The 72,089-nt window shown below is 35.9% G+C and overlaps 3 protein-coding genes across 6 annotated transcripts; 2 read left to right on the top strand and 1 right to left on the bottom strand.

The window, feature by feature from the left end:
• Positions 1-12,011: 12,011 nt before the first annotated feature.
• On the top strand, positions 12,012-13,145 carry LOC131605079 (F-box/kelch-repeat protein SKIP11-like). Its single transcript, XM_058877477.1, has one exon. It carries the CDS (start codon positions 12,012-12,014, stop codon positions 13,143-13,145), a length of 1,134 nt encoding a protein of 377 aa, XP_058733460.1.
• Positions 13,146-24,094: 10,949 nt separating this feature from the next.
• On the bottom strand, positions 24,095-27,330 carry LOC131635899 (uncharacterized). The gene is made up of 6 exons (XM_058906540.1): positions 26,597-27,330; positions 26,408-26,459; positions 26,000-26,083; positions 24,750-24,814; positions 24,473-24,634; positions 24,095-24,396 (listed from the first exon to the last, which is right to left on the bottom strand). The coding sequence occupies exons 1-6, from the start codon at positions 27,248-27,250 to the stop codon at positions 24,346-24,348; spliced, it is 1,068 nt and encodes a 355-aa protein (XP_058762523.1). The 5' UTR covers positions 27,251-27,330; the 3' UTR covers positions 24,095-24,345.
• A 24,764-nt stretch (positions 27,331-52,094) lies between these two features.
• LOC131635865 (two-component response regulator ARR5-like) lies at positions 52,095-53,982 on the top strand. 4 transcript variants are annotated; one of them, XM_058906511.1, is made up of 5 exons: positions 52,095-52,458; positions 52,542-52,618; positions 52,711-52,788; positions 52,914-52,987; positions 53,579-53,982. In XM_058906511.1, exons 1-5 carry the CDS (start codon positions 52,305-52,307, stop codon positions 53,835-53,837), a joined length of 642 nt encoding a protein of 213 aa, XP_058762494.1. In that variant the 5' UTR covers positions 52,095-52,304; the 3' UTR covers positions 53,838-53,982. The 4 variants fall into 4 exon arrangements, with proteins under 4 accessions (XP_058762494.1, XP_058762481.1, XP_058762501.1 ...); XM_058906498.1 differs by having other exon boundaries at positions 52,098-52,458; positions 52,708-52,788; XM_058906518.1 differs by having other exon boundaries at positions 52,099-52,458; positions 52,917-52,987.
• The last annotated feature ends 18,107 nt before the right edge of the window (positions 53,983-72,089 follow it).

Raw genomic sequence — 72,089 nt, 5'->3', positions numbered from 1 at the left:
TCCCTTGTAAGGGCAAGAGTTTTTAATGAGGCACCTCCGATTTGTTATACATATGTCGTTATTTATCCCTTGTGAATACGTCAGAGTCATGAAGCTTTAAACCAAACATGTTACCAAATATGAGTTAAGTTTTAGCCGTCTGCACTCTCCGGCCTCCGGAACGAGTTTACACCCTTCCTTTGGGAATTGAGTATCTTACCGGATCTGAGTTAAGTCTTAACCGACTGCATTGTCCTGCCTCCGAATCGAGTTGACACTCTTTCTCTAGGAATTGAGTATTTTACTATATTTGATTTAATTTTCAAACGACTACACTCTTTGGCCTCTGGATCGAGTTTACACTTTTCCTTAAGGAATCAAATATTTTATCGGATCTGAGTTAAGTCTCATCCGGTTGCACTCTCCGACCTCTGGATCAAGTTTACACTCTTCCTTCGAGAATCGAGTATCTTACCAGATCTAAGTCTCAGTTGGCTTCACTCTCCGGCTCCCGAATTGAGTTGACACTCCTTGGTTCCCAAGTCAAGTAAACTTATTGACCGAGTTAATTAACCTCTTGTTCAAATAAAATTAAACTCAAAATAAAAATCTCGGAGTAGTTTGGCCGGGATGACTCTTAGTCAAAGAATTTCGCCATGTTATACATGTCTTTCGCTTAAGGGTATCATATAATCTCGATTAAGGATATAACACCTGCAAAATTTTATGCAACACAGTTTTATGCAATAAATTGCATACAAAATCATAATGTATAAAAACCAAACCCTCAAGGGACCCAAAACATTGTGCGTTGCCGCATATGGTTTAAAGGGAGTACAAAAGACATTACAAAAAATGCATCCCTATAGATGACTAACAAACAAACATAAATTATATGTCGGGTTGGTCCTCCTCTTGGAGAAATCTAGGCCGGTCTTTCCCCGTTTCACCTTCTTCAGCAATTTTGGTCTATAGGGTTTCAACATTTATCTCCATCAACCGCCCTTCCACCACAACCTTAAAGTAGCCCACCAGGGACTACCAGGAGATCCACCCAGGTGTCTTGCAGGGACTGCTTCAGTTGTTTATTGGATTTATGAAATTGATCAACATCTTGGATTAAGCCAGCTATAGTGGCCTCAACATCCTCCTTACTTTTTGCCATCTCGGCCAGTTGCTTGGTCACCTCCTTCGTCCGAAGAGTCTTCTATTTAAGGTCGTCCTTCATCTTGGTCACCTCCTTGGTTAGTCGAGCCTCGGCGTTCTCAGACTCATCCCTAACCTCAAAAGAGCTTGAGTAATCAAAGTGCACCACATCAGATAAGAGATCATGTTAGCAGTAAACTGCAGAGCCCCAATAGATTTGTCCTTGTTAACATCCTCAATGGAGTTCACATGGTTACAAATAAAATTCATGCCATCAAAGTTGTTGGACCATAACTTGAATTCACCGGAAGACCGGAGTTGTTGGCTTCTATCGCCGATCTCTCTCGTCAGGGAAAAATAGCGAGGTCAGTTTTGCTCATCGAGTCACCCATAAGAGTTTTTGTCTTTTTCATAAGGCTTTCCTGAAGCTGTTCAGACAGGGTCGGAACAGCGTCACGGGACATCGAGATCATGGTAGTTTCTTTTCATGTCCCCAATTTCATATTCTTTCGAACACGGGTCTGTATATAGGTCAGGTCGAACTTCAAGTCAAAATGAACTGCTCTCTTGGATCTAGCTTCGACCATCAATTTTCTTTGTTCTCTGATGTCAACACCCGACATTTTCTCTACAAAAAATGAAATAAGGTTAAGTAAGAAAAAGAGATACAAGTACACGTGAGCTAGGGCTTATAAAGCTTTACCCATATATTTCAAAAGTTTCTCTTGATCATCAACCATAGTCATTATGTCTTTAGACTTCCACGTTTTGGAGGAATCTAAGATGGTCAGTGCTTGGATTTCGTCCACTTTCAGCTTGTCATAATCAAAACCTTAAACAGGTGATGGGCTATTTTTCCAGTAGAATGGGAAGCGGCAACTTCCATCCATCACATACATGACTCTAGGACACCTGTCTTCGTTTTTTATGTGAAGAAAATTGTCCATAAAATCTTCATAGTTAGAGGTAAAAGCCTAGAGGAAACTCCTATCGGGAGCCCCATTAATGGAGACCCACTACCTTTATCTGCACCTTTCAATTCGATGAAAGAAAAGAGTAGGCCCAGGGTAAGGTCTATTTTTAATGTTTCACATATAACTTCAAATGCCTTAATGAAACCCCAACAATTAAAGAGAATATGAATTGGGACTACATTTAAAGTGGCAAGGAGGCCGACCTCGAAGTTGGAGAAAAGGATCAAGATTTTGAAATCCTCGAGCACCCTAGTAAAAAAGTAGAAGTGTTCCTCAATTACATCTTTAGGACGATGAATACATATTATCTCTCCATTATCACATGATTCAAGTATTGCATCATCTTCATTACCAGTGGATTAAAGGTTCTTGCTATAACAGAGCTTACATATGTCGCTGTGGTTAATGGCGCTATACTTGCAGTTTAGAACTTTTGAATCAACAAAGGGCCCATATGTCTCCATTAGTACATATAAAGAACCTGATGAGTCAGTTTCTGAGTCAGAATCGCTAAGAGACGCCTAAATGTCACCCTGAACCTCCATAATGATTTGGTCAAATACAACTTGTCCCAGATGAACCTCATATTCTTCATGCATTGTGCCCAAAGTTCACTCCTTTCTTGGGCATTTCAGGGAACAAATGCATTCCACAAATCATCGCACTTTCGTATAAGTACCATGACTGAAAAATAAAAAAGGATGAAAGCAAAGAGGAAAAGAGGTGTTTACTTGGAAAAGGGAGGCGAGAGCTTGCAGATGAAGATGAGCTTTTGGAATTCAAGCATAACTTTTGAGTGAGAATAACAAAAGGTGCTAAGTTTAAGGGCTTTTAATATCACCATATGGAGAATAGCTAGAGAAGAATGTTATAATGACAATATATTCCCCATAAAACCAGCATTGCATAGTAAGGTTAAAATATATAAGGGGATGCACACTCATCATGCCTCTTGAAAACCCACTGAGACACGTCAAACATGCATGTTTTTCGGATTGAGATATTTCAATAATATAAGTCGTCAGGAGAATTTTAGGGTGTATTTACCGAACATTTCGTCCCACAGGGTCTTGTGATCGGGGGCTTATGTACATTCAAAAAATCTCAGAGGCGACATTATCGGCAAATATAAAATATATCAGATTATGAAGGCAATCAAATTCTCTATGCAGCCGAGATGCCAAGCAAATATCCTCTATACTCCTTGATCAGTGGTTTTCACACATATATTTATCGTTGTTTTTAAGTATGTTTAAGTTATGTTATTGAGCGTTTTATTTCTTTATTCGTCATTTTATGCTTTGGTTGTATGTTTTTATGTTTTCAGATTCATATGGAGAAATCGGAGTAAATCAGTGCAAAACTCGGAAGTTTTGAGGAAGTTCAGAAAACATGCTACAGGAGGCCTGACACGGGTGGCCGTGTTGCCCAACACGGGCCGTGTCAGGAAGAGAGCTGGGAGCAAAGTTTGAGAGAAAGGAAAAACAGTGAAGCAACACGGGTGCCCGTGTTGCACAACACGGCCCGTGTTGCACATCCTGGGACCAAACAATAAAAATAAACATAACAGGGGACCAACACGGGTGCCCGTGTTGCTCAACACGGCCCGTGTTGGTGGATGACGCTGATTTCAGTGATTTTTATTATTTAGTTCAGTGGTTGGCCTGCAGGGGTGTTTTTGGGATTTCCAACCAACTTAAGTGAGTCTGCACTATTTAGGAGGGTTTTCAAGATGAATTAGGGGACTTTTGCATCATACGATAGAAAATCACAGAAGAGAGAAGATAGCTTCATCAAGGATTTCGGAGACGGAGAGATTCAACGGTGGACACCATTGAAGATCAAAGTTCCCAATTATCTTTGTAATGTCTAAATTCTTTACTATGTCTTTCTTGAATATTATGAGAGGCTAAACCCCACAATGCTAGGGGGTGGTCCTGATTTGGTTTTTTGTAATAACGATGAATTTGTGATCTCGTCAATACATTGGTTTATATTATTCAGTTAAATTATGCAATGTTCTTCTTGTTTTCTTTATCGGTCAAATAAGGATTAATCTATGGCTAACAAATACATGACTGTAGTTGTTAGGGTTTGTGCATAATTTGATTATAGTAGATATCACCTAGGACTAGGGATACCCTATCATTACCACATAATCTTGATTATATAAAAGCTTGGTTCCAATTTAGGTTCCTAAGGACTTAGGATTTAGGTTGGAAGACCAAAGGTTTCCTCACTAAGGACTTAGGAGGAAACACCCTAAGGATGTGGTAACTGAATGTTATGAACTTGTTGAAGAGATCTTAATTCTGAAGTGTTACATGCCAAATCAACCACTCACCCTAGCATCTCATATATTTGATAACAAAAATCAATTTATTTTCTCATCATTTTTTCTTTGCAAGGATTTCATCCACCAAAACCAAAACATTAATCTTTTGTTCAATTGAATCATATTTTACGAATCTGTATTTCCTACGCAGTCCTTGAGATCGACATTCAGGGAATTTCCCTTATTATTACTACAGAGGCAAAAATAGTACACTTGCTATTTTACCGATCAAGTTTTTGGCGCCGTTGCCGGGGACTGCCAAAATACAGATTTTTAACTTAAGTTCAATTGAAATTTTGTTGCTCTGCGACTAAAATTTTATTTTCTGCACTTTTTATTTTTTTTCTTTTCTGATTTCAACTAATCTGCGCTAATCATTGTATGCGAGGAAAGTCCTCAGCTGATTTATCTTTTGACACAGAAATTGAAAGAACCTTGCACGCAAGGCATAGACAAGCTCGTCAAGAGAAACTTGAATCCGAAGAAGTTGTGACAGTTCATTCAGATTCTGAAAGTGAAGAGGAAGTTATGGGCGAGAATCCACCTCCACCGGAGAGACTTCTCGGAGACTATGGTGCTACGAACACACCGGGTGGTAGACTAACAATTGTCAACCAACCGGTAAATGTGGCAAATTTTCAATTGCATCCGAGCACAATAAATCAGCTGGAAAGAAAACCTTTCACCGGAAAGGTTAATGAAGATGCAAACAAGCATCTACAAAGATTTCTTACCATGAGTACAACGTTAAAAATTGAAGGGCATACAGAAGAGGCAAAGAAGCTGAGAATGTTCCCGTTCACCTTGGCCGAAGAAGCAGAAGAGTGGTTCTATTCTCTTCTAGCAGGAAGTATCACATCATGGGAAGAGATGGAGAAGGCTTTCTTGGATGAGTATTTTCCCGCATCTGTATTTATAAGGAAGAGGTATGATATCTTGAACTTCAAGCAGAAAGAGGGTGAACCCTTAGGAGATGCCTACAAAAGATTCAAAAGAATTCTAGTAGCATGTCCCACTCATAATATGGACAAGACTGAACAAATGCAAGTATTTGTCAATGGGCTCAAAAGGAAGACAAAGCAGTTGATCGATACAGCAGCTGGAGGCTCGACAAATTTCACAACAGCCTCTGGTATCATCAAGATCATTGAAGCAATAGCTGCAAATGAGCATTTGGAGTTGTATGACCGGTGTACGAGAAAACCTGAAGGAGTCATTGATTTGAAGCTAGACACCAACAAAATTCGGGTTGAAGAAGCTATAGCTGCAGAGGTAGAAAAGAGATTAAAGGCTAGGAATATTGGTACTCAACAGGTTGCTCAAGTCCAACAAGCTCAACCTGTAATCTGTGAAATTTGCCAAGGCCCTCACCAAACTGTGTGTTGTGTTGCTACTCCCAAGCAAATTGAAGAAATCAAATTCTTGAGGCAAAACAACCCGTATTCTAACACCTATAACCCAGGGTGGAAGAATCATCCCAACTTTGCTTGGAAAGATCAGCAACAAATTCCTCAGAAGGCGGAGTGGGAAGTAGCTATTGAGAGATTGGTTGGACAATGCTCTCTGTTTCAAGAAGAAACTAGAAACAACCATAGGAACACCACAGCTTCGATAAAAAATCTGGAAGTTCAAGTGGGTCAAATAGCACAGCATCTCACTCTACAGGCACAAGGTACTTTTCCGAGTTCAACTGTGAAAAATCCGAAAGACGAAGAGAAGATTAATGCTGTTACTACAAGGAGTAAGAAAGTGGCAGAACCGGAAAAAGAAAAAGAGGAAATAGATGATCCCATGGTGATTGAGGTAGATTTGGAGATAAGAGAGAATGTGAAAGAGCCCAAAATTGTGATACCACCGGTTAAGCAACTTGAAGAGAAAAATAAGAAAGATGCTAAACCGGCAATCAAGCTTCCTTTTCCTTCTAGAGTGACAAAGAAGAATTCAACAGAAAAGGATTTTTAGAAGCTTGCAGCCTTGTTTAAAAAATTAGAGGTTAATCTACCTTTCTTTGAAGCACTTGAGCAAATGCCTTTGTACAAGAAGTTTATGAAGGAGGTTATCGGTAAAAAGAGGCCAATGGCGGGAGAACCAGAAATTGCAACAGAAAAGTGCAGTATAGTCTCTCCAGCAAGGAAGATCCCCATCAAGAAGAAAGACCCTGGAGCGGCGGCGATACCATGCACTATCAAGAACAGAATGTTTAAAAAGGTACTCATTGATTCGGGTTCTAGTGTGAGTTTAATGCCACTATCTATCTTTAAAAAGCTTGAATTGGGAAAGATAAGTGAAAGTGAGACAAAGTTGAAGTTCGCTGATCACACCATCAAGAAATCATATGGGATAGCTGAAGACGTATTGGTGGAGATTGACAAGTTTGTATTCCCTGTTGACTTCCACATCATGGACATTCCTGAAGATGAAGAAACTCCTATCCTTCTTGGGAGACCATTTTTGTTGACAAGTCGTTGCAACTTTGACATTGAGAAAGGGACTCTGACGGTGAAATCCTTTAATGAAGAAGTAACCTTAAAGATGCTAGAAGTCAAGAAACTAAGTGAAGGTGTACATAATCAAGCTTCTGTTGGTATGATCAAAAGTGAGGGAGAATACAACAGCCCTAAACATCTCCAGGAAAAAGTTTCAAGCATAGCTTCTCAGGTGGAACTAGCTCATGTTGCTATCAAAAGTCCTAAGGTCGCTATAGAAGTTAAGAAGAAAAAGAAAGAAGAAAACCAAGGTGAGAAGATGAAGTTTGAAAGTAAGTTACAGAGAAAAGTGATCATTGCTTTTCATCTTCATGAGTTCTCGGTTGCGGAAGTGATGAGCAACAAGGTTTCGAAAAGGAAATACCCTCCATAATAAAGGGTAATGGACCGTCGAGCCATGCGACGTTAAACGAAGCGCTTCGTGGGAGGCAACCCACGGTTTTAATAATTAATTTTTCTGTCTGTTTATGTTATTTTCAGGAAATAAAAGAGGACGTCTCTAGTGAAAGCTCAGAAGTGATCATTGGAGTGCAATACCCTATGTGAGTCACCTCTCTCGAACTCGTTCTGAAACATTGAGGTCAATGTTTAGTTCATGTTTGGGGGAGGCTCTTCTCTTTGCATTTTATTTTTATGTTAGTTTTATGTTATTGGTATGATGTGAAACCATAAAGTGAATTCTACCCAAATTTTTACCGAAATTTTAAATTTTTGTTGAAGAAGTTTTGATCCTAAAGAGCGATCGGGAATAGTATATAGAGATGAAGCGAGGATTGTTTGAGGACAGGAAGTGCGGAATAATGTGACAAGAGGTTTGTGTAAGCACCCTTGGTTCCCTGAAAGAGATACGAGTCTAACGTGTAGATTTGCACCATAGTACTTGTCTCCTGAGAAATACTTCTCGAGTAGTTTATTGATACAGTCTTGCATAATTCGGATTCACTTGCATGATGGCTGGTTAAGAAAAAAAAAGAGATATAAAGTTGGCACCAAATGATGAAAAGGCGGTAAAAGGCAATCGGCTCGCTAAGTTGGGTAACCCTCACCCGGTTATTCAGCCCAAAGGAGATTGATCCCCAAACGTCGTCCAAAAGGACAATATATAACTGCAAGGTTTGAAAATTTCATCGGTAATAAAAAGTAGCCAATGCTGCTAGTTTGGTGCCAGGAAAAAAAATAATAAGAAGCCTTGATCCGTCTCATGCAGGTGATGATTATTACAAGAAATGCAGTGCCTTAATATGATTGTCTGAATGAAAGAGGAGGAAAATCGGAAAGAGACTTAAGTGCAAAGCATAGTTAGAGAGGTATCCGAAACGGGAGCTTGAGGATTAATGTGGTAACAAAACTCGTTGCGTCATGTGAATGCCGAACCAACTGTTTCTTGATCAATACAGACAGATATCTCACGTATGAACACCGTGCGCTTTGAGGGTCATTAACTTTTGTAGTTGTCGCTTGAGGTCAAGCAACGGTTTAAGTTTGGGGGAGTTTGATCAGTGGTTTTCACACATATATTTATCGTTGTTTTTAAGTATGTTTAAGTTATGTTATTGAGCGTTTTATTTCTTTATTCGTCATTTTATGCTTTGGTTGTATGTTTTTATGTTTTCAGATTCATATGGAGAAATCGGAGTAAATCAGTGCAAAACTCGGAAGTTTTGAGGAAGTTCAGAAAACATGCTACAGGAGGCCTGACACGGGTGGCCGTGTTGCCCAACACGGGCCGTGTCAGGAAGAGAGCTGGGAGCAAAGTTTGAGAGAAAGGAAAAACAGTGAAGCAACACGGGTGCCCGTGTTGCACAACACGGCCCGTGTTGCACATCCTGGGACCAAACAATAAAAATAAACATAACAGGGGACCAACACGGGTGCCCGTGTTGCTCAACACGGCCCGTGTTGGTGGATGACGCTGATTTCAGTGATTTTTATTATTTAGTTCAGTGGTTGGCCTGCAGGGGTGTTTTTGGGATTTCCAACCAACTTAAGTGAGTCTGCACTATTTAGGAGGGTTTTCAAGATGAATTAGGGGACTTTTGCATCATACGATAGAAAATCACAGAAGAGAGAAGATAGCTTCATCAAGGATTTCGGAGACGGAGAGATTCAACGGTGGACACCATTGAAGATCAAAGTTCCCAACTATCTTTGTAATGTCTAAATTCTTTACTATGTCTTTCTTGAATATTATGAGAGGCTAAACCCCCCAATGCTAGGGGGGTGGTCCTGATTTGGTTTTTTGTAATAACGATGAATTTGTGATCTCGTCAATACATTGGTTTATATTATTCAGTTAAATTATGCAATGTTCTTCTTGTTTTCTTTATCGGTCAAATAAGGATTAATCTATGGCTAACAAATACAGGACTGTAGTTGTTAGGGTTTGTGCATAATTTGATTATAGTAGATATCACCTAGGACTAGGGATACCCTATCATTACCACATAATCTTGATTATATAAAAGCTTGGTTCCAATTTAGGTTCCTAAGGACTTAGGATTTAGGTTGGAAGACCAAAGGTTTCCTCACTAAGGACTTAGGAGGAAACACCCTAAGGATGTGGTAACTGAATGTTATGAACTTGTTGAAGAGATCTTAATTCTGAAGTGTTACATGCCAAATCAACCACTCACCCTAGCATCTCATATATTTGATAACAAAAATCAATTTATTTTCTCATCATTTTTTCTTTGCAAGGATTTCATCCACCAAAACCAAAACATTAATCTTTTGTTCAATTGAATCATATTTTACGAATCTGTATTTCCTACGCAGTCCTTGAGATCGACATTCAGGGAATTTCCCTTATTATTACTACAGAGGCAAAAATAGTACACTTGCTATTTTACCGATCACTCCTTTCCTAGGGGGACGAGTAGATTTCTCGGTGGAACTCGTGGATTCCACATATCAGATGATCTGGGAAGCTGACTAACATAAACGGATAGATAGTCAAAATGTCTCATAAGCATTACCATAATCAAATGGAGGCGTTACGCTTAATGATTGTGGCGGCGAGAGTTAGACCTTACCATTTATGAGGGGAGGAGAGAGTCATCGTGTCTTAAAGAAGGCATGTTACAAGGAGTAACAAAATAAAATGAACCTCCATTGGAGGAAAAAAGACAAGCATACAGTGAACCAAAAATTATTGTATACATCCACAATATACATAACAATTGCAGCTCTACCTGATTCACTTCGGGAGGGTTCTCCAAACGTGTTTTACAAGATCAATTACCAATATGAAATACCTTAAATACCCTTACATCATTTAAAATTCCATATTATCCTTTTTGGTCCATAACTCCTTAGCTTAATACTTAACATCAACTAGTCTTTCATTGGGTAATTCCGAATTTAGTTTGATTGTTAATAGTATCCATAATTTACTTAGTTCCCGTAATGACTTTGAGGTCAAGTTTGTTAAGCGTCAAGCTAATTGTGTTGCCCATAGTCTTGTTAAGGCGGCCAACTCATGGTCTCGGCGCGCGGTTCTTTATTGGATTCCTCCGTGTATTGTACAATTTTTAATTAATGATATGAATTGAGTTTGTTTTTGTAAAAAAAAACATCAACTAGTCTTTATTAGGTGTAGAATGTTATTTAATTTTTGTGAATTGACCAAAATATCCTTTACGATAAAAATGACTATTTTCCCTTAGTCTTCTAATTCCAATAAATTCATGATTTAGGATGAAATATTACATTATCTATTAATTTTATATGCTTTCTAATGTATTCTACTTATTTAAGTAAATACATATTTTTAGTAAAAAAATATGAAAAAGAAAAAGTTATCCCTTTTAAATAGTTACCACAATTGTTATAAAAAACAATTATTTATAGAAGTAAATACAATATTTCATTATTATAGTCTAATTATTTGTTTGAATATCAAAATATTAGATTTTAAAATCCCTATTTCAAATTTAAACCATTACACCAATCGTTAGTTAATCCGTGGTGATTGACGTCGTACTTGATACATAACTGTTTGTGTTAAACAAGTAGAAGAAAGTCAAGAAAAATATTAATACTATTAAATAAAATGAAGGTGGCGATTATGGTAGAAAAGAGAAGCACTATTCCACGGAAACACCGCTGGTTTTAAGTAAACAAGTGCAGACAATGTATCAATCCCCAAACAACGGCTTTACATTATACTTTATTACTATTTTTTCAAAGTTGTTCATTTATAAATATCGACAACTTGTTTATATAAATAAATGTTATTGGCAAGGATAGAACCTTAAACCAACTATTTAAACCCATTTAACTTAAATTGTTATTATTTGATTTTTTAATATTATTTTCTCTACTATAAATAAACACATTGTTTCCACAAACACCGTGAGCTCTTTCAAAATTAATCACATAGGTTTCCACTCGCACAAAATGAAGAAGTCTGTAGAGAAAGAAAGGTGAAAGAGAACTAAAAGTGTTTTGAATTTGTAATTTTTCATCGCTTCTCATCTCTGGTTTTTTTCTTACCTTTCTCCTATAATTTTAGAAAAGATTAAATTAAATAGAAAAAATCATATGAGATTCATAACCGTGAAAATTAAATGTGTTTTAGTTTTTGATGTAGTGTTTACGTCTATGAGTTTAGATATGCATGTCGCCTAATGCTACTATAATTTCGTGAATTTGGGGAGAGATAGAATCATGAATAAAATGACAAGGGTGAGAGAGTTAAAAATATAAAAAGGCATGGAGAAGATTCAGAGAGAAAACATAGTAGAGGATTCAAATCTACATAATTTGATCCAATTTTGTTTATCTAATTCGTTTTTTAATTATTTTTTCTTATTTGAAATTTTACTATGGATTGCGTGCGAGTATTTAATTTTGAAAAATATTGACTTTTAGGACATTATAACTTGTTTATTATTGTTATTTTTATTTTGATTATCGTTTTTGGATGAGCTAGTATTTCCAAATAGATGTTCATATCAATTTCTATGATCTAGTTGTGAATGTGTATGATTTTGCATGTATAGTGATCCATATATTTATTAAAAGTATATAAAGTGGAATTATTTCAATTATATTATGTTGATTCTCAGGGAAGTAAAAGAATTTAAAGGTATGTCGATAAAGTCAAGTGAAATTCTCAATGATACCAATGAAAGGGGAAACTTGAAGAATATGGAAAATCATACAGGCGACTCAAGTTTTCTTATTCGGCAGCTCGGTCGTGATTCATCAATCCATTGTCTTCTTCGATTGTCAAGGTCTGATTATGGCTCAATTGCTGCACTGAACCGGGATTTTCGATCACTTATTAAGACGGGAAAATTGTATCAACTGAGGCAAAAAATAGGCATAGTAGAACATTGGGTTTACTTTTCTTGTGATGTCTCTACATGGGAAGCCTTTGATCCAAACCGTAATCGGTTGATGCAATTGCCTAGAATGACTTCCGATCTATGTTTTATGCATTCAGATAAGGAGTCATTAGCTGTTGGTACTGAGCTTCTTGTTTTTGGAAGGGAGATAAATGGTCCTGCCATTTATAAATATAGTATTTTAACAAATTCATGGTTAAAGGGAAAGATGATGAATACTCCTAGATGCTTATTTGGATCTGCGAGTTTAGGAGAAATTGCAATATTAGCTGGTGGTTGTGACAAAGATGGAAAAATTGTGAGCTCTTCTGAGCTTTATAACTCAAATACTGGGACATGGGAGACTCTTCCAGACATGAACTTAGCAAGAAAAATGTGTTCCGCTGTGTTTATAGATGGAAAATTCTATGTCCTAGGTGGGGTTGGAGTAGATAAAACAACACAACTAACATGTGGTGAAGAGTTTGATTTAAATACAAGAGAATGGCGCATAATACCTAACATGTGCCCTCCGCGAAATGCAGGAGATGGTGTGAATGGTGAGGCACCTCCTTTGATTGCAGTTGTAAAAAATGTATTGTATGCTGCTGATTATGCGCAACAAGAAGTTAAAAGATATGATAAGGATAAAAACTCATGGACCACTATTGGAAGCCTTCCTGAGAGAGCAAGCTCATTAAAGGGATGGGGAATGGCTTTTAGATCATGTGGAGATAAGCTAGTTGTTATTGGAGGTCTTAGTTTTCATGGTGGAATGGTAACAGAAGTTAATGCTTGGAAAGTAGACGATGATGAAGGTGCGCCTCATTGGAATTTGCTTGCCATAATTCAATCAGGGAGCTTCGTGTATAATTGTGCTGTCATGGGATGTTAAGGTTCTTGTTTCAGAGTATCTAGATAAAAATAATAATCTAAATTTTCAATTAGATGGATTTTGATATATAGAATAACTATTTCCCTTCTTTATGGGGGAATTTCAGTTCCTTTGAAAATCATCAATAAAATCTCAAGAGTTTTAAATTGCGTTGAAATTATATTCTTTTATTTTGCTCGTTAGAATAAGTTTTTAGTTTTTGAAATATTACATATGCATAAATGAACTTGAGATCATGTTACTTATTAGGTTTTAGTGCTTGCTTCCAATAGTTTGATTGAAGCAAAGCATAATCTTAATTTACGTCAATTTTATTTTATTTATTTGATTTATCCTTTTATTATTTGTATTTATCAAAGACTAATTATTTTTTATTTAGAATTCATGGAGATAGTTGTTATATATATATATATATATATATATATATATATATATATATATATATATATATATATATATATATATATATATATATATATATATATATATATATATATATATATATATATATTCTCAATCGTACTCACTCACAACTTAATTATACTATTACACATATTTTTAAATTAATTTGAAAACACATATTTTAATTTCTTAAAATTGTTTAAATAATAATAATAAAAATTATATTTTTATATTTAAATGCTCAGATCATAATAAATTAATAATATTTTTTTTGCTAAAATTAAGATATTATCAAAGTTTAAATAGTATGTTGGTCCGAGTTTTTGTTTTTAGTCTCTGACTGATTTTTAAATTTTTTTTAAATAATCCTTGCATGTTAAACTTTTTTTATTTCAGTCATTAAATTCAAAATCTGAAGATTTCCTGCGAATTTTATCTTGAAGGATTAAAACAAAAACAAAAAATTAACATTCAGACACTATTTAAAAAAAATCAACTTAGAGACTAAAACAAAAAACACGCTAATTTATAGAGACAATGTACTATTTAAAATATAAAACTATTAGTATAAAAGCTTACTCAAATAGAGGAAGAATATTCCTACTCCAAGAGTAAATTATTAAGATATAAAGTAAGTCTTGATATCTTAATCTTTGAGTAAGAATATCCTTCCTCTCTCTCATACATATATATATATATATATATATATATATATATATATATATATATATATATATATATATATATATATATATATATATATATATATATATATTAAGACGAGTTTAGTTTTATATTTGACCTAACTAAATCAGAATATAGGTTTAATTTTATACTTTATGAACTAACAGGGAAACTATATTTAATTATCTATAATATATGAACAAGAAAAGTGTAAAAGTGTGTATGCTACTGGTAAACCAAACTTGAAAAGTTAACGAATAAATAGTATAACGCGATTAGAATTTAAAAGATGACTCAAAGAGATTGTGCTTTGAGAGTTTCTTTTTTCATCCCTTAATTTTAAAGGTTTTCTGGCGAAATTTCTTTTTTAGTTTTAAAATTCGGAGATGCATCTTCAAATGTATCATATTTTAATCTTTTAGAGGTAATTTCGGAAATTAATTTTCGAATGCACCCATCAGTGGACTTTGTAGTTTCATCTCCAAAATAATGTTTTCCAAAAATAAAACTAAAAAAATCAGAGACACTTAACATAAATTTATCATAGATGTTCCAAATTACATAAATATTGAAACAGAAATTTAACATTACATGTTGTTATAAAACGATAGCCGAGGTATTTAATTACTCATTATTATTATACTAAATTATAATCCTATAACTTCTTCCCCCTAAATTTTCCCGACAAAATCTATCGTAAATAATTAATTAAGTTAATAAAAAATAAATTATACATAAACCACTCACCATATTTCCACTACAAAAAATATGCTCTGCAGCGACGTGGGAAACACGTCGCAACATGAAATATCACGTGGCAACAAAAAAGTAGCGACGTGAGCCACCACGTCGCAGGAGACAAAGTGGCAACTTGTAGCGACGTGGAGACCACGTCAGAAAGTAGCGACGTGACTCCCACGTCGCAACAAGGAAACATGGGGAACATCCATCTGCACACACAGCAGGCGTGGCAGGTGTGGGGCAGTGTGTTTGCTGACCAATGTAGCGACGTGATTACCACATCGCTACATTAAATGCTTTTTTTTTTTAAATTTATTCACGCTAGATTTGTTTTGTTTTATATATTTTTTATAATTAATTAATATATAATAAAATATATATAATAAAATATATATAATAAAATATATATAATAAAATTTATATAATAAAATTTATATAATAAAATTTATAAAATAAAATTTATATAATAAAACCTATAAAATAAAATTTATATATTAAAATCTATAAAAACTAATTTATATAATAAATTTGTATAAAATAAATTCATATAATAAACATTATATAATAAATTCAATTAATTAAACAACTGATAAAATTTCTGCGCTTCCTCATTCGGCAACTCTTCCCCACCAAAATCTTCAGGCTCATCATAGGTCACGTTCACACCAAAAGCATCCTCAACCATGTCACTAATCAGATTAAAGTTTTCCTCATATTCCACAGGCGGCCGACTACTTGAAGCATGAGAGTTGCTAGTCTCTTGTACGTTACTAGGCAGTTCTTCACCGTTAAACGTCCAAACCCAATAATTTGCAATGAAACCCCTTCTATGCAAATGAGCTGTTATTTCCTGTGGGTCACTAATTATTGGTCTACATTCACATTTAAGACAGGGACACCTAACTCCTCCTTCGCTTCGACATAATTCCTGAGCAAACGCCCAACTGATAAACCCTTCAACTCCTACTATAAAATTGGGTTTAAGTCCCATTCTTCCTGGAAATGTTCTATCGTACATCCAACTACGATAATACCGATAATATTCCATACTGCACATTTATACAATCGTTGTCATTTTGAGTTAGAATACTAATCAACTTGATATTATTCTTAGACGTATACTACGCATGTTATATTTAATAAAAATACTACTAATATTTTTAACTACACATGTTATATTAAAAATACTACTATTAAATATTTTTAACTACGCATGTTTAAAATACTACTATTAGAAATACATGTTATATTTTTTTATTTTAAAAATACATATATGAATATCCATTATTTACTTTATAGTAAATTTTAATTTCTTAATTTGATATCCATTATTTTTTTTACACTATTACCCTAAATATTTTCATCTCTTTTAATGATCACATATATGAATATATACAATAAATTATTATTAAAGTAATTGATGTGTTCATCATTTATTTATTTCTCTCGAATAAAAATTCCTTTTTAAACTAAATAGTAAATAAAGACAATTTTTTGAATAATTGGTCAATAATAACATATTTTATAAAAATATTTGGAGCATAAAAAATAACAAAAATAATTTATAAAAATATTTGGAGCATAAAAAATAATTTCATAAAAATCATTCTTATAATTTAAAATTTATATTACATTTCTTTTTCTATTGCATATAATATTTACTTTATAGTAAATAGTAAATACTTTTCTTTTTCTATTGCATATATTCTACTTTTAATATATATCTAAAATATCACAATAAAAAACCTAAACTAAACTAAACCTAATTACCACCTAAATAAATTCTAATATATTTTATTTGAATATTATTTCGTACTATTATTTAAAAAATGTTAGTTCCATTATTTATTTTAAGTGAATATACTAGAAAATGATTTAAAGAAGGTTTTAAAAGTTGAAACTATTTTTTATTAAGAAACATGATTTTTCATGAAATATTTAGCATCATAATTCGTTATTTACCTTTAATTGAATATAATATAAATTAATTTAAAGTATATAAAAAATGTGAGATATTAGTGTGATTTTAGAAAAAATTAAATGTGATAACAAAATTAATATAAATCATAAAATATATGTAATTTAATATTTTCTGTTTTTAATATAAATCATAAATGTGATAACGAAATTGGTTTTATGATTTATATACTTTTAATATATATAATTAAATATTTTCTGTTTTTAATATAACTCATAATAAAATACATATATAATAAAAAAAATTAATTTAATATTTTCTGTTTTTAAGAACAATTACATAAATCATAAAATACATATATTTTCTAGTAATTTTTAAAATTCTAAAATACATATATTTTATATTCTATAATATCACAATAAAATTCTTCAACACCAGTATAGAAATTCTTCAACCTAAAAATATATTATCTAAATCACAATAAAAAAAAATTAAAAAAAATTACTAAAATACCTCTTCTTCAAATCTCCTTCAATCTTCTAGTACCAATCTACAATCTTCAATTCTTCAATCTACAATTCTTCAACAAAAAAACCCTAAATTAATTTCAAAAATTTAAATATTTTTCAAAAATAAAATTATACAAATGATATATTAAATTATTTACCTCTTGAGAGAGTATTGAGACAACAACAATGGAGTGAGTGTGGGGGAAGAGAGCAAAGCAGGGGTGGGAGAAGAGGAAAGAGAGAAGCAAAAATGGGTGAAGAGAGGAAGAGAGGAAGAATTGAAACCAATCTGGAACGAAACGCAACTGAGTTGATTTTCTCAATAAATATATAAGTCTATTCGCGAGGTGGTCCTAACGTCGCTACTTGCCACGTGGGGAGCACGTCGCTACACTCAAACGGTCACAATAATAAATTCAACGGTCTCAATAATAAATTCAGACTCTGACTCATGCAGATTTCTTTTTCCAAGTAAAAGGATGCGACGTGGGAACCACGTCACTAATAAATTCCAAAAATTCAAATCTCCCTCCAGATACAACTTTGGCGTTTGAATTTTTTACTTTTTGGTAGCGACGTGGTTCGCATCTCGCAACATTTTTTAAAAAAAAGCAAAACTCTGACAAGTCTGATTATAACGTTGGATTGATTTTTTTATAATAAAAGTTTGTTGCGACGTGGGAAACACGTCGCTACTACCCACGTGTTAACCACGTCGCTACATATGTCGCTGGGGATCAGTTTTTTTGTAGTGTTCATTGATTAATTAACCACATTAAATTATATTATTTAATAAATAAATAACAAAAATAAAAATTAGCGAATGATCAAGATATTGATGACAATTATTTATTCTAATTTAGATTTATATTATTTTAAAGTGTAAATTACATGTTTTGAAGTATTGTTTAAAAAATAAAAATATTTTTCTTAAATTTATTAATGTTTGTTACTCCATCCATTCTTATTTATAATCAAATTTTGACTTTTTAAATTCATTGAATAAATGATGTATTTAGACTATATATATATATATATATATATATATATATATATATATATATATATATATATATATATATTTAAAAATATATATATATATATATATATATATATATATATATATATATATGTGTGTGTTATATACATTAATTATTTAATGAATTTAAAAAGTTAAAATTTGCTTATAAATATAAATGAAGGGAGTAATTTTTAATATTTTTTGCAGGTATAAATTTGAAGCATTACTAATTATGTGTATTCATAAATAACTTGTTGAAGAACTTGGATTGTGCAGGATGAAGGATTAGAAGATGAATATTATTGATGTTTATTAATTCTTAATTATCTTTTTCTTAGGTACAAATTTTGAATTATTTGGAAATATAACATTTTGTAAAATTTTGGTTGAAGAAATTAGATAGTGGAAGATTGAAAATTAGAAGATGAATGTTAGAGTATTATTTTTTATTTTTTTATTATAATTTTATTGATGTTTGTAAATTCTTGATAAATTATGTTTAATTTTATTGATAATTATTAATTTTAATTTATTATATCATTCCATTTATTTCTTCTTTATTTTTATTTCTTACTTATTTTTCTTTTCATTTATTTACTATTAATTACTTTTTTTTTGGTTATCATGGTTTATCTAATTCTTATTTATCTTTAATTTTAAAATTTTATACATTTATATAAGATAAATTAATTTTCAAAAATAGATCAATATATGAATTGTTGTTTATCTAAAATTAATTTTTTTGATTATATTTAAAATATATTTTTAATTTTTTTCATTAAATTCCTTTTTTGGTACAAATTTTTCCTTAAATTCTGATTATTGTTATTCTTAATTTTTTAATTATATTTTTATATCTATTAAATTCTTCTATTTTTAAAATAAAAATAATTTTTATGCAAAATGATGGCAACTTATATAAATTCTACAAATTTACTTTATATACTTGTTATTACATATAAAAATAATAGTTACCTGACATATAAAATATTAATTTTTTTAATTATATATTTCATATTCAACCCTATTATAAGGGTTTGAAATTCTATTTCTACATATTTTTATTTTTCTAATATTGTAAATTCACAATTAATATTTTAATCTTAAAAATTTATAATAATATATTCAAAATTATTAGATAAAATTATAATTTATAAATAATTATTTTATAAAATTTATCCGTGAATCCAATGGTTGATATTTCTTTCTCTCATCTCCCATTTAAAAATACTCTCACTTGATATGCTCCCACATATATATATATATATATATATATATATATATATATATATATATATATATATATATATATATATATATATATATATATATATATATATATATATATATATATATATATATATATATATATATATATATATATATATATATATATATATATATATATATATATATATATATATATATATATATATATATATATATATATATATGACAGCATATCAAGTGAGAGCATTTTTAAATGAGAGATGAGAGGAAAAAATATCAACCATTGGATTCATCAAGAGAGAGAATGTTAATACATTAATGAAGCGATCTAAGATACCCAATACAAATAAACTTGAACAAAATGGAGCGATCTAAGATACCCAATACAAATAATACGGTCAAATGGGTCTTGAGGTGGGCGACTCCGAAGTGGGAAAAATGTCTCAGAAAAACCATATCTCTTTAGAACGATACACACCTTGTCATATGCACTTGCTATAAGATGGCCCATTTCAGGGAAGCACATCCATTTTTTAGGTGGTGAGGAACTGGAAACATATGGAACAAGAGTATTGTGAATTTTATTGAATCCTTCCTTATTTCCATATAGTCGTGTGTAAGCTTCCCTATGCGCAGCCAACTACAAAATAAATGTTTGTCGCATTCATAAGGGCGTTATCTCAGTCGGTTACAATGACACTAGGCATATTTTATGGATCCTTCAACAAACTCTTGCATATGTCCAACGCCCATGTAACATTGTCTTCTTTCTCACATTTGAGAAATGCAAATCCAACCGAAAATGTCTTCTCTGTAGAAGTGAGACCAATAATTTCTAGAAGAGGAAGCTTATACTTGTTGGTCTTAAACATTGAATCAATTATAAGGACGGTTGAAAATGTGTTGAACAACTTGATACTTTCTGTATGAGTCCAAAAAAATGTCACGGACACTTACTTTATCAGCACACACTTTGTACCTTGAAACATATTGGTTATCGTCCAAAAGTTTTAAAAGTTGTTGCATTTCGGGTCTCGGACCTCTGCTCGCAATGTTCTGTTTATAACTTTCGTTGTATACCTGCTTAATATTTGACACATTTTATGGCCTCTTCCGTTTCAAATCTGCAAGTATGTTTCTCGACCCAACTTTAATTATCAACATTTCCGAAATAATTTATTTCTCCTCCGGCTTAAGTCGACCTACAATTGGATGAACTTGTAGCTTGGTGTCCAACACATAATTATGTTTACCACAAATGACACTAAACTGTCACGTATCATCCAACCTACATGATCCGCGCAGTTTAAATGGACACTCACATTTTCTCGATCCAGTGTCATCATGTTTTAACTATCGAACTTTTGAAACATATTTTTCACCTCTCTCGCATATCATCGTTACAAATGCTTGCCTTCTACTAGTGTCATTGTCAGACCTTCCAATCACAATGCCAAACCCAAGTTTGCTAGCTTCCATTTGGAACCAGTCAAGCATATGTTGACGAGCATTGAAAACTTGATCATTTAAAAATTGTTGCCCGACATCTATCTCGACAACAACTGTTTTAGCATCATCATTCATCTCATTCGGCTTAGCATCATTCAACTTGACAGAAACAACTTTGGAAAACATGTCGGGGTGCACCATATCTAAAACGGGCAAAATAGAAAATCTATTAAGAATTCTGCTTCTACAACAGAGACATTTTTGGAAATGCACTTCCAAAATAATTTAGGTGAGTTTCAGAAATGCATTTCCAAAAATAAGCTCCAATTTAAGGAATGAGGGATGAAATTGTGAAATTTTACCAGAAATTGAAGCTTTTTATGCTCTCTTTGATATGATAAAACACTTTTGAAACTTGATTTGAAGAAAAAAAATGAATTGAGAATGCATGAAGTTTTTGGAGGGTTTTGGTTGTGGAGTGAAAAGAGGAGAGTAAAATAGTTCATCAGCAAAGTTGTATATACTGACTTATTTCATAAATATATCTTCGAAAATACCCCTGAATATTTAAATTTAACGTTCAAATGAAAATATGATGTTTTCGGAGATGCATCTGCGAAACGCGTTAAAATTTGGTATGATTGCATTCGAAGATGCATCTCGGAAAGGCATTTTGGGGTTTTCAGGGATTATATCACCCCTACAAGATGGAAAAAGACATTCTCATATTCTTTTTCTTGGTGGGCCAGTATATGTTGTTTAAGTAGGCTGAATTATCTGATAATGGCATGGCAGGGTGCAAATTCATTGACCATAAGCAATATAATGATTAAAGATCAAATTTACTAATATCACATACAACTTTTTAATTTTAAAATTTTAAAGGGTGCAATTGCACCCCCTCATTGTAGTGTGGCTCCGCCCCTGCATACATGAAAAGTTCAAGCATATGTTTTTTCACTTTTTATAAATAATTTTTTTTGGGGGGGGGGGGGGGGGTTGTAACAATTTCTCATGAAATAAGTCAATAAGTATTGACGTAATTAACATAATTTGAGACTTATCAATATCATCAACAATTACATTAATATACTCCATCATAGATTTTATTCGATTATTGAAAACACGATATGCACTACTATTTGTATAATATCCTAAGAAGATGTGTTTATCATTTTTAGGATTCAACTTGCATTTTTGCTCTCTATCAACAAGAATATGGAACTTGCTACCAAAAACATGAAAATAATTCAAACTTAGATTTCTTCCTCTCCACGGCTCATAATGTGTAACATTGGTACCTGTTCGAATGGTTACACGATTGTGGATATGGCAGATGGTGTTTATTTTTTCTGCCCAAAAAGTGATGTGAAAGATTCTTAACATGAAGCATAACCCTAGACATCTCTTGAAGAGTATGATTCTTTTCACGCTCAACAACTTCATTTTGTTATAGTGTGATAGGGTCTAAAACTCATGAGTTATACCTTCTAATTTACAGAATTATGAGAAGCTTTACTTCTCAAATTCTCTTCCATGATCACTGCGGATTCAGACAATCTTACTATTTCTTCTCCCTTCTCGTGTTGCAAACACTTACACAAACTTTCAAAGGCAGTAAAAGTATTTGAATTTCAACATAAGAATTCAAACCATGTGTCCCTTGAGAAATCATCGACGCATACAAAAGCATATCTCATTTCTCATAGGCTTTCAACTTGCATGGGTCCCCTGAGATCTATATGGAGTAGTTTAAGAACTCTAGAGGTGGCAAGATGTTAAACCTTCTTGTGTGACATCTTGGTCTGCTTTCCTTTTCAGAGACAATCTTTTTCATATTTTTGAGATTGTAATTGCCAAATTTTCTATGCCATAACTTAATTTCATCAAGCTTCGAGATCATGCATGACTGAGGCTGATTCTTTTCTTGCGGATACATGTAACCGCTTCCGGTTGATCTAGATTATTTCATTAGTTGAACTTGATGTTTGTCAATAACACTTCATTTAGAACGATTGAAATTAACACTCATATCTTAATCAGACAGTTGTCTAATGCTGATGAACAAGAAGTACATCATTCGGACTTAGGAGACCAGGGCAGTCTAACTTCCATTTCCCAACGACTTTGCCTTTGGCTCAATCACCGAAAGTGACGTAATTATTGGAGTATGATTTTATGTTCTTCAAATAGTTTTTTCTCCCGTCAAATGTCTTGAACATCCATTATCAAAGTATTAATCTTCTCGAGTATTAATCTTCTCGAGAAGAAACTTTTAAGAAGGCATAGACTATATGACTTAGAGTTCTTGTTGAGAGCACGCATCTTTTGTTGCATAGGTAGGATGGGAATGATGGTGGTAGAAGGGTCTACCATGTAATTTGTAGCAATAAGGTCGTATATGACCATGTCAATCACAATAGTGACATACCTTGGATGCTCTTGCATATGCATTAGAGTATTAGTTATGATTTTTGTTAGGATGTTGTAACTTGTAATTTGACATGATGAACTCGGTCTTCTTTATAGAAGAAACAATTTTGGTTTTAGAGTTTAATGAATCTTAATTGAACCCAAATCCTTTCAAGTCTCTTGCCATCTTGCCCACCCTATTTCATCAAGGGTTTCAGTTTCAGAATTCTACATGTGAACAAATTAAGTCATACCTTCAAGTTTGAATTTAAATGATCAACTTCTTCCTTTAATTCATAATGGTGTCTATGAGGCACACATTGTCTTAAAGAAAAAGTTCAACCTTCTCTTTTTGAACGATATTTTATAGTGTTCAGGAACCATTACCATTTTATACTGTGTTTTACACATCCCTTAAATTCACATCATTTTATAGTGTTCAGGAACCATTACCATTTTATACTGTGTTTTACACATCCCTTAAATTCACATCATATGCATGGTGCGAACTTGAGGCTATGCCTGTATTCAACACTAGGCATTTTCCTATTTTATGATAAATAATTCTGAAAGTGACACGACATAAAAAGCAAACGTATTTCAAACATCCAGCTTCTTTTTTAATCATTAGTACACAGCCCGCCTCACTAGAAGCATATGCTTGGAAAATTACGATAACTTAAGAGCCATAGACAAGCTGTATACATAGTTAAAAACAAAGCAAACTGCATACTCATCATTCCAGTTGCAAAACTGAATGCCGTGCTCCAATAACCATGAGACGTTTGTGCTGTTTTTCCACAGACTCGTTGTGTCTGCTTCAAGGTTCAGACTCTATGCCTGACGAACCCGATCACGCCAAGACCCTTTTTGCTTGGCCAGCACCTGAAACCAAATACAAGTGTTATTGGAATTAGTTGCTATGAGTATCAATATCAGTTGTGGTTTACAAATCACTCACCGTTTCACTTAAGAGGCTTGAAACTAGGTCTTTTTTATTATCAACCTCCTTCTCATTCTCCCTTTCAGGCTCGCTGTCTGTACTGATGGTGGGAGGCGGAGGAGCTGTAGCACCAAACATAGCTTCATCGTGAGCAGCTTGAATTTGTTCTTCCCGTTTGGACTACATAAGAATATAAATTCAATTTATATATATTCAGTCTGCACAAAAGTGCATATAAAAAAGAAATGAAATTATTAATTTGACTATTTGCTCATAAAAAAGATAAGGAATATACCTCAAGTGAGGAAAACCGGAAACTCTGACCGATGTGCTTGACTAAGGATGCATCATCTTCGGCAACTGCAGATAGGTGGAGAGTACAATCTGTTATATTCAGTTCAGCTCAAACCAACACTATATTACTTATTGTTCATTACAAACAAATATAGCTAGAATTCTATGTTGTTAATCACAGATAGCGCCATAGCGGTATAGTGGATTGCAGGATAATAGTGGATTGCAGGATAACCGCTATTGCAAAAACTAAAAAACAGTATACAAAGTAAACATAATAATCAACAAGATACATAACATGAATATTAAATACTCAAAAAAAGAAAAATACACAATTAACTGGAAGATTGTGGCTGGAAAACAGAAGATTGTGGCAGAAAAGCCTTATCCCAAATGCAAATGAAAAGTAACCGCAAAAGAGTGACTTAAATGCAACTTGCGGTCTCAACCACCATAGCTGTTGAAGGCACCTTGCAGGTATAAGGTGTTGCATGCCTGCACAGCCACGCTATTCTGCAGTAGTGCACGATAGCGCCAACATAGGCTAGAATAGAAAGACCATCATTCAATGATACAAAAGTATAAACTAGTTTTAAACATACAAACAAATCATTTGCAGGAATGATCACTGACAAACATAAAATTACAGAGAAAGCTATTAAAGTAATTTCCTCTTGATCAGATGCACAAAACATTTGAGCAAAATAAGAAAACTATGTTAATAATTAGATTACCAATATAGAACATTCAATCGCTTATAAAGAATGCTGAACAAGCAGATAACAAAACAAGTTCAAGTTGTTTTACTTTTACAGCTCCGAAAAAGAAGCTGTAATCTGATAGATACCATAAATATTAATGAACATCTATATCATGGAAATGTAGGGAAACCGGTATGTAACTAATAAGGAAGAGTAGAACTGAATATATCACATTACACAAAAATTACAAAAATGAAAGATAGTATTGGCAATTCAAGAGGCATAGTCTCTCCCCAGGAGTCCATCTGAATTCCAGTCTACCCTCACTCTTGCCTCACTCCTCCCTCCCTAACATTCTCTCAACAGCATGACAACCCCCTATGTTAACCTTTTATTCTCACACAGACTTTTTTAGGAGTTCTATCATAATCAAAGAGGATTGAAGTGAATACACTCGGAGTGAAAAGGGGACAGAAATCCCACAGATATATTTATATAATATATTCATAATTCATAATATTCATAAACAATACTATCAAACAAACCATACCTTCAATTTCCTCATCATCAAGAGGGGCATCCTTGTTGAACTCAAATCTCTCCCAGCCCACACCTCTTTCTGTATCCCGTGCAGCTGCAATTGAAAGATCAGATAAAAGATAATTAACACAATCTAGATAAACTATATCATTTGCTAAGCTATGATGCAACTATTTCCAACCACACTTCAAGAATAAAATATTTTAATTTTTCCAATAATACCCTACCCACATATACATCACTAGATAGTAGCAACCTAACCCAGTTTCCTACACAAAATGATCAAACAGCAAGACTATTCAAACAAAAAATCGGTTTTCACAGCAGACCCACACAGCAAGTTCTGAAAATTTGAAAACCATTCTTAAACAAGCACAAAACAGCAAAGCTTCTCCAATAATATCTTCTACTGACTTACCAGTTTCAGAAAGCTGAAGCTTCATCTTAGCTTTGACTCTTTCAGCAGGTGCCTATTAACAATCGCAAACATTCGTAACCATAACTCAAGCTGCACAACACTTGAAACTCAAATGCAACATCTCGATTAACCAAACTAACCCAAGAAAACAACCATAAAAATGAAATTCAGAAGCTTTTAATTAATTACCATATTATCATAACCTTCAATTAGCTTCCCATAATCAACCCCAACATTCTTCCCTTTCCTCACTTCACTCACTTTCCCTCTTTCCCTAACATCATTTGTTCTCACCTCAGACCTACGTTGTTTACGAGGAGAGACACTTCTGCTCCTCCTTCTCCCTCCCTCTCTTTCTCTTTCCCTTTTCCTCCTATCACTACCCCTATCACCATCCGAATCGCTTCTGCTTCGGCTTCTATCACGGCCTCTATAACCATTGTATCTCTCTCTACTCCTACTTCGCCTCCTTGAATCCCTATATCTATCTCTGCTCCTACTCCTGCTTCGTCTTCTTCTTCTATCGCTATCCCTTGAAGAATAACCGTGATTTGTTTTCTCTGAAACCCTAGATTCGGTGGTGGGTTTTTTCTTGAGTTTGTTTTGAATGGATTGGAGTTGGGCTTTTGTGTCGGGCTCGGGTGGGTCGGAAGGGGTGGATGAGGAAGAGGCTTTGACGAATTGGGAGAGGAAGGAAGAGGAAGATGCGAGGGCTGAACCGGGTTTAGGAACGGCGTCGTTTGAGGAGGAGGTGGAAAAGCCGAGACCTTGTTTGAACTTTGCGGCTCCCTCGCCTTTACGAGTGAGCTCGTCGTAGTATGCTGCGGCTTTTTCTTCTTCCATCTTCTTCTACTCCTATTCTTCTTCCATCTTCCCAATATCAAACAACTATAACCATTTGAATTTGTTTATTACACTTTTGTTATAAAATAATTTTAAAAACTTATTTGTGACAAAATAAATATTATTATTTTTGTTTACTTTTTGTTACAAAATTGTCGGCTTCTTTAACCTTAAGATGTTCTGATAATATCTTTGAACGGTCTCTTGATCACTTTGGACATCCCCAACACGTCTTATACAACATTGACAGGAATGGATGTTTACTATGAAGTATCTTGCCTTGTTTATCTTTACGTTTTCCTCTAGCTTAAATATGATTTTTAGTGTGATATAGTTCTTTACTTGCACTTCTTCTCCAAAAAAACTAACTCGTAAACCTTGAAAAGCTAGAAGATCGTTTAGATATAAGAAAATTCTCTTAAAGGTGTCCCAGTGAAGAATATATGTAGAACTCCCCTAGTCACTTATTACTCTCTTTATTTCACAGTCACACCGTATGATTTTGACCATGGAATCTTTGTCATGGGGATGAAGTATAGAAGTGTTCTTCCATGAGAAAGTGATCTCAAACACCAAAGTTTCTCTCAAGTCTAAATTACGGCTGGCGAATGAACTTTTCATTGTCATCATTTAGATAATGTATCTCCTACAAGCGAAGTTGGTTTCCCCATCCCCACTGAACCCTCATGTTATAGTATCAAGGGTATGATGTATTGGTATGTCTTCATCTTCTCTGTCTGGTTCTTTTCCTTTAGACCTAGGGCTTCTAGGGAGATTAAGCCATTGAGGTCTAAAATCGCCTAGTGACTGATGGGAGCCGCCTGGAACATATTTCTTAAGTCCTCTGTGTAGTGACTCTTGACCTTATGATATTTACATCATATGCTAGACTCAGTCCCATGATGTCATACTTGGGGCCAACGAATGAGGAATATCATAGGTATGTAACACTTTGCACCATATCTATTCACAATGAGTGCTTAGGGGCGTGAAGTTCTCAGTAGGTCTCTTCCCACGCTTGAAAGTCACCATGTCTCTAGCATGCAAGGTGTAATGACTTATGTGTTACTACTGTAATTAGTCAGGATTTCCAAATGCCTATTCCTTCGCATCTCTAGCCTTTTTATCAATGTTGCTTTCCTCGTCCTTCATGCAACATTTGGCGCACATTACGACCTCCTCCATGCAAACAACTAGTTTTTGGACGAGGGATTCATTAAAGTGTCTGACCCTTAATCTTTTTTAGAAAGTTCCCGCGGGCATCTCCTTGTTCGGGTGAATGACCTTGATAGTCACCCTTGTTGAAACGGGCAAGGTACTCCCTTAAAGATTTTGAAGACTCCTAGCAAATATTGAATAGGCTGGTGGGGGACATCCTCTTGTGTTTTCTCGTTGAAAATTAGTGGACCAATTTTTTCACCAGATCTTGATAGACAGTAATTGATAGAGACGACATGTTCATATATCACCTTAGTGCGACACCCCTAAAGATACTGGAGAGGAGTTTACAATTCCAAAATTACGAGGTTCTAATTATCGTCATCCATGTGTTAGTGGAGGCAATATATCGTCATCCACCGCTTGGAGCTCCAACTTATCTTCCCTTTGAGCGACCAGAGATATCACATGGTTTTGGCATCCTCAGAGAGAACGTAGGTGCTCAAGGCACGATTAAGTTACTTAACGGTATCTATAACATCGATCAGCAACACAACTCTAAGGAGATGGAAGAAAGAGTCCTTCGCTTAGAAGAAACCTTCTGCCACAAAGTTTTCCCACGATAGGAAATTTGTTGACCTGATTGTTTATGTTAATGATATTGTCCTATCCGGAGACGATACAGTTAAAATTGAAAGAGTAAAAGAGAAATTAGTAGTAAAATTTGAAATCAGGGACTTGGGATTCATGAGATATTTTATTGGTATGGAAGTTGCTTGGTCAAAGAATGGTATTGTGGTTTCACAATAGAAATACATTCTAAACTTATTGAAAGAAATAAGAATGAGTGAGTGTCGTCCTGCAGACACCCCTATGGATCCTAATGTTAAACTTTTGGGAGAAGGTAATGTTCTTGTTGACACTGAAAGATATCAGAGATTGGTTGGGAAATTGATTTATTTGTCACTCACCCCACCTGATATTGCTTTCTTAATTATTATAGTAAGTCAGTTTATGCATTCTCCTTTTAAGGAACATCTTGAGGCAGTCTACAGGATACTGAGATCTTTTAAGGTAAATAAAAAAAGGCTTATATTTTAAAAAGACTAGTGAAAGAAATGTGTCTATCTTCACAGATACTTCAATGCCAAACTCCTATAAGTAATCTTTACTCGATTCACGCTTTTTGAATCTTCCAGCTTCACTAATCTACTCCAAGCCATCGTGTGTAACAATCACTCATTGATCCTACCAATTCCTTGAACGACGAACTGTCTGAAGATTTGATAATAACTCCACCTTGTTCGTAGCCTTCCACAAAATTACTACCAAGGTAATATGAAGAGAATAAACTCCTTCTTTTTATTGGAATTTATTAACACCAATGACAACAACCTCAATCTTACAAGCTACTTGAAAATCTCAACAAAATCTTCAAGAACTGTTAGTTTCAAGATGCCGTCTCCCTCAATTAATTACAATCTCTCATATCAAGATCTGAAATCAAGCTAGAGGTTGAATATGAAAGAATTTTGTTACAAGGGTTTTGAATTTTTTTTAAAAGTGAGAGGGTGTTGATTTTCACAAAATCACAATGCAAAATGTTGTAAAGTTGTGTAAGGTTGTGTTTGAAAAATGATGATAAAATGATTATATATGTGCTTGAGATTAAGTTCAAAATGGATGGAAAAAAGTTAGTTATATTCTAATCAAAATCATTTCAAGGTTTTAGTGAAATGGGCATGTGATGTGGAATAAGAAAGCATAAAGATTTTCGATCCATTTGTCAAATGATTCGAATCAAGTGTAAAGTCTGATTCAAAACAGAAAGCTCGTGATTTGAGTCAAGTGTAAAATTTGATTTGAATAAATTCAAACAGAGTCAAAAGAGAAATGTGAGAAAAACTGACTGATTCAAATCAGGTGTAAAGTCCGATTCGAATCAAATGAAGCAGAGGTGACCCATATTTGCATGATTCGAATCAAGTTAAAAGTTTGATTTGAATCAAGGTGTTTGAAAAACTTTGGTTTGCCTCTGTTCAATTTGATTTGAGTCAGGATATGTGCTTGATTCGAATCATGCACACAAAATCTCAATTTTTCATAATTTTCAAAATACTTTGAGATTTTTCTTTCCACCTAACTTGAACTAATAACACACATGATTCTTATTCCACTGAACTCATGCAATTGACTAAAAGTATCATGATCAAGCTCAAATATAATTATTGCTTTAAGCATGCTTAAAAAATGAATCAATTCAAACTTGATTCAGAGATATGCAATAATGAAGGAGGTTCAATAAACGATAATAAACAAAATCGATAAGATAGACAACAAAATAATCTTATTTGGGGTGCTCCCCCTGAATATATTAGGGACATGTAAGTTTAATAACAACAATCGACCTTCTACTGTTACAATCTCACTCTTCAATCTATAACAACAATAAAGAGATTGCAATTGGGGCATTTGAGATGGAAAAGTCAATGGGTTATGCGCACAAAAGAAAGTCGTTATTTGAAAACATGAAATAACTTAAGATAAGCTTCTTCCTTACTTTATGGATCTTCTTCAATCCTTCCCTCTACAACAATAATGGACATGTTGAATTGAGGTTGTTTTCAATTTTGTGTACAACATAATTCTTAGTTTAGTTGCAGACACTGAAATTTGTTGTTTATGGAGCTTCTTCCATTGTCTTGGTTCAAGCCAAAGCTTTGCCTTTTGTCCTTTCTAATGGATGTGTTTTGATAAAACCTGTAAGTATAGAACCATTGTTAGATCTGTCTAACTTTCCAAATTCCTTGCAGACTTTAGGTGCCACCCGGGGATCATAGCCAACTACTACCATTAGTAAAAGCCCGATGAAATAAGCTTCGATATCAAATCCACAATGTGTGAATAAATTGGGTTGAGAACAATCACAATCATATGTTTAATGAAGAAGACAAACACATTGACTTTCTTAAAGGACTATTAGATCAAAGCAGATTATTACCAGATGCGACACATTTTTCATTTCGTGTTCCAAGTAAGGTGCAATTCAAAATGAACCAAAGAAGCCATGTCAAACCATGGTTAGATAGTAATAAAAGAATATTACAATACACAATTTAATAGATGGTTTAATTAAACATTCCAATGAAATTCTATCCCACAAAGGGCTGAACCAGGAAAGAAGTTCTTTGAGATGTTTTCAATGAAACAATGCATCAACTAGACCATGTTCTTATGTGATCATTAAATAGCTAGTCTATTAGATGTAACATTTATTTATCTTTCAACGATTAGTTAGTTACCCTGATGGCTAACCATACTGTTGGAAAATGTATAGGATAATAAAAAATGGATTCTTTGTTTCCATGGCAGAAGATAAGAATATCATCTTCATATAACACATGACTTGAAACCAAAATCTCCCTATTTTCCTTCATAGGTTTGATCTTGCTGTTATGTTGAGCTAGAGTTATAACTTATAACACGACTAAGCACTTCTTTAACTAAACAGAACAGAAGAGGGAAGATAAGATTTCCATGTGTTACTCCTCTAGTGCAATCAAAGTAACCTTTGACTAGGATCAATAAATGAGACGAGTGAAGCATTTCTGTTATCCAACCACAAAACTTTTTGTTGAACCCAAACTTATGTAGCACCTCTCTGATGGAAATTTCAACCCAATATATCAAGATTGCCATGTTTTCTCCATAACTTTTTTTCTTTCCGATATCATTAATGATAAACAATTTTTGTCAATAGTCATTAAACTCTCCAAAAATTATTTAGTATTTGAATGTTTTTAATATTTAAAAATTAATAATATTAATGAAGGTGTTAGTCCGCAAGAGCCATACCGTTATCAACGGCTTTGGCTATGCATAAGGCTACATAAGCCATTGGATCATGTTTTTAATTGAGTATTGAGTATTGAATATTGAGTGGTGAGTATTGAGTATTGAGTAATAACAATTGATGTCTAGAATTTGATCCAATGATCCAAGGGTCCATAATAATCTATGCACGGTGCATAGATTTTTATCCATGCACGGTAACTGCACCCGTCATCAACAACCACCCATAAGAGGAATGAATATGATCATATAAATAAATATAAATATGCCACATAAATGAGTGTAGACCTATCCTTGCTCAATTAAAACAGAAGAATTCATAGTTTGGCGCTTTGTACCATTCACACAATTTCTATGAAGAAACCGGCCCATTAATTGTATATGAACAAACTTTTACATGTATGTGATCAAACTTCTAAGTCTTTGACGTGAAACAAACTTCTTGTTATGCAACTATTAATGGAAAAAAATCGTTAAATAAGTTTATTAAATATTTAATTTTATTATTATATTCTATTTTTTATACTACGTATTTATTATTTATCAATTATAAATTGTTCATGCAAAGAACATCAATAGGATAATTCCTTTGAAATTGGTCAGAGGGACTACAAACATTAAGGTGATCTCTGTATTTTTAGATGATTAGTCTGTTCTCTTCACATTTGCTCTATCATTGATGATTATTAATCGGGTTTAATAGCCATTAAGAATGTAACCGATTCCATTAACTATTTGTAACAAATTTTATTAACGGTTTGTAACGGATTCACGACCATTGACTGGCCCTTTAGGTTTTGTAACGGAAACGCACTATCAGATGCGGCTTCCAGAGTTTGAGATGGGGAGTCCATCCCGGGAAGATATAAACTAGGAATATGCACAGGTTATGTAACTGCCATCGCGTCATTCATAAATTGTTGGTGTGCAACTGTTTACCCAGAAATATGGTAAACAAGCGCTAGTTTCCTTTTTAAAGGTTACTTTTGCGGAATCAACTAGAATATTCCAGGACTAATTGCTTTAATTTGTTTATTACGTATATCTAGTCTTTATTAAATGCAGCAATAACTTTAAAGTAAAAGTAAATACTGAAATTAAAGGCTTTTAAAATAACTAAAAGCAGTAGAAAGCAGTAAATGTGCACTGAAAATGAAATAAAACATAAAATGATTGCATCAATTAGACTGGTACGCATACGTACATTCCAAAGTTGCACTCGTCACTCATTTTGCACAGAGATTTGAGTTTACTTGCATTTTATAGAAAATGCGGACCCTAAACTGTTCCTATTGAACTTGCTTAAATAGGAAAAATAAAATAACTACTACTAACGGTCGACTGATTATCAGCCAACACGTGTCTTCGACATGCAATATCTTCAACTACGAGCCCTCCACGTGTCCTGTGAGAACTGCCAGAAAACTGCTTAAAACTGCCTCCTTTGACTTATGATGCTCTCCGACTTCATGGCTATACTTAAACAATACGTCTAAGTTTTTTCTGTCTGTTCTAGTCGAACCTGTATGGTATATTGACTAATTTTAGTCGAACCTTGGCAATGATGGTTTATTGGTAGTCGAACGTCAGTCTTGACTAAACAAAACTATTTGATCAGAATTTTTGCCTTAGATTCTTTAATAATCTCACCTTTTTTAGAGGTTACTTACCATTATTTAGCAAGTCGAAATCCTAGGGTAACAAATTGCCCCCCAAGCGACTTCTTTCGACTGACTTCAGGAAAGAGAAAAATGGCGTTTCATTTCTTTCTTAGATTTCGACTTTTGTTCTCTTTTTACGCCATGATTACTTTGCACATCCCTAGGCACTAATTATTACCTAAATCTTAGGTAGTGGGCTATAACTGCTCCCCACTTTCTAAAAACCAGTTTCCAAAGCGTTTCTTTGACATGACCTTTGATTTCAACAACTTCTTTTTGCACGATTTTGCTGACGTCACTACAGCCTTATATATATGTGCAAGTTTCTTCTCATTTTTTCTTTCTTTCTTCTCGTTTCCTTCTCTTCTCAAACGTTTCAGAAAGAACACTCTTCTCCTCTAACCTTCAAACTATTTTCTTCTCCTATTCCAAACACAACAACAATGGCTGCTGCAAACACCAACACTACCGTTTATGCTACAGGTTCTAACCCTTTAGGGTTTATTATGTCTCGTGAAGAGGAAGAACAAGGGTTGGATTTTGTTCCTCAACCTAAACTCACAGAAGCAAAAGCCATTATTTGGCAAAACCATATGTTAATCCCTTTCCAAATTACTGATAAACTAATGGCTTTCTCAGGGCCATTACCAGATCATCGTTCTCGTCCAGAACAAACCGCTGGTTTCTTTCCTTGTTTTCAAACCACCATGCCTGTAGCTTTTGACAAACCGCGTCCTCTCGACTTGAAATTTATGGACCCTACACTTAGGGTGTTTCGTTCGACCCCAGCTCCTGGCAACAAAGAGTACTTAGCTTGGCTTAACAAAGTCCAGGCAAAGAAGCAACAAAGGTGGGAAGAATTGGGCATCTTCAACGCCATACAACTATCCAGAACTGGTCATAGGGTTTGTCCTCCAATGCTACTTGCTTTGATATTTTTCTAGGAAGGTTCGACCAACACTTTTCACCTTCCTTGTGGGATGATGACTCCCACTCTCTTCGACGTGGCTGCCATCACAGGGCTTTCGCCTTTGGGTGAGCTCTTCGACCCAACTCTTCCCACAGAAATGAATTTCAACTTCACCAACGCCACCATCACCAAATATATGCAAGATCATTATGACAAGTCGACAGAAGAAGTCTCTGACGAAGAGCATGTTGCCTTCCTCACATATTGGCTTTCATATTATCTGTTTTGTCCAGGATCAGTTTAGATAGCTAAGGCTTACATACCCCTGGCCATCCAAATTCATGAAGGTCGAAAGGTCTCTTTAGGTAAGCTTCTCCTTGCTTATCTCTACCATACCTTAGGTATAGCATCTTTAAGGATCAAACGCCTGCATGAGACTCCAAAACAACTCTCTCTGTCGGGACCTTATTGGCTCTTACAACACTGGTTGAATGCCACCTTCGAGTCACATATAGGTTACACTGTTTCCAGATCCATTTTAGAGGTCATGTATGACCGGAGGGTCGAAGGCATCAGGCTTGCCTTTCAAACTCCTCAAGATGAGTCTAACAGGCCCAACCTCCTCAAATATGTGAGGTTGTTTTCTGAATGTAAAACATTCATTGCTTCCGTGGCCCCTTTCTCCAATCGATGCTTTGGACCGACTTGGTTCAAAGCTATTTTTCCTGGGAATACTCCTACTCTTCGAGCTCAATTAAACGTTATTTGGGCTGCCTTTCTAACCCCAACACTTACTTTCTCATCGTATTGAGTCGACTGGTAAGTGCTATGGGTTTGTGGGTTATCAACCAAACTTGGTCTCTCGACAATTTGGTTTGAGCCAGATGCTGCCCAAAAGCTTATATTTCCATGATGGTGATATTTGTTACTCTGGTCGACCGTTCACAGCCCGTCAACACCTTGACTGCTTGAAGTTTCATAACAAACAATCCTTGGAACATCCCACCTTCACTTTCCAAAACTCCTACTTTACAACCAAAGAATTCAATGAATGGTGGTCTCAATATTACCAACTGTTTGATGGAGACTCTTTCGTCAAGAAGCTGAACACCGTATTCGACGTACTGGAGGATTAACTTACTATAAGTAAGTTTTTTATGTCTACTTTCGTTTTCTTTATTACTAATGGCAGTGTTCTAATCTCAATTTTAGACCTTTCAGGACCTGATCCTACTGCTCAAGTCGAAGTCCCTGCTCCTAAACCAGGTCGAAAGCGTCCTAGTACGTCGAACACCACCACTACCAAGAAAAACAAAACTATTAGAAAGGTATTTATCTTGACCTTTAATCTTTTGTCAATACTGCCTGAACCCTTGTTGATTATTATTTTCCTTTCTTTAGCTGCTAGTCCCTGCTGACTCAGACGAAACCACTTCACCACCAAATCAAGAAAGTGAAATTTTTTCACGACTCCCGCTTCCGACTCCATCAAAGAAACGGAAAATTGTTAAGAACATTCCAAAAGTAATTGTCCAGCCCCAAACAGCTCCAACAATTCCGTCTTCGTCTCAAATTCCTCCTGAGGTAACTTAACATTCTCTTTCAATATTTTTTCTCTTTAACAAATTGTTTTCTAACACTTTCTTCTGAATAGAATGCCCAAACTGTCGACCATATTCAGGAGAAGGTTGTCGAAGTTGCTGAAAAAATTACTGAGGCTGCTCCTGACTCCAACCTTTTTAGCCCTCAACGGACTGATGCTTTGGGAAGTACCACTGATTCGGCTAACACTCCAGGTCGAAGTCGAACAGAGCCCCAAAACAATCCTATTATTGGGCAAGCCCAACCTGCAAATGTCAAAGCTGCTGATCAAGCCTCTCGTTCAAAGCAAGATATCATTTCTCAATCCAAACAACATCCTACTGTTGATGACACCAACTCGAATAGTTCTCTTAGTCAAGAGGAGATTCTGGACGTGAAGAAGACTAATCCTCTAGAAGCTCTCTTTCGACTTCAGAAGCTGCGACCAAGTTCTCTTGACGTTCCTGTTCAGTCGACCAACCCTGACGCTGAAATTGATGCTTCTCTTGTCGAAGCTATATGCCAGCTAAAGGCTCATCTGAACGAACCTGAGTTTCTTGTTGTCCTTGAGAGTTCTGAACATCTTGGTGGAGAAATTCGCAAGCTTCTAGACTTACTAATCAAAGCTTCTCTTCCAGCAGTTGTTGTTCAATTCTTCTTTGATTTTGAGGCATACTTCGACCAACTCTGAAGGGACCTTATGACAAAGAAGAACATCACTCGACAGGCAAAGAACAAAGAGCGTGAAATGGAGAGGAAATGGGATGCCAGTGCAGCTTCGACCAAAAAGGTTGAAGAATTTCAGGAGAAAACTTTAAAGTTTTCTGACAAGAAGGGAGAGATCGACAACAAGATTGCTGACTACAAGGTCCAAATCGATGCTCTTAACAAGAAGATTCAAGATCTTGAACAAGAGAAAATCACTTTGGCTCAAACTGAGGAAATCCCTTCGCCTGAAACTATTAACCAAGAGGTTTTGAAAGGACTTGGTCATGGTGAAAATGCCCTCAAATTGGAAAGCAACATTCGACAACTTAGACAAAATTTGTCTCGACTGGACTCGAAGATTGACTTTGAGTCAGCCAAGCTAGCCTATTTTAGGAACAACTTTCCAACTTTGTAATTTTATTTTCGATTAGCTGGCTATATTTTGTAATGACTGCCAGCGCACTTTATAAGAAACTTTTTGTAATGATTGGCCAAATTTTTAGCCATTTTAATATAATCTTGGTTTTATTCTATTATGCGAATTACTTGAAGTATAGGTTTATATTTCTTCAAATATTTACCATTTATCCTCAAGATTCGACTATCTGAATTTAGTTCTTCAATTTCATATGCATTGTTTGAAAACACTTGCAAAATTTTGAATGGTCCTTCCCAACTTGGGGACCATTTACCCAATAACTTATTCCTTTGATCCATGGGTAAAATAACTTTCCATACATAATCACCTATCATGAATGTTTTTTCTTTGACTTTCTTGTTGTAAGCCTTCGCCACTTTTCTCTTTTATTTTATTAACCTATCCAACGCTATTAGTCGTTCTTCGTCTAACTCTACTAATTCGTCTAACATCATACTCCAGTATTCATCAGACGAAAGACTGTTTTGTCGTTGAATTCTAGTTGACTGTAGATGGATTTCTGCAGGCAACACAACATCATGCCCAAAAGTCAAACGAAATGGGGTAGTATTTATTGCTTCCTTTGGTGACGTTCGACAAGCCCAAAGTATTTGGTCGAGCGTTTGATGCCAGTTTCTTGGCTTTCTTCCTACATGCTTTTTTATCAAGTTTATAATAACTTTATTAGCAGCTTCGACTTGACCATTAGCCTGAGCATAATACGGAGTGGATGTTAGTAATTTAAATCCTGTTTCTGCTGCAAAAGCTTGCATCTTTCGACCAATAAAAACTGATCCCTGATCAGTAGTGATAGTTTCTAGAATTCCATATCTGTAAATAATGTGTTTTTGTATAAAACTAATCACTGCTTCTTGATCAGCATTAACCAGGGGAATTGCTTCTATCCATTTAGTAAAATAATCTATTCCTACTAAAATGAATCTTTGTTGTTTAGAAGATGCAGGTTTGATTTCTCCTATTAAATCCAAAGCCCATCCTCTAAAAGGCCAAGGTTTGACAATGGCATGCAATTCACTGGCAGGAACATGTTGAATGCCTGAAAATTTCTGGCACTCTTGGCACCCTCTTGCATATTCAATACAATCTTTTAACATTGTCGGCCAATATAAACCTTGTCTAAACAACAACCACTTCATATTATGGCCTGATTGATGAGCTCCACAAACACCACTATGAACTTCTGACACAGCCAAATATGCTTCAGCTTCACTTAAGCATCTCAACAATACACCTTCAGCCGTTTTCTTGTATAAATCATTTCCCAATATCACATAGTTTAGAGCCCTGTATTTAATCTTTCGATCAGTTCCTCCGACTGGATTATTTAGGTACTGAACCAATGGGTTTCTCCAATCAGAAATTGTCATATTGTCGATGGCAAAAATTTCCAAGGCATGCCAATTTTCACTTTCAACTTCGTCTCCTAGCCCCCCAAGTTTTGACGTCGACAATTGACCCAATTTGTCTAACACTTCATGAGTTTCTTTCTCTTTGATATCGACCATATCTTCTAACTTATTTTTAGAAACTCTATAGCCAGAAGCAATCTGTGCCAATTCATTAGCAATGTAATTCTCAGATCTTGGTACATGCAAGATCTCGACCTGTTCAAATTTCTCTAACAAGCGTACCACTATTGCGTAGTACACTATTAGATTTTCTTTGATGCATTTATACTCTTTCTTGATTTGTCAAATTACCAGCTCAGAATCACCTCGAATTTCAACTCGCTTTGCCCCCAAGTCTATTAGGGCTTTCAAACCAGTTATCAAAGCTTCGTATTCGACTTCGTTATTAGAACATACATCCTTCATTCTATAGTGGAACTTGGTTGGAAGTCCTTCAGGAGAAATAATCAGGACTCCAATGCCTGATCCATTTTTATGACTAGAACCATCAAAAAACAACTTCCAGTTAGATTGAATGACCAAATTCGCTGATAGTTCAACTAACCCATGTTCGACTATAAAATCGGCCACGATTTGCCCTTTCATAGCTTTTAAAGGAACATATGTTAAGGAGAATTCAGTTAGCGCTAAGGCCCATTTACCAATTCGACTATGCAAAATTGGTTTAGACAACATATGTTTAATAACATCAAAATGAGAGGACACATACACATCAACAGGCTTTATATATTGCTTAAGTTTGTTACATGAGAAATACAAGCATAAACATAACTTTTCAATATCATTATACCTAGTTTCAGCATCCACTAAGGTTCGACTTAGATAATATATAGCTCTTTCGACGCCATTATCATCCTCTTGGGCTAACATACTCCCAATTGTCGAACCTGATGCAGCTATGTACAATTTCATACTCTTTGTCCTATTGGGGGGTAACAAAATAGGAGGCTTAGTTAAATAAGCTTTTATTTGGTCGAACGCCTGTTGATGTTCTGGCTCCCATTTGAATTGATCTTGATTCTTGAGCTTCACAAGTGGTGAAAAAATCTTCGTTTTGCCACTTAGATTTGAAATAAATCTCCTCAAGAAATTAATTTTCCCCAACAATGACTGGAGTTGTTTCTTTGTTTCTGGCGCCTTTAGCTCCAAGATTGCTTTCGTCTTGTTCTGGTTTATCTCAATACCTTTCTTGTGAACCACGAAGCCCAGGAAATCCCCTGCATGGACACCAAAAGCACATTTTAAAGGATTCATTTTGAGTCCATATTTTCTCATTCGTTCAAAAGACTGTCGAAGATGGTCTAAGTGACCATTTTCAGAGTTAGATTTTATTACAATATCATCGATATAGACCTGCATAAACTTGTCAATAAAATCATGAAACATGTAATTCATAGCTCGTTGATATGTAGCTCCAGCATTTTTTAAACCAAAGGGCATTACTACCCATTCATAAGTTCCTAAAGCACCTGGGCATCGAAACACCGTCTTAGGTACATCTTCGTCAGCTATAAAAATTTGGTTATAACCTGAATATCCATCTAATAAACTGAGATATTCAAATCCGGCTGGGGAATCGACTAACATTTCAGCAACAGGCATGGGATATTCATCTTTAGGGGTAGCCTTATTTAAATCTTTGAAATCTATGCATATACGAAGGCTACCATTTTTCTTTATTACAGGCACTATATTAGCTAACCATTCGACATACCTCGCAGTTCGAATAAACTTGCTTTTCAGCAATCTTTCAATTTCTACTTTGATTTTTTCCATAACCTCTGGCGCAAATCTTCTAGGAAGTTGCTTGATAGGTTTCTTTCCTGGGTTTAAAGGTAATTGATGTTCAACCACACTTCGACTTAAACCAGGCATTTCATTGTAATCCCATGCAAAAAAATCCTTATATTCTTTCAACAGTCGAACCAACTTGGTCTTTAGGTCACTTGTAAGTTTTGTACTTACATAAGTAGGTCTTCTAGTGACTCCGTCACCTAAGTCAACTTCCTCAAGAGGATCTTGAGCTTGCATTCTTTTTACCGATTCTAATGGATCCATTTCGAAGCCTAAAGGTTCGTCATCGTATATCCCATCAAACCTTTCGACCTGGTGATCGATTTCCTGATTGTTTGCATTTTTTACCATCATGGCCTCAATGGCCATATTTTTCTCTAGTTCGGCTTCTAAAGCCGTTTTTCCCTTATTCTCGGCCAAATAAGTCGTTATTCGAGCCAGGTATTCTGACTCAGTGGTCATCATCTTTGACTGTTGTCCTCTCCTCTGGAGGACTTTCATGATTCAATGGTTCATTAGGATCTTCTTTATTCCAAATGAAACCATAATTTGGGTCCAAGTTCAGATACTTAGACACACTTTCATCAGAAGAATACACCTCTTCTGCTTTGTAGCAAGGAGCTACATTTGCCAGATGCTGGTCGAAATGCTTGTGACCACTCTCAGTTTTGTAATAGCTTTGGTCAGCTTCAACATTTTCCACTATACCATCTGGCCTCCAAATGGCCACACGCTGATGCAAAGTAGAGGGAACTGCCCCTATACCATGGATCCATTCTCGACCTAGAAGTAACTTGAAATTGGCTTGAGATGCAATCACCCTAAAGATGGTTGACCTGACAGTCGAACCAACAGCTAATTTCACCTGAATTACTCCAAGTATTCCACTTGTCTTACACTCATAATTAGACAACACCATATTGTGGGGTCTTAAATCTTTGTCAGATTTTCCCACTTTCTGAAGTGAGGCATAGGGCATTAAGTTCACAGCAGCCCCACCATCGACGAACACTTTGTTTATTGGAACCCCATCCACTTTTGCCCTTATGAATAAAGGCTTCAAATGATACATCATTCCTTGACATGGCTTCTCAAACACAACCTTTTGTTCTTCCACTACTCCTTTTCCCATTACATAATAACAAACAGGCGTCTCTTCTACATTCTCGTCAGGGAGAAAATCATCTTCATTCTCAGACACCTCAGATACTCTGTCGAACTCTGCTGGAAGTACAGATACAATTCCACAGTCAATTAACAATTCATCTGACTCTATGTCAAAGTTGTCGTCGACCTCTTCATCCGACAGTGGAGAATACTCAGGCTCTTTTTTGGTATTGAGAATCGGAGCATCATCATCAACTAATTCTTTGATGAGTTTCTTTCCCAGGATCATTCCTGCAGCCAACCTCTCATTTGCCACTTTGGCCTGCTCTTCAGTCAATCTCCTCTGAAAAGGTTTCGGCTGGTAATGAGAAAAACCTGCCTGCATCATCTTTGAGTTTTCCTGGCCATTCTTATGGCTTCTTTGGTAACGCCTCCACTGCGTTCGAGTCATAGGATTCTTTACTTTGTAGTTTGGAGATATATAGTCTTTCCTCTTAGATCCACTATCAGTCCAAGAGCCTTCAGCATTTGCTCCAGCACCTTGGATCTGCCATTCTGGATGTTTACCTCTGAAGTTAATGGGTTTCACCCACTTGTCCCCAGGGACATCCGTCTTGGGTCGAAAAGTCTTTGGCTTTTCAAACCTCTTACTGTACTCTCCAGCCCTTCGACCACTGTTTTCTCCTGTATACATGAACTGACGGTTCTTGCCTCGACGAGGGTCGAACCTCACTTTGTTTGCAGCATCAACATTAAAAATAGCATCACACCTTGGACATAATCCAACTTGAGAGTTGTTGTTGTGACACCTCTCAAGGAATTTCAAAAGGCTCTCCTTTGGTTTAGGATAGACCATGTTCAAGACTTTGCCATCAGTAGCACCATCTTGCTTTCCGCCGAAACCATCAGTAGTTTCGACCATCATCACATCAGCAAGCTCAGTATAGTGAGCCTCTTCGACTTGCAAGGGATCAGTATCAACTTGCATTGATGACTTTGGCTTTTCTCCAAACTGTAACCTTCCTTCTTTCAAAGCTTTCTGCACCAAATCCCTGAAAAGAACACATTGAGAAGTCTTATGACCCAGGAAATTATGAAATTTACAAAATCCTCTTTTTTTTCTTTTGTTCAAGAGGAGGATTCTTAAGTCCTGGGGGTACTATGATTTACCCATCAGTTACTAACAAATCGAAAATCTCGTCATATTTTGTTATATCAAATGAATACGTTTTACTAGAAAATTTATCATTTTTACTTTCGATCAGATTTTTATCTTTTGAGGGCTTGAGTAATTTACAAATATATGGTGGTCCCGACTTCAATTCAGCCACATTGACCTATCCCTCTTTGTATTCACTATCACTATCAGAGTCGAACTCATTTGTAGTAACATAAGCTATCTTTTCTTTCTTATGATATTTACTAACTCTAGCTTTTTCAGCTTTTAGCCTTTCGACCTGGCGTACTCTGTCTGTCAGTTGTGCCATATCCCTTAAATGTTGGGTATCTAATTTCTTCCTTATAGAATAATCTAACCCACCTGCAGCCATTTCGACTAACTCATGTTCAGGAATTTGTGTGAAACATCTAACTTTCAATAACCTGAAACGGTTGAGGTAGTCATCGACTGTTTCTGTACCCTTTCGCCTAACTCCCGCTAATTCTTTCAAACTAATCTTCGACTGTCCCATATAAAACTGTTCATGGAACAATCGTTCTAACTGACTCCATGAAAATACAGATTGTGGAGGTAAGGTTGTGAACCAAGTAAAGACATTTTTTGTTAAAGAACTTGGGAAATATTTCACTTTTAAATTCTCATTGTTTGCTAATTCTCCAGCCTCTGTCTGGAACCTAGCAATATGTTCGACTGTCGATTCGCCAGTCTCACCAGCGAATTTGGTAAATTTTGGAATTTTCCAACCCTTAGGCAATTCTGTCTGCCTTACGTACTCTGACAATGGGGAAACAAAATTTGGTCTATGCAAACCTACATTTATTCCATTCTGAACTAAGAGTTGTTCGACTACATTCGAGATATTACTGTGTCCAACATTGACATCTTGCTGAATATTTCTAAGAACCTGATCAGTATCCTGATGCCTTTGTACTACTCTAGGGATTTCTTGTTCAATTTGGTCCCCATTTCTAGGAGTTTCAACTACTCTAACATTCGACCCTTGTGGAGTCGAAAGGTTTGGTTGTGGGGGCGCTCCAAAGAAATCTGCTATTCTGGCCATTTGTCTAGCCAATATTTCATAACTTTGGTTCGTATTGTTTATCATGGGAGTAAAAACAGTTCCCATTTGTTGAGTAAGGGCATTCACCATTTCATGATTACTTTCGTCTATTTGTTGTCGAATTGACAACATTGATGTAGTACTTAAAGATGGAAAAACCTGGTTATTGTAACCTATGCCCATAGGTCGACCCCCTGGATTTGATGTGCTTGTTGCCATCATGCTGTCGAAATACAATGAAGGATTAGTGTGTAAACCTTGCATCATAGGCGTAGGCATTCCAAACTGAGGGTTAAAACCTGGTGGAGGTATCATTCCATGAAACGGCGGTCGTAATGGGTTAAACGGTGACCGTATATTCATTGGTGATGATACCAATGTTGCTGCCGTCGATCCACCAATATTTGTTGTTCTAACTGGGGATGTATTTGCGGCATTTTGTGATGTTGTTCCAGTTAGAACAACTCCTTGATTTCCAGAAAGGTCAGAATTATTTGTATTAACTTCAGACATGTTAGTTAATTTTCGACCACTTCTTAGAATCATACATAACTATTGCACTAACAAATATAAAACAAACAGCAATTGACGAGTCCCACCAGGTGTGCCAATTTGTTTACCCAGAAATATGGTAAACAAGCGCTAGTTTCCTTTTTAAAGGTTACTTTTGCGGAATCAACTAGAATATTCCAGGACTAATTACTTTAATTTGTTTATTACGTATATCTAATCTGTATTAAATGCAGCAATAACTTTAAAGTAAAAGTAAATACTGAAATTAAAGGCTTTTAAAATAACTAAAAGCAGTAGAAAGCAGTAAATGTGCACTGAAAATGAAATAAAACATAAAATGATTGCATCAATTAGACTGGTACGCATACGTACATTCCAAAGTTGCACTCGTCACTCATTTTGCACAGAGATTTGAGTTTACTTGCGTTTTGTAGAAAATGCGGACCCTAAACTGTTCCTATTGAACTTGCTTAAATAGGAAAAATAAAATAACTACTACTAACGGTCGACTGATTATCAGCCAACACCTGTCTTCGACATGCAATATCTTCAACTACGAGCCCTCCACGTGTCCTGTGAGGACTGCCAGAAAACTGCTTAAAACTGCCTCCTTTGACTTCTGATGCTCTCCGACTTCATGGCTATACTTAAACAAAACGTCTAAGTTTTTTCTGTCTGTTCTAGTCGAACCTGTATGGTATATTGACTAATTTTAGTCGAACCTTTGCAATGATGGTTTATTGGTAGTCGAACGTCAGTCTTGACTAAACAAAACTATTTGATCAGACTTTTTGCCTTAGATTCTTTAATAATCTCACCTTTTTTAGAGGTTACTTACCATTATTTAGCAAGTCGAAATCCTAGGGTAACAGCAACTCAACCTTATCCGGGATATATATATATATATATATATATATATATATATATATATATATATATATATATATATATATATATATATATATATATATATATATATATATATATATATATATATATATATCAAAATTCTAGGATGTGCATAAGCCCCCAAAGCACGAGGCCTGTAAGGGTGAAGTGTTTTGAGGTTATCCCGGATTACAAAAACTTGACATAGACGTATTTTAGATTTACACATTTTGAACGAGTAAGCTCCCGTAATTTCCTGGTCTTGATGATGAATCAATTCTTGAGGGATTCACCTTGGCATATATTGGGAAGACTTATGACTTTAATGAAGTTGGAAAAAGCCACAACTTTAATGTCCGTTGAAATCACAGAACCTAGTAGGTCTCAGACATAAAAAAAGTCGAAGAGCCCCAACAAGATCTCAACCCGTTGAAGTCGTAAAACCTGGTAGGTTCCAGACATAGAGAAATAGAAGAGCCTGGTGGGATATTGATCCATTGACGTTGTAGAAACTGATACATTCTAGACATAGGGAAGTCGGAGAGCCTCAGCGGGATCTCGACGGGTTGACATCGTAGAACCAGATAGGTTATAAATATAGGGAAGTCCGAGAGCCCTGTTGCGATCTCAACCTGTTGAAGTTCCATTTTAATTATGCCAATGTTTGGCCTTGTTATTAGAATTGCAATAGTCCATGTGGATTTTTTAATATCGGTAGTAACCAAATCCTGAAATATTTGCATGTACATAGGTTGGAAAACCCCGAGTAGATATTGTTTCATTATTTTTTGATATTTGATCTCTTTGATAAATAATTGATTTGTTTGAATGGAAATTAAAACGGAGCGGCCAGCCCTAGGAGGATCTTAGCTTATCCTTAGCCGAGGTTTGTACTATATAGATTCAAAAAGCTCCGATTAAGCCCGCCCCAAGTGGATCATGGTGGATCTCAGTGTAAGGTCGAGGATTTGTTAACCAAGTTGCTTAAGGTAAGAGGTATATTAACTTGACCGATATATCAGAGGTATGTTAACATGGTTATTTTAAGGTCAAAGATATATTAACATAACTTGGCCAGAGGTATATTAACATAGCCTAATGTGCTGGAGTTATGTTAACATGGCTTTTTAAAGTCAGAGGTATATTAATCTAACTTGGCTAGAGGTATATTAACATGGCATAATGTGCCAAAGGTATGTTAACATGGCTTCTTTAAGGTTGGAGGTATATTAACATAGCCTAATGTGCTAGAGGTATGTTAACATAATTTTTTTAAGATCAGAGGTATATTAACATAATCTGGCCAAAGTATATTAACATAGCCTAATGTGCCAGAGGTATGTTAACATGGATTTCTTAAGGTCAGAGGTATATTAACATAACCTGGCCAAAGGTATATTAATATAGCCTAATGTGCTAGAGGTATGTTAACGTGGATTTTTTAAGGTCAAGGGTATATTAGCATAACCTGGACAAAGGTATATTAACATAGTCTAATGTTAACATGGTTGTTTTAAGGTCAGAGGTATATTAACATAACCTGACCAAAGGTATATTAACATAGCCTAATGTACCAATGGTATGTTAACATGACTTTTTTAAGGTCATTGCTATATTGACATACATGACCAGAGGTATATTAACATAGCCTAAAGTCCAAGGATCCTGGTGGATCTTGGTGTGATGAGATCGAAGGCACCGAGTGGGTTCTGCATCCTCACATGTCGAATCCTGCATCTTACATCCTCACATGTCGAACCAAACTTGAATCTAGAGAAACATGGAGAGGAGGACAAGGTTGATGATACTTTGTTCAAACAAATTGTGGGATCTCTGAGATATGTGTGCAACAGTCGACCAAATATAGGTTTTGCAATCGAATTAGTGAGCAGATACATGAGTGAACCAAGGGTGTCACACATGAAGGCTGCAAGAAGAATATTGAGATACTTAAAAGGATCGATAAATTGTGGAATTCTATTTCGACGAGACACTGAAAGCAAAGAAGCTACAATTACTTGTTATTTAGATGCTGATTGGTGTGGAGATAATGAAGATATAAGAAGCACAACTAACTATTTCTTTCAAGTATTTAGTGCCTCATTCTCATGGTGCTCGAGAAAGTAACCTATGGTGGCACTGTCATCGTGTGAGGCTGAATATATAGCAGGATCCTATGTTGCGTATCAAGCGATTTGGATTAGATTTGTGCTTGAAGAAATGGAGGTCGAAGTGAAGACACCCCTGATACTGTAGATCGACAACAAATCAGCCATAAATTTTGCTAAGAATCCAGTTCTGCATGGTAGGAGTAAGCACGCCGAAGCCAAATTTCACTTCTTAAGGGAGAAGGTAAATTTAGGTGAACTTGAAGTGAGACATTGCTCAAGTGAAGCACAATTGACCGACATTTACACCAAATGATTGAAGATTGACAGATTCCTGGATTTGAGAAACAAAATTAAGAATAGTTCATATCAACTATGATTAACGTATGTTCGATAACTTGGATTATAGGGGGTATGTTGTGATATAATCCAAGCTGTGTAGCCCAAGCCCAAAGTTAATTAGGTTTAAGGTTTATTACTTAGTACACAAGTTAGTTGTATATAAATAAACATATTGTAAATCAGTTTCATATATTTAATATAGCAATCCTTATTTCCTTATCCTCTCCATATTTCTCTCCTCACAAAAGTGCCCCACGCACTAACACACCTTTTTTCCCTTTAGCTTGGACGGATAAATCTGTGGTGATTGCCGAGTACGACTATAAGTACCTCACATCTAGCGAGGGCAAGATAGTTCACCTCCCAGAAAAGTTTGAGGTCATGAAGTCTTATACGCTGATTGAACAGCGGCAAGAGGGCGGTAACTCTCTACGTTCAATGTTGCAGTATCAACTTTGATTGGTTTCTATACTGTCATTGCAATTGTAAGAAGGAAAATTTCGTCGTAATATTTTAGGTTCAAACCAAAAAATCAAATTCATACTAGATTTCTTTCTATTTTTTGCTTTAGGTGGTACGCACTCCGAGCTCCGATAAGACACAACCAAGTACTGTTAAAAAACATCCATGATCCTTCTGACACAACTTTTTCTTTATCGGCCTCCGAATCAAACTTCATGGGCGGTTCTAGCATATGGCCAGCTTGGGCAATTGCCCGGGCTCGGTCCGGTCCAATATTTTTTAGTGTTCATATTTAAAAATAAAAAAATAAAATTAATGGTTAGATATGTTTTTTTGTCCTTATAAATAAAAGAAAATGCTAACCAATGTCCTTAGAGTATTTTTTAAGTGATTAAAGTGGTAAGTTTTTGTTAAAATATGTGTATGTATTGAAAATGTACTGGAAATTGAAATGTTAACTTTTATAAAGAATATTTTCCTATTTAGTATGCTTAAAAAGTGCCCTGAGGACACTCGTTAACAAGACCCATAAATAAATTAACATTCTAGTCCTTAAAAGAATTTCCTACCATGAATGATCCTTTGAAAGTTTTTTTTAAATTTTTTTTCCTACCTCTTTAAAGATTTTATGCATGGAATTTTAGTCCGTGTTATTTTTTAAAATTTTGAAAACAGTTTAGTTACTCTTTCATTTTTAAATAATTCTTTTTATACATGTTTAAAATAGTGTAAAATATTTATTTATCAATCTTTAGAATTTTTTAAAATAAGAATTAAATATGAGTTTTTCAAATTTTAAAAGACAATGATAAAAGTAATTAAAATTTCGACTTAAAAAATTAAATTTTGAGTTTATTTTAAGGATTTTTTTAAAACGTTCTAAACTTGTCTGTAAATAATCATTCAAAAATATACACTAGTTTAACAATAAGGATTAAAACTACATGCATAATAATTTTGTAGGAATCAAAATATATAATTTGTTTTTATAGGGACAAAAATAATATTTGGTATTTTATATCGACCAAAATCTTATTTAGCCCTAAAATTAAAAAAAATCTTTTTTCAAACTGAAATTAGTTTACAAATTTATTGACTAAGATTTGATATTGTCGGTGTCGACTATATCCATTGAAAGAGCTTTTTCAGCAAAGAAGATTATCCAGTATAAATTGCACAATAAAATCTACGATATGTGGTTCAATGACTTGATAGTATGTTACACCGAGTCTCGTAATTTTATTTTACATGCTATTGTAAGGTTATATTTCATCTCTTTTACTTTTACTACACTTTTGTTGTTGACAAAATGACGAGTCTTTTTTATTTTGATTGATAATTATTTATATATTATAAACAATGTGAAATTGCGGTCTTTAAAATTTTGCCCGGGCTTTATAGTTTTGCTGGCTCCGCCACTGTCAAACTTGATCATAAAGAAACCATTGTCATTATCATGAATATTGAATCATCATGTGAATTTTTTTTATCTCTCCATCATTATTTTAAGGGCCTGTTTGTTTCAGCTTTAAAAAAATAGAGTTTTTCTTTGTATTTTTGAAAATAGATTTTCGAAAATCGTTTTTCAAAATGTTACAAGTTTTTTTATACTCATTTTTTCTAAAATGAAACACTAATTATGACATCCTATAACATAAACATACATTATTGAAGACCAAAACTTAGTCAAAATTGCGATTTTTAAAAAAAAATGCTATTTCAAAAATGATTTTCCTGAAAATCTATTTAAAATAATTTCAAAATTAAGTGATTTTTTGAAAATTTGATATCCAATTTTTTTCCATAAATAAATGACATACCTAAAATCATATTTTAAGAATAACTATTCAAACCAAAATTTCATTTGAAACTTTTATAAAAAATTTCTCTGTAAATTTTTTTACATAAAATTATATAACATTATCGCATTCTTCTTGAACACTTTTTTTTTTTTAAAACTTTCTCTTTCAAATAATTTTTTGGTAATAATCAATTTCCATTCAATTCACACAAGCTTTTGAGCAACGAGGTCGACTTTTCCTCTATGCATGGCTGCAATTTGTTTCTCACCTATAGTTTTCTTTTTGTTGCTAATTTTCTCACCTATAGTTTTGTCGTGAAAAGACACGATCAATTTGTTTCTGTACAATATCTACGCGTAAATCAAGTGGTTTTCGAATCAATTTGTTTAAACCAAAAATAACAAAATTAAATTATCAATAGTTTGATTTTTACTTATTAAAATAGTAGCCGACCATGAGTTTAATTTTTAGCGGAGTACTATTTCTTATTTACAATCTCTTTTAGTGGGTCCCACAAAGATCCTCTGCGACTGTGTGGCTAAGAAAACGAGCCCAATACCATGAATTATGAAATACCAAAATTCAACTTAAAAGATGTCAAATTGTCAAAGTAAAATCATACGCATTCTCAAAGTTTCTCCAAATCTTGTTTTCTTCCAATTAGCCGTCCTAATAATTCCAATCCCAACAGTAAAGATTGAGTCCCACTGAGAAACCAACGACGAAGAATCAAAGAAAGAAAAAAATAAAAAAGGGTTGTTGGTAAACCTTTAATTTTTGTGTGGTCTAGAGTCTAGAATCATTCAACTTCAAAACTAGTGTCCTACACAATGCCTAGTCAAATTCCAGCACTCTCAACCCGCGGAAACATCAGAAGGTATCTGACCCCAAATATACGTTTGGCCTCCTCTGACCGTGACCAACGTTACTATTCCTATTTATTTATTACTACTATCATTACTACCAAATCAATGAACTAATCTTGTAATCTTGTAATAAATAAAATAAAATCATCTGCAACAATCAGATATGTCCGTTCCAAGAAAGTTCATAAAAAACTTAATAAGATAAAGCAATTTGCAAGTCTAAAATTTTGATCTATAATGCAAAAAAATGTGGAGACAAGAAATAAGCAAGACAGAGCAAACACATAGATAATGCATGGTTAAAATTTTAGACTAATATTTTAAAAAAATACAGATAAAATGGACATGTTACACCATTTGGACTAGGGGTGGCAAAACGGGCTGCTCACACTGTTCGCACGGCTTAAAGCCCTCAATTCGTTTATTTATTTTTTATTTTTTAATAGATTAATAATTTTTTTTATCTTGAAATTCACTCCTTTTGTTAAATAATTTTTTATAAAACATTTTTTAAATAAATTTTATCTAAAAAAATATTGTATATAGTTACGACTTCAAGAATTTGAGTTACTAAAATTAACTAAAAAATAATAGATTTAAGGTAAGACGAGTTTAACAAATAAGTGAGACAGACTTTAACAGGACGAGTTTAGTCGGACAGAGGATTTCGACAGGACGGATTTTGTTGGACGGTGGACTCAAAATCTCAATCCAACCCTTTATATTTTAACAGATACGCGAGTCAGTCCAAGTACCACCGTCCGTTTAACCACCCTAATTCGGACTAGGATCTATGTGGATGAAGACCAAGATACGTACCTAAATAAATTGAAATAAATGGTATTTGAATAAAAAGATTTTGTTATGGATTTGGATTTTGACAGGAGAAGCGACAAGTGGACCTAGTAGATGGATTTTGCAAAGATTTCATAGATTTGGATCCTCCGAATCTTAGACCTTTATTAATTTTCTTTACCCTTTTCTGCCTTTTCAATTTCAATTCAGCCCCACAAATCAGTTTACTTTTATTTTCTACGTTTTTTTACTATTATTAGCACGCTTCTCTCTCTTCCTCTTTCTTAAAACCCCCACTTCTTCATTTCCCATTTTCACTCACACAAACAACACTTTCATTTTCTTCTTCAGTTTTTTCTATTCCCATTCCTTTGAGTTTCTCAGTTTAAAGCACAAAGTTTGTTTGTTTGTTGTATATCATGTCTCCCGCCGGTGAAATTTTCCGGTCGAATTTGACGGAGTTGTTAGAGGAATCTCCTTCAGGTGCCGATGAATTGCACGTGCTTGCTGTTGATGATAATCTCGTTGATCGCAAGGTTATTGAACGTTTGTTAAAGATTTCTTCATGCAAAGGTAATAATAATAGTAATAACGCATCATTGAGAAGAATTTCATGTGTTTGGATTGGAATTGATTGTGAAGGTTTGTTTTTTCAGTTACTGTTGTGGAGAGTGCAAGAAGAGCTCTTCAGTATTTGGGATTGGATGGAGAGAATACTGATATAGGGTTTGATGTAAGTAGATTCTGTTTTTGGATTCTTAATTGTGTTTGGATATTGCAAATTAGAAATTGGATTTGATTGTTGATTTGTTATGGTTGCAGCAGGGTGTGAAGGTTAATCTGATAATGACGGATTATTCCATGCCTGGGATGACAGGGTATGAACTACTCAAGAAAATCAAGGTATTGTTATAGGTTGCTGAGTTTCCTTATTTGAATGGTTGATCTTGGAATTCTTTTTTTTTTGAAATTGTATATTGGAGGAAGGTGATTCTTATTACTCTTCTACCTGTTTGTGTTAATTCCAGCAGGAGTCTTCTGTTTTTCGAGAGATTCCGGTGGTGATCATGTCGTCCGAAAATGTTTTGACTCGAATTGATAGGTAAAAACTTGAATGAAATGTGTGTTTTGAGATGAATTGATTGTGTAGAGATGCAGGCTTCATTGAATGTAAATAAGCACTAATTTTGTTAAGCGAAAATTCAAAATTGTGATAAAACATGGCCTAAATCTTTTACCTCAAATTTGTTTATGATGTTATTTGTTTCGTTAGCAATCACGTGAAATCGTTTAATCCTTAGACAGGGTTGATACTCTTGTAGTTTAGAAGCAACCAAGCTGATAAACTGAAGAGAAATCATTAAGAAAACTAGAAAAGAAATAAAAACGATATAAAGTTTGACGAGGATCGATCAAGTGTTCCTACTCTCCAACAATCAAAATAGAGAAAAATGTTTTTTGATAGTGTTGAAAAAACTGATAAAACAAATTTTAAATATGTATTTTATTGTTCATACATTTCCAACCATCACAATTCATACATCTTTACTATGTGATCTATTGTTTTGTAATATCCAATTTTTTGCCTATAGATGCATGTCATAATTTTAGTTATTAAGAATAACTAGGATGCATTATGTGGCAAACATTTCTAGTCCTGCTTCTTAATATTTTTATTTTCATTGATTTGCAGATGCCTTGAGGAAGGAGCCGAGGATTTTCTATTAAAGCCAGTCAAGTTGTCGGATGTAAGACGCTTGAAAGATTTTGTCATGAGAGGTGAAGTGAAGGATGGCGAGAAAATTTCTCTAAAAAGAAGACGCTCATCAGATGATTGTACTCCATCTCTATCGGCTACATTCTCACCAATCCGTCATTCATGCGATCCACCATCATCAGTGTTCTCACCACTCTCACCACCACCATTATCCTCCAAGAAATCTAGACTGTGACCATAAATTGTTTAGTCTTATATGTCTCCATTTTTGCAATAGTAATGTCCATATTTTCAATTTGTTAACCAGTCTATACAGTTTGTTCTCAGGATTTTGAATGACAAAGGGCAATATAACAGAATCATTATTTTTTGGCCTCTAATTTGTTCAATGATTTTGCTTCTGTACAAAATGAAATTTATTACAACTTAAAAAACAGGGTATTATTTGGACAAACTCATGGCAAGTGCTTAAATAACTCATGCTCTATTTGATCTTCCCTGACTCACTATATTTACACAGTATTTGAATTGAATAAAAAATGAATTAACAAAATAGCAAATGCATGCCTAATTTTTGAACAATCGATTTAACAAAAGAAGTAACCAAGCTTTGGGAAATTCACAAGCAAGTTAATGAAATGGGGAATATGAATTAAAAGTAGTTCTAAGATAAATGTGTTAGTTCAATTGACAGAAATAGATATCGTTGTTTTTGGTTTTCAAAAATTGCCACAGACAAAACTACTGGGAAGAGACACGGACTAGGTCGCTCTCTTTAAGACGTTTCGCAGTACTGTCCAAAATTCAATTGTATACTATACGATTACAAATTGCACGGTAGATAATCGGTCAAGAAAAAACTACCGGGAAGAGACGCATACTAGGTCGCTCTCTTTAAGACGTTTCGCAGTACTGCCTAAAATTCAATTCTATATTATACGATTACTAATTGCACGGTAGATAATCGGTCAAGAAATACATCCTGTGATGGTACAAAACCATTCAAATAAGGTATAAATACCACTCATATCGACCAGTCGTAAAACCACTCATATCGACCAGTCGTAACAATTTCTCAAACCAAGTGAAATTCTAATAATTCTCCAAAGAGAATTTAATAATGGTCATTTGACCACTCAAAATAATTTTTCAAACAAAGAAATTCTAATAATTCTCTAAAGACTCTAAAGAGAATCCAAAAAATTATACTTCATAATTTCTCAACTCAAACGAGGAGAAATTAACATAATAATTTTCTTAAGAGAATTCAAGAAAACACTCGAAAAATTCAACGAGTAAAGAGAAAATGTGAGAAGTTGGCGCTTCGACAATTGGAAAGACGCAGAGTTATGAGAGTGAGGAAGGAAAAACTCAACAAAAGGAGTTTTTGGTGTGTTTTGGAATGAAACAAGTAATTTTCTTATATAATGAAGTAAACTAGCCAAAATTTCTAATCTAAACAATGTGAGACTAATGATTTTTTTCAACTTACACACAATGTGAGACTAATGATTTTTTTCAACTTACACACAATGTGAGACTTGACTTAAGGAACTTTTTCAATTCATCTCCCTATTTTGGAATATTGACATAATGTTCCAACAATCCCCCACTTGAATTTAAAAAAGTGTTTTAGAAGTAACGTCAAACGTTTCTAAGATTGTGCATAAGCAGAGGTGTCTACGACTTGAACCTTTGCGTAGCAAGTAGAATTCTGATTCAGTAAGAGTGACATAAATGTCTTGAACTCTATCTCAAACATCAAATCCGCAAACAACATTTTCTAAGGTGTAATCTAATAGACTGTGCTTTAATGACCCTGTACGTGTATCCCGGTTTAGTGAAGGCTCTAGGAATTCTTCCTCGAAATTCCAGAGGAATCGGCCTAAGTTTCACAATCACATAGGTGAGTTTATCAAGAGTACTCCTGTAGCCTAGGTACTCCCTCATACAGAGCATATATCTCATTAAGAGTTTATATTATCTCACCCTCTTATCGTTTCAGGATTCATGCTTCTCTTATTCCCACTAGCATGATCGCCTCATATTACTCACAACTTGTTATTATCCATTCAATATATTTCTTGAGATCTCCAGTCATTTAGGTCGGGTTATCATCATGAGCAACTCATTTCTCTATAGGCATTAGTCCCATCCTTTTTTATGTATTCTAGAATTTTTCTCTAGCTATTCATTTCTTCAAAGGATCTTCTAAATTTTCATTAGTGCGTACATGATTCACTCTTACATCTCCTTTAGAGATACAACCTCTAACAGTGTTTTGCTTTCTTCTTAATTGACGTCTTTTACCATTATAATTAACGGTTCTCAATTTTTGCAATAGCCGCGGTACTATCACAGTGGATCAACACAGATAGCATATGTTTTTTCTTCCATAAATAGATTTCACCTAGCAAGTATCTTAACCAACTTGCTTTTTCACTAGCTATCGGTAATGCTATCTGTTGTGAAAAACGATACCAATTTCAAAGTATAATAGGAAATTAGGGAGGAGAAGAAGAACACAAGAATTGGTTATAACTGCTATTCTTTTACTTTCTCTTAAAACAAGATTACAAGTTTACAAGAATAACAAATAACCTCTCTCACCCTAATTAGGATTTGCAGCTTAGCAATAATGAGAGACTAGTATGCTATTTATAATTAAACCTAACATACTAACTAATGGGATTTTTCAGCAAGGTCCATTACACAAGCCAACTTAATAAACAAGCTAACTTAACAAATTAGGGTTTAAACACTAAACCTAATTTAACATGCTAATAACCCTAGCATCTTCGACACCTGCATGCTCGACCCGTCTTCGACTACAGCATGCACACTTCGACACCTGCATGTGAGCAACCTTCGACGTCATGCTTAACCCTGTCGAACTGTCGAACCAAGAAGCTACCCTTCGACCATACTAGAGTTTGATCCAATATCTCACAAATCTCCACCTTGGACCTAACTCTACAATGTCAAGGAAACAAACTAGCTTTCTTCATGCAGCTTTATCAACTGCATACAGTGGAAAAACTTGCAACTCGACAATGTCTTGGTGATCATATCAGCAGCATTGTCTTCAGTCGAAACCTTCAGCACTTGGACTTCTCCACGCTCGATTACTCCTCTGACGAAATGCAGCCTCCAATCATTGTGCTTAGTTCGCTCATGATAGGCTGAATTCTTCGACAGGTGTATTGCACTTTGACTATCAAATTTAACAGTGATACCTCGACCTTGAAGTTTCAGCTCCTTCGTAAAACCTTCAAGCCACAATGCTTCTTTCACAGCTTCAGTTAAGGCAATATACTCCGCTTCGGTGGTTGATAGAGCAACAACCTTCTGAAGTGTTGCTTTCCAACTAATTGTTGTGCTAAACATAGTGAAAACATATCCAGAAATAGATTTTCTAGAATCCATACAACTTGCATAATCAGAGTCGGCATATCCTTCGATTACTGCTTTACTATCTTCACCTAAGGCTCCACCATAAATTAGGACTCTGTTCAGAGACCCATTTATGTACCTTAAAATCCATTTCAATGCTTGCCAGTGAGCCTTTCCAGGATTTGCCATGTACCTGCTTATAAGACTTACTGCATATGCTATATCGGGTCTAGTACAGACCATAGCATACATCAAAGAACCAACTATATTAGCATATGGGATGCTATTCATATAGGCTCTTTCGACATCAGTACTGGGACACTGATCAATACTCAGCTTGAATTGAGGGTTTGTCGGAGTCACAACTGGCTTCGAATTCGACATACCAAACTTTTCGAGAATCTTCCGTAGATATGCCTCTTGAGATAAGCATAACTTCGACTTCTTTCTATCTCTTTGAATGTCAATTCCAAGAATCCTAGAAGCAGCTCCCAGATCCTTCATATCGAACTCCTTATTGAGTTCAGTCTTTACCCTCGTCACATCTTCAACATTGTTGCTTGCTATGAGAATATCATCCACATAAAGCAACAAAATAACAAATGAATTACCAGGTCGAAATCTGAAGTAAACACAGTGGTCGAACTGACTTCTAATGAAACTTATGCGTGTCATGAACTTGTCGAATCTCCTATTCCACTGTCGAGGAGATTGTTTCAGCCCATATAAAGATCTCTTTATTTTGCACACATAATCTTCCTTCCCCTTTTCGACATACCCTTCAGGTTGCCTCATCAGGATTGTTTCATCTAGATCACCATACAAGAACGCAGTCTTCACATCCATCTGTTCCAGTTCAAGGTCGAACTGTGCCACCATGGCAAGCAACATTCGAATGGACCTATGCTTCACAACAGGAGAGAACACATCATTGAAGTCGACACCTTCTTTCTGAGTGAAACCCCTTGCAACTAACCTTGCCTTGTATCTTTTCGACGTCACTCCTTCGATTCCTTCCTTAACTTTGAAAACCCATTTACAGCTGACTAACCTTGCCCCAGCAGGTTGCTTGATCAGTTCCCAAGTATGATTATCATGAAGAGATTTCATCTCATCATCCATGGCCTTCAGCCATTCAATCTTATTTCGACTCCTCATAACTTCCTTGTAGTCTCTAGGTTCTTCGTCTAGAACCTCACTTGCAGAGATTAAGGCATAAGCTATAAGATCTGCATACCCAAGTCTCTGAGGTGCCTTGATGACTCTTCTCGACCTATCTCTCGACAATAGGTAGTCATCGTCAGTTTCCTCAACTTCAGCATCTTCTGCTTCTTCTTCAACTTCATCTGGGATATGCAATTCAGCATCAACATGCTCCACCTCAACAGGAATCTCTACCTGTTCCAGCTCTTCGTCAGATATTTCTGTGCTTCGACCAACATCATCAGTTTTCTTAAAAGCCATTTCAGCTTCATTGAAAACTACATCTCGACTGGTGATACACCTCCTGTGACCTGGCTCTAGGCACCATAGCCTATAAGCTTTGACTCCTTCAGGGTATCCCATGAACATGCATTTCAGAGCTCTAGGTTCGACATTGTCTTGCCTAATGTGAGCATAGGCTATGCAGCCAAATACTCTTAGTTTGTCGAGATCTGGTGGATGTCCCGACCAAACTTCTTCAGGTGTCTTCATATCTAACGCTGTCGAAGGACATCTGTTTATCAGATATGTTGCTGTCGAAACAGCCTCAGCCCAGAACACCTTCTTTAAACCGGCATTAGTCAACATGCATCTGACTCTCTCCAAAATAGTTCGATTAAACCTTTCAGCCAAACCATTTTGCTGTGGAGTACCTGCAGTAGTTCTATGCCTTGCAATACCAAAGGTAGCACAAAAACTGTCGAATGCCTCATTGCAAAATTCAAGGCCATTGTCGGTTCTCAACCTCTTGACCTTTCTGCCAGTTTGATTTTCAACCAGAGTCTTCCAACTTTTGAAATTCTCAAAAGTTTCATCCTTAGTCTTCTGGATGAATACCCATAATTTTCTGGAATAATCATCTACTATGGATAGGAAATACCTTGCCCCAGAATGTGATGCACACCTTGCAGGCCCCCAAAGATCAGCATGGATGTAGTCAAGGGATCCATGTGTTCTTTGTTTGCCTTTGTTGAACTTCACTCTGCAGGATTTTCCAAATACACAGGGTTCACAAAACTTCAGTTTTTCGACTTTGTCTCCACCAAGCAGATTTTGTTTCCCTAATTCGACCAGACCCCTTTCAGTAACATGGCCCAATCTCATGTGCTATATTTCTGTCTTCGACAACGGTTTCGTGGATGCAACATTTGTCGAACCACTTACAACTTCAACCTCAAGGGTATACAAGCCTTGTTTCTTCACGCCTCTCAAGACTTCCTTCGAACCCTTCATGACTCTTAGAATACTTTTCTCTCCTTGGAAAACATATCCTTTCTTGTCGAATTCACCAAGAGAAAGCAGATTTCTCTTTAAATCAGGAACATACCTGACTTCAGTCAACAACCTTATTGACTCATCATGGAGCTTGAATCTAACAGATCCAATACCTGCAATCTTGCAAGCCTTGTTGTTTCCCAGCTGTCGCACGCTCGCGAAAAATGAACAGAGTCGCCACCATTATATTTATCCCATAAGGGAATGGAATATCAGAAAACCTAACAAAGGAAGGAACAGGGTCTTGCGACCAGAGAATCAAGGTACGGGAGTCGGTTACGCAAGGGGAAGGTATTAGCACCCTTCGCGCCCATCGTACTCGATGGTATCCACCTATGTTTGTTTCTATCTAAAGGGTGTGTACTATGTCTATGTCTAAATGCGAATGCATGCAAAAGAAGTACGGGAAAAAGAAGGAATAATTACAAATGTGCTCGTTCAAGCCCCGCGACTTGATGCCTACGTATCCTTTTCAGGAATCAGAGCGCCGTAGTTCGGCTCAATATTTTCTGTTTGTTTTTGTGTTTTTTAGTTGGGCGGAGTTAACGCTCGCGCTCTTGCACAAGGGGACAGCCTAGGATGCAGTGGAGCGGAGATAACGGTGCCCTTAAGAAAGGAGAGAAGAGAGAGAGAGAGTTTGAGCGTTTCGAGGAAATCCCTTAAGCAAGGGAAACTCGAGTTACTCTTTGGTTTGTGTTTTTTAGAGGTTGGGAACTTACGCCTGAATGGAACCCTTAAGCAAGGGAGCTCCAAGCACTCGAACATCCCTTAAGCAAGGGAAGTTACAAGCTTCCATTCCCTTTTTATTAGTCAAAGTATTTATTAGTCATTTTTTATGAGTTTTCTTGGTATTTTTTATGGGAGTTTATTCAAGTATTTTTAAATGGATTAAAGTTGAAAAGAAAAAGAACTAGCCTAAGAAAACTAGCCTAATATGAATGAGGAATTCTACTTATTATTATCATGGTTTCTACCTAAGGTTAGGATTTAAAAGAAGCATGAAAAATAAAGCGGTAAGTAGAATATTGAAAATGGCGTGAAAAAGAACAAGTCAAAATATATCACAAAAATGAATTAAAAATACTACTATTTTTATGGTTTTTATGAAAGAACTATGGCAAGTAAGAGACTAAAACAAAATAGCCTAAAACTAGTATTTTTTAGTGATTATTTCTATGTGACAAAAATTGGTGATTAAAGTCTAAAAGATTAGTAGAAAAATTAGTGAATTAAATTTGCATAAAAGAAATTAAAAACTAAGTTTTTTTAAAAAAGGGATAACATGAACAGTGGGGTGCAGGTGGAAATTCGTGGTGCGGTAGTGATTGGGGCGCAGGCCCATGGAAACAGGCCCAAGGAGTTTTTGTTACAGATTTTTGTGTAAAAAGATGGTGGTGTGCGAGCCCAAAAGGGGTGCGTGGTAGCAACAATGGCAGGCCCAGAATTGATTTTTATGTAAAAGATCTTGCAAGGAAGAAAAAAAAGATACGGGCCATACGTGGGGTGTCAATAGCGTCACCGGCCCAGGATTTGCTCAGATCCATCTTTATTGTTTTTTTCAGACTTTTTGATTGCTAAAAAAAAACTAACGGGCCAGGTTGGGGGGGTCTACATCAATTATGGCCCATAGATTCCTTCGTTTGATTCACATTACTATCAGAATAGCAATAAAATGAAATTAAATAAAAAGAAGTAGGAAAAAGTAGAAAGGGATTTAGGGTTACGCTTTTGCGCCGCATCAGCTTCCAATTTCAGATTCTTCTCTCCCCTTCTTCATTCACGAGCGGCGGTGGCGTAACTCTCCGACGGCGGCGCGGTGATCCTTGAAGTTCTTAGTCTCTCGTGAGTTCAATCCTGCGGCAGTGGCTTTCCTCTCCTCACGACGGCGCGGCGACAATGATGACGCTCTCCGTTCGATGCTCTCCTTTTTCTTTTTTGTACTGAACAGAATATTTTGGGTTTGTTTGGATATATGGTTACTGTATGGTGAAGGCATGAGGTCTTGCAAGATGGAATCGAGGAGGCCAGTCTTCCATTGATGGCAACTTAGGATTAGAAGCAATAGGCTAAAGCCATCTTTGTGTAATTTTGTTGTTTTGTAATAGATAGCAACATGAAGTAAATATTGACTGGGCATTTGGGAATGAACTATGATGAATGTAATGAATTTTGAATGAAACTCTTTGGATTTTGGTCCTTTGTGATGGATGTTGGACATTTTTGTAGACTTTTTGTAATGGACTTGGAAGTATAATGGAAAGTATATTTTGTATGGGATTTGAATGTATGTGATGGAGTTGAATCAGGTTTTGAAAATATAATGAAGTTTGATGATGGTATCAATGTAGTTTGACTTTTCATATGGATGTTGACTTTTGACAATGTAGTTCGACCTCGAATACACCTTTGACTTTTATTGACTTTTCATGTGACTTGCCTTTCAAGAAATCAACTAAAATCCTCTCCAATCCTTGTAATCTTGAATAAATGAATCCAAATAACAACCTTGATCCATATGTAGTAATTGGCCCCAAAAGAGAGAATCCATAAGACTTGGTCAACATATGACTAAAAGTTCACAGTGACCAAAATGACTTCCCAAAGCTTTTCTCCATGATGTGTAACAAAGATCCTGACCAATTGACTTACGGTATGAAACTCGCAGCTAAACTCGAGTTGCAAACAAATGGGCACTCCAATGCATAGATGGAATCCTGACCTTTAAGTTCAATTGATGCCTTCAATCCATCACCAATGATTTTAATGAACCAAGATTATTTTTTAATAAATGAATGCATGATGTGTTAGATGACCTAATGGAGGTATGTACATGAATGCAAAGCCTAAGCCAGTTAGAAATTAAAGGGTAGGACAAATTTGGGGTATGACAGCTGCCCCTATTTAATCGTCTTAAACCTGAAGGTGAGATTGACGCTAGTCTTTCGAACCTTCGAGGTAGAAGAAGATTAAATACCAAGACCAGAAATTTGTCCTGAAAAGATGGTATGGGTGTTATCCTCATTTTTTGTTTTTGTTTTGGTATCTGCTGGGGAAAGAGATTTTTGTTTTTGCTTTTCTGGTGGAAGAATTTATGGTGAGTAGTGGATTGCGAATGGTGGTATCTTGTGACGTGGTAACGGTGCCAATACAGGGTTTTCAAGGAGACTGGTTGCATGAGACAATGACTGAAGGGAGAAGATCTCGTACGATCTATGACTCAACGACAGGAGAGGATCTCGTACGATCTTCGGGACTGAAAGGAAAAAAAAAGATCTCGTGCGATCTATGACTCAACACCAGGAGAAGGCCTCGTACGATCTTCTAGACAGAAAGGAAATAGACCTCGTGCGATCTACGACTCAACATCGGGAGAAGACCTCGTACGATCTTCAAAACTGAAAGGAAAAGATCTCGTGCGATCTACGACTCAACATCGGGAGAAGACCTCGTACGATCTTCAAAACTGAAAGGAAAAGATCTCGTGCGACCTACGACTCAACATCGGGAGAAGACCTCGTACGATCTTCAAAACTGAAAGGAAAAGATCTCGTGCGACCTATGACTCAACATCGGGAGAAGACCTCGTACGATCTTCAAAACTGAAAGGAAATAGACCTCGTGCGATCTACGACTCAACATCGGGAGAAGACCTCGTACGATCTTCAAAACTGAAAGGAAATAGACCTCGTGCGATCTACGACTCAACATCGGGAGAAGACCTCGTACGATCTTCAAAACTGAAAGGAAAAGATCTCGTGCGACCTATGACTCAACATCGACTCGACATCGAGGGACAAAAGAAGACATTGTGTCAGACACTCATCAGAGATTGAAGATACCTCGCATCGGCACCGTGGTTGGAAGAGATTTGAAATGTAGTAGCAGATATCAATCGGAATTTGTAAGGACAACTCTTTGTGTGGGGATGTATTATTGTCTTGATTGGGTGCGGATTTGTATTATCTGGCTTATGCTTTGTTATGCATGTTTGAATTTTTCTATGGCGTAATGATCCGCTTTGACGGATACGCTACGCTTTTGAGGATGCAATGTTATATGCAGTGAACACTATATGCAGGATGCCAAATAAAGGCATTGATGAGGTAAACACCAGGGAGAATCCCCCTAGTGTTAAGGACCATGTGGAGGTGCCAACAGATATTGGACTTTGATTTGTAAAATGCACCTTCTTTGACTTGAAGAATAATTTCTGACTCCTCACCATGTGCCACTGCTTGGAGGATTTTCAGCTCGAGGAGATTCCCTCGCTTCACCATGTCGAGGACGAGAAATTCAGGTAAGGAACTTTGATTAAGGAAGTAGAACAACTCCTAGGAGAAATAAACTCCTATACTTGAGGAATGGAACAAACTCTCAGGAGAAATAAACTCCGTGCTTGGGGAGAGACCCAAGATTTCAGGAGAAATAAACTCCTATGATCAGAGAGGGGACGATAAATCTCAGAAGATCGTGCCCCAAGTTTCACGACCCATGAAGGAAATTGCCCCAGTGGATCCTTGGAGAGATTTGTCGAATCTCGACGTAACTGCCCCAGATTGGTTGAACTCAAGAGAGATTCCTCGACATGATTGCCCCAGATTGATCGAAGCTTGAAAAGATTTATCGCCATGACTGCCCCAGATAGATCAAGGCTTGAAGATATTTACCTCGACATGATTGCCCCAGATATGCTGAATTTGAGAGGTCAAACCTTGACTTAATTGCCCCTGATTAGGTACATCGGACTAGAACCCTCAAGCTTTCTTTGTTTTGAAGTCAAACAAACATGGAAACAACTTTACCATGCTCAACGGAGTCTTCAAACTCTTCCCCTCAAGGTAATCAAGGAAAGCATTAACTGTTCATGCCCAACGGAGTTTTTAGAGAATCTGCCCCTTGATGGTCAACATTTGAAATGATTAGCTTTTACTCCTCGAAGTTCTCAAGTCTTGTTGCTTTGACATGATCAAGTTACTCACTGATTCTCATCATGGTAACTTCCTTGATGTTAAGCACGTATTTGTATGCAAAAGAATGTTAATTCTAAGAATGATAATTCTAATGCAAAGACTATGTTAATCTTGAAGTTGTAAAACTTTTTATGAAATGAGGTTGCGACCTCTTGTGATTGAATCACTAGTTGACACAACCTCGATTTTGCATATGGAGGATAAAGCAAGCATACGATACCAACATGGATATGGGTTTCACTTCACTGGGAGTCAGTTAAACACTATCTCATTGGAGGGTGCTTTCAAAATAAACCCTACTTCAATTAGGACTTTTGAGGGTTGTAACTTGGCCAGGTTCACGGTTTTTCAGCAACAAAAGATTTTTAGGCTCAAAATTATTTGGTACCCACCCTTTTCGTGAGGTTCTCCATTCCTAGGTTCAATTAACTCGACACGAGTGTTCATCCCTCAAGGAGTTTTGAAATGGTTGAGGAATCAATGAGGTTCTTTGGACTTGGCGGTCACTCACCTTTTATTCTTCTGATCACACGACTTTGTTCTTGCTTGGCAATTTCATCGTTATTTTTTTTTTTGCCATTTTCTTTTCATCTTTTTTTTTTTTATTTTCATTATTTTTTCGCCATTTTTTTGCTCTCTTTTTTTTTGAACAAGTCGTGTGACCTCGCATAGTCTTTGATTCGTTGGAGGTGATTGCGACTGCCTCTTTCTTTTGATTTGATGAAGGATTACCCTTGTGGTATCGTCATCTCTTGATCTCTTGATGGAATAAGGATAATCATTGTGGTTTTGACATTCCTCAACCTTTTGAAGGATAGCCATTGTTGTATCCTTAGATGCATGCCCTTTTGGTGAGTTTTGAACACTCGATCAAGTTAAATGAACGCTACCCTGCCCCAAGGTTAAAATAAGGGTTTTTATGATTAGAAAAGAAACTCCTACTTCAAGGCTCAAAGGGGTTGACGAGGGTCTATCTCTCTTATATCTCCGGTGTTTGGGGATTTGAAACAATGCCTATACATCCTCAGCGGGGTTTTATTCAAAAACACACAATTAGAGATTTTGCATTTTTATTTTTCATCATTCTCCCTCAACTTTTTGCCTAAGCAAGCGATTAGTAAAATTGGTATCGTAATGCCAAAACATTTTATGAGTGATAACGAATGGATTACTTCAAGACAAACATAGACAATGTATTATGATTTTCATTCAGAAATTAACAAGTTTTTACGTGCTATTGATGCTTAAACACACAAATGAAAAATTACAATGAGAATGCAGTAAGAAACTAAATGGGTGTCGTTGTTGAGGAGACTTGACTCCGTCTGGACTTGTTGAGCTTGAATACTTTCTACAGTTCTTTCCAAATACTTCAGATTACTCCAAAAGAGAACTCCAACGAAGTCACCCATGAGTCGTAAACTTTTGCCTTGCTTTAGGGATTCGAGCAATGCGAGTGATGCAATGCTCAAGATAAGAGTACGTCTTGCTTATCCCTCGTGCGGGAGCCCCAAGCATAGCTGCTAGAGTAGTAATCACCATCATAAATGGGAAGAATCTTGCACGACCATCAAATTGAGGAGATCTATTTGGGGTGAAGAAGACCCAAAACACGAATCTTAACCAACTGAAATTCTGACAAACGAGGAAGCAACTAGGCATAAGGCAATAGAATCACATCAATTTGTTTCTCATATTCTTCTCGTCTCTGTTAACTAGCAAGGCCACTGAGAAGGAGATCCTGAGAAAAGGCAACTGATATATGAAGTAGAACCTTGAGAATGAGAAGCATTGTGAAGAACACTCTTGATTATCACATAGAAGAAGATTCTGATGGATTCACATAGGAATTTGTAATGCTTTTAGGGATTCGAGCAATGCAAATGGCGCAATGCTCAAGATAAGAGTACGTCTTGCTTATCCCTCGTGCGGGAGCCCCAAGCATATTTATTGAAGAAGTATTTGCCATCAAACATGGAGGAACCTTGCGTAGTCACCAAACTTAGTGAAGCTATATGTTGTAAGGAAAGACCAAAACACCAACTGAAATGCCAATCTTCACGGATACAACTGAGTACAAGAACCTTGAGAATGAGAGGTGCTTCTACAAAACATTCTTGATTACCCCTTGGAAAGAAGATTCTGACAAAGTTGCTCGAGAATTTGTGGTGCTTTCATTATTATCATACCAACGAGTTCAAACAAGGAGGTAGCCTTCTACAAGACAGGAAATACTTGGAATGAGAATGCAGAAATGAAATGATGATTGCCATAGTTGAGGAAACTTGACTCCCTCTGGGCTTATTGCTTTTTGTGACACTTTATGGAACACGGGCATTCACTGGTGCGTGAACTCTTCGTTTTATGTGCAGACCATTTGGAGTGAATGATATTGCTTTGGAGTCAATGAGATCTTGGACTTTGTGTTTCATCGCCCTACAATTCTCAACATCATGGCCAGGTGCCCCGGAATGGAACTCGCATCGAGCATTGGCATCAAAATTGGGAGGAAGCTTTTCAGGCGTAGCCGACTCTCGTAGCTCAATCAACTGAAGTTCTAGCAGGCGAGGAAGTAACTGAGCATAAGGCATCGGGACCGGATTGATAAGCCTCTGAGGTATCTTAGGCTTTTTCCCACACATTTGGTCTCCTTGATTCATTCTAGGGGCATGAACATTTTGACGTGGAGGCAATGGCACTTGAAATCGAGGGAGAGCTCCCTGAGGCATCCCATGAGTGAAAAGAGATCCTATTGGGGAGAAGGAATCAACAACTTCTGTTGCAGCAACAGGAACAACATCACCTTCCTTCCTTAATACCGTCTTCAGAACTTCCATGACCAAGCTCAATTGAGTCTTCAACTGACTATTTTCCTCCTTTAGTGCATCCTGATTATGGACCAAGTCTTGCATCTCCAACATAAGATGACCCATTTGTTCCCTCATCTCATCCATTTCCTCACGGAGTTGTTCCATAGTTGATTTTGGAGTCGTGGCGGTGAGAAGTCAAATTTGTTGCTGATCTTGAAATCTGAGGAGAAAGGGTCCCATAAGTATCTGAGAGAACCATGAAATGCATGATAGTATGAATGCATTTTCGTTTATGAGAGATCCTAAAGTCTTTTCATACACTTCCATTTTCTTTTTTTATCTCTTTTTTGGAATCAAGGCTTTTTTTTTATTATTATTTTTCTTTTCTTTTTTTTGCTTTTCTATTTCCTTTTTCTTTTTCTTTTTTTTTTGAAATAGACTTTAGGATCCCTCATAAATGAAGTGGATGAAGCGATGATGTTATGCAATGCAAAGGCATGGGATCAAGGTCCATATAATCTGAGTAGCCACCGTGCAATCCTCTGAATAACTGATGTGAAACCTCTGTACAGGCCAAATGTCACAGGATCAAAGGTTCGACGCCTTTTTTGAATACCAGAATATCAAGCACCAGGGGAATAGACCAAATGAAGGTCCGACCTCAACCATGAAGAAGCAATGGTATGTAGGAGTCAAGGTTTCCTGTCCCACCCCAATCTCACGGGTATGAAGTCTAGACACGGACAAGTGGTCCCTAATGGTCACTAGGGTCTACAGTTCCCATGGGGTACAAAGTGTTTGAGGCAACAAGCGTGCCAGACACAGTGTTCCATGAAAGAACCTCGCCCAGTTGTGGTACCCCATGTTGAACTCGATCGTAGCAAGGGCCACGGGAGTCAACATGAGCATCCACGCTAATCCTATGTGTCACTGGCCTGGGTAGTGGGCCTTTTACCTCACACAAACCCCCCACCTGCAAAACAGAACAGAAGACCCCAAGGAACACAAAATATAATCCATATGCATGATGTGCAAGCAGAAATAAACATGCAAACATATATACAAGATATAGACATAAAACAAATAAACACCCAATAAAATAAAACAAACAAAGGCTAGGATCGACTTGCTTAGGTATCCCCAGCATAGTCGCCAGCTGTCGCACGCTCGCGAAAAATGAACAGAGTCGCCACCAATATATTTATCCCATAAGGGAATGGAATATCAGAAAACCTAACAAAGGAAGGAACAGGGTCTTGCGACCAGAGAATCAAGGTACGGGAGTCGGTTACGCAAGGGGAAGGTATTAGCACCCTTCGCGCCCATCGTACTCGATGGTATCCACCTATGTTTGTTTCTATCTAAAGGGTGTGTACTATGTCTATGTCTAAATGCGAATGCATGCAAAAGAAGTACGGGGAAAAGAAGGAATAATTACAAATGTGCTCGTTCAAGCCCCGCGACTTGATGCCTACGTATCCTTTTCAGGAATCAGAGCGCCGTAGTTCGGCTCAATATTTTCTGTTTGTTTTTGTGTTTTTTAGTTGGGCGGAGTTAACGCTCGCGCTCTTGCACAAGGGGACAGCCTAAGATGCAGTGGAGCGGAGATAACGGTGCCCTTAAGAAAGGAGAGAAGAGAGAGAGTTTGAGCGTTTCGAGGAAATCCCTTAAGCAAGGGAAACTCGAGTTACTCTTTGGTTTGTGTTTTTTAGAGGTTGGGAACTTACGCCTGAATGGAACCCTTAAGCAAGGGAGCTCCAAGCACTCGAACATCCCTTAAGCAAGGGAAGTTACAAGCTTCCATTCCCTTTTTATTAGTCAAAGTATTTATTAGTCATTTTTTATGAGTTTTTTTGGTATTTTTTATGGGAGTTTATTCAAGTATTTTTAAATGGATTAAAGTTGAAAAGAAAAAGAACTAGCCTAAGAAAACTAGCCTAATATGAATGAGGAATTCTACTTATTATTATCATGGTTTCTACCTAAGGTTAGGATTTAAAAGAAGCATGAAAAATAAAGCGGTAAGTAGAATATTGAAAATGGCGTGAAAAAGAACAAGTCAAAATATATCACAAAAATGAATTAAAAATACTACTATTTTTATGGTTTTTATGAAAGAACTATGGCAAGTAAGAGACTAAAACAAAATAGCCTAAAACTAGTATTTTTTAGTGATTATTTCTATGTGACAAAAATTGGTGATTAAAGTCTAAAAGATTAGTAGAAAAATTAGTGAATTAAATTTGCATAAAAGAAATTAAAAACTAAGTTTTTTTAAAAAAGGGATAACATGAACAGTGGGGTGCAGGTGGAAATTCGTGGTGCGGTAGTGATTGGGGCGCAGGCCCATGGAAACAGGCCCAAGGAGTTTTTGTTACAGATTTTTGTGTAAAAAGATGGTGGTGTGCGAGCCCAAAAGGGGTGCGTGGTAGCAACAATGGCAGGCCCAGAATTGATTTTTATGTAAAAGATCTTGCAAGGAAGAAAAAAAAGATACGGGCCATACGTGGGGTGTCAATAGCGTCACCGGCCCAGGATTTGCTCAGATCCATCTTTATTGTTTTTTTCAGACTTTTTGATTGCTAAAAAAAACTAACGGGCCAGGTTGGGGGGGTCTACATCAATTATGGCCCATAGATTCCTTCGTTTGATTCACATTACTATCAGAATAGCAATAAAATGAAATTAAATAAAAAGAAGTAGGAAAAAGTAGAAAGGGATTTAGGGTTACGCTTTTGCGCCGCATCAGCTTCCAATTTCAGATTCTTCTCTCCCCTTCTTCATTCACGAGCGGCGGTGGCGTAACTCTCCGACGGCGGCGCGGTGATCCTTGAAGTTCTTAGTCTCTCGTGAGTTCAATCCTGCGGCAGTGGCTTTCCTCTCCTCACGACGGCGCGGCGACAACGATGACGCTCTCCGTTCAATGCTCTCCTTCTTCTCTTGCGTATCAACGTGAACGCACCGCAATGACGATGAAGACACGATTGTTGAAGTGATGATTTGATTGCGCTGAGTCTTGAATCGTCGATTGCTGAATCAGAGGTAAATCTTTGAGCTCTCTTTTTAGTTGAATTCTTTTTCTTGCTCCTTCTCCTTCCGCTTCTGGTTTCCTAAATCATTTGCCTCGTGTGCGAGTTGTTACGATGACTGAAGATGGTCCATTGGAGATTCTGAACGGTGAGATTCGTTGATATGCTGACGGCGGTTGATGATTGATCGACGATGGCGGTTGTTGCAGCTTATGAAGGTGAAAGAGTGACTGCTTGCAGTTGCAGAAGCGTTTGAAGGATGGAGGTTGAAGAGAGGTGATTATGTTTGAATAAGGTTGAAGATGAGGGTGGTTAGGGATGAATTCAGAGAGTGATGGTTCTGAGAGCAGAAATGGTGGAGAGGGTTGATGGTAAGAGCGTGCAGTTCAGAATTATGATGAAGATGAAGAATGGTTATGGAGGAGATGAGTGAAGGAATGGTGGAGGAGAGCGGAAGAGGATGAAGATGAAATGGATAGTGGGTTGTGGAACTTAGGCTTAGCACATCTTCATTCAAAGTTTACAAGCGAAACTATGATGAAGATTGGTGGTTGTGCTTCCAGGTGTAGCTTTCTGCGTGGGTGGAGCTGACTATTTATACAGCAGTGATTGGGCAATCAATATGAGTTCTTAGATGTGGGACTCAGAATTATAGCTTGCAAGGTATTTTTTCAGTTTCTTGAATGTGGGACTCTGTTTCTTTTGATTTTTTCTCTCCTTGCTGTATGTGTTTCGGTTGTGTGTTTTCCTTCATATGAACTCTGCTTTCAGTTTGATGCAGGCTGGCTCTTGGTCCCGACTTGGCTATGGTTTGGAGCAAACAGCTTCGGTTCTGGATCAGGTTTGGAGGTAGCGGGTTTGTGGTTTTTCTTTTTTGTACTGAACAGAATATTTTGGATTTGTTTGGATATATGGTTACTGTATGGTGAAGGCATGAGGTCTTGCAAGATGGAATCGAGGAGGCCAGTCTTCCATTGATGGCAACTTAGGATTAGAAGCAATAGGCTAAAGCCATCTTTGTGTAATTTTGTTGTTTTGTAATAGATAGCAACATGAAGTAAATATTGACTGGGCATTTGGGAATGAACTATGATGAATGTAATGAATTTTGAATGAAACTCTTTGGATTTTGGTCCTTTGTGATGGATGTTGGACATTTTTGTAGACTTTTTGTAAAGGACTTGGAAGTATAATGGAAAGTATATTTTGTATGGGATTTGAATGTATGTGATGGAGTTGAATCAGGTTTTGAAAATATAATGAAGTTTGATGATGGTATCAATGTAGTTTGACTTTTCATATGGATGTTGACTTTTGACAATGTAGTTCGACCTCGAATACACCTTTGACTTTTATTGACTTTTCATGTGACTTGCCTTTCAAGAAATCAACTAAAATCCTCTCCAATCCTTGTAATCTTGAATAAATGAATCCAAATAACAACCTTGATCCATATGTAGTAATTGGCCCCAAAAGAGAGAATCCATAAGACTTGGTCAACATATGACTAAAAGTTCACAGTGACCAAAATGACTTCCCAAAGCTTTTCTCCATGATGTGTAACAAAGATCCTGACCAATTGACTTACGGTATGAAACTCGCAGCTAAACTCGAGTTGCAAACAAATGGGCACTCCAATGCATAGATGGAATCCTGACCTTTAAGTTCAATTGATGCCTTCAATCCATCACCAATGATTTTAATGAACCAAGATTATTTTTTAATAAATGAATGCATGATGTGTTAGATGACCTAATGGAGGTATGTACATGAATGCAAAGCCTAAGCCAGTTAGAAATTAAAGGGT

The sequence above is a fragment of the Vicia villosa genome, linkage group LG1, assembly GCF_029867415.1.
Source record: "Vicia villosa cultivar HV-30 ecotype Madison, WI linkage group LG1, Vvil1.0, whole genome shotgun sequence".
In the NCBI taxonomy this organism is placed as follows: Eukaryota; Viridiplantae; Streptophyta; class Magnoliopsida; order Fabales; family Fabaceae; genus Vicia; species Vicia villosa.
This window is presented reverse-complemented; position numbering and strand designations above follow the sequence as displayed.

Coding starts and splice junctions, on each gene's coding strand:
- LOC131635865 (XM_058906498.1), top strand. CDS start 52,305: ATGTCTCCCGCCGGTGAAATTTTCCGGTCGAATTTGACGGAGTTGTTA. Junction 52,789..52,913: donor AACTACTCAAGAAAATCAAG/GTATTGTTATAG, acceptor TGTTAATTCCAG/CAGGAGTCTTCTGTTTTTCG. Junction 52,988..53,578: donor GTTTTGACTCGAATTGATAG/GTAAAAACTTGA, acceptor ATTGATTTGCAG/ATGCCTTGAGGAAGGAGCCG.
- LOC131635899 (XM_058906540.1), bottom strand. CDS start 27,250: ATGGAAGAAGAAAAAGCCGCAGCATACTACGACGAGCTCACTCGTAAA. Junction 26,460..26,596: donor TTGAAGGTTATGATAATATG/GTAATTAATTAA, acceptor GATTGTTAATAG/GCACCTGCTGAAAGAGTCAA. Junction 26,084..26,407: donor GCTTCAGCTTTCTGAAACTG/GTAAGTCAGTAG, acceptor TTTCAATTGCAG/CTGCACGGGATACAGAAAGA.
- LOC131605079 (XM_058877477.1), top strand. CDS start 12,012: ATGTCGATAAAGTCAAGTGAAATTCTCAATGATACCAATGAAAGGGGA.